Source organism: Neovison vison, chromosome 4 (genome assembly GCF_020171115.1).
Source record: "Neovison vison isolate M4711 chromosome 4, ASM_NN_V1, whole genome shotgun sequence".
Classification (NCBI taxonomy): Eukaryota; Metazoa; Chordata; class Mammalia; order Carnivora; family Mustelidae; genus Neogale; species Neogale vison.
The window spans coordinates 197,883,989-197,956,077 of NC_058094.1; the positions used below are offsets into that span (position 1 = coordinate 197,883,989).

General features: G+C 38.1%; 1 protein-coding gene across 1 annotated transcript; it reads left to right on the forward strand.

The window, feature by feature from the left end:
* The first annotated feature begins 368 nt into the window (after nucleotides 1-368).
* On the forward strand, nucleotides 369-46,545 carry TES (testin LIM domain protein). Its single transcript, XM_044246419.1, has 7 exons — nucleotides 369-561; nucleotides 24,104-24,189; nucleotides 36,080-36,332; nucleotides 37,223-37,558; nucleotides 38,897-39,112; nucleotides 39,531-39,689; nucleotides 45,272-46,545. The coding sequence occupies exons 1-7, from the start codon at nucleotides 535-537 to the stop codon at nucleotides 45,458-45,460; spliced, it is 1,266 nt and encodes a 421-aa protein (XP_044102354.1). The 5' UTR covers nucleotides 369-534; the 3' UTR covers nucleotides 45,461-46,545.
* The last annotated feature ends 25,544 nt before the right edge of the window (nucleotides 46,546-72,089 follow it).

Genomic DNA, 72,089 nt, shown 5'->3' on the forward strand with positions numbered 1-72,089 from the left:
CAAGTCTTTCTCTTTGCTCTGAAAATAAACCAAGAAGCTAAGCAGTGAGATAAGTACTCCCCAGGACACATATCTAAAGTCCCAGGCAAACACAGGTACGAGCTGCCAGAATGGAAAGGGGTCTTCCTCATCTTCAGGTGGAGGCTGGGTGGGCCTCAATTTCTTCCGGAGAGGATCTGCAGACGCTCGGTGCATCGAAAGAGACCAGGTCGGGGCTACCGGAATGCGACTCCGCCCCTCACCTTGCCGGCGACCAGCTCGGGCCGCGAAGGTGCGTGCGGCGCTCGGTGATTGGCGGCTGGTCGGCGCTGCCCCGCTGCCATTGGCTGCCTGGGCCTCTTTGTTCCCGGGTCCCCGCCGCAGGCTGGCTGCGGCGGACTGGGCGGCGGAAGTTTGACGGCGCCGGCTAGTGGCTCCGGCAGCGGCGCTGGAGTCCCCGCAGGTCCTCCCCCCGTACCCGCAGTGAAGCCGGAGGCCAGGCGATCCTGGCCGTGAGATCCTGGACGGGAGGAGGAACTCCTTTGACACGCAAACATGGACCTGGAGGCCAAAGTGAAAAAGGTAGGAGGGAGCGGGCGGCGGGCAGCAGCCGCCTCACCTGCGCGGGACGCCGCCCCCTGGCTGCGGGCGGCGGGTGGGGCGCACGGGGACCGCCGGCGCGAGCCCGCCCCGGGTCTCCGGTACCCCCGGGCCAGGTACCCGCCTCTCCCGGTAGCCGGGATGCCTGGCAGCCCGCCTAACTCCTGAGATCCGGGAGCGACGGAGAGTCGGGCGCGAGAGCGAGAACGGGCGCGGGGCATTTCTCCCCGTCTCCCCGCGTCCAACGGTTGGAGGTGTCTGAAACTTTCCTCAGTGTGTTTCAGCGGCGCCTGTGCCTCCCCAGAAGAAAAGGATGAGGGCAGGGCGAGTTCGGGCGAGATCGTGACACTTCTTCTTCCTGTCTCAGGAAGTTCAACTTTATTAAGCCTTTGTGGTTTAGGAGCACTGCGGTAACTTTGACAGCTCAGACCTCCTCCCCTCCCACCCTGGCTGCTCTGCCTCTCAAAAGTGAGCGCTGATTTAGTGCACTTCCTTCGCATTCGCGGCTGGTGATAACGTGAAAATGATTTTTTTTCTCCCCACCCCACCTTTTTTTTTTTTTTTTTTTTCCCATTCATTATTGACGTCCCACGCACTGTCTCCCTCTTAGTGCTTTATCTCTCAGAGAAAACGTTCTTCCTCTTCGGCAGCTAGCCCCAAAGGGGCAATAGTCACTAGTGGTTTAACGCCAGGAACGTTTCCCTCCTGTCTGTGCCCCTAGCCCCCGTGCTCCCTCTGCCTCCCTTTGGAGCTTCAGGACCCACAGCCCTACCTGAGCTGCTCCCTGACTACGGGAGCCTCAAGTCTCCTGGGAGAAAGGGGTGGGCACCAGACTGTGACTCAGAAGGAATGCTGATGTCACATTCCAGTATAACATTCTTTGTGAAAGGTCTTGTTCCGGGGAATTGCGCCTGTTTACTTTGCGGTAAATTTAAGCTAGCTGTCCCTTATCAAATAGAGAAGGGAGTTTTACAGAGAGAGAGAAAGGAGAAAAAAATAGAACCTAATTTTCTTCTCTTGTCCACTATGGTTGCCAATGTTGCTATTATTTCATCTGCTAAAGGCAGAGTTCTTGACTTGAGCATTAATTCTGTTTCATGCCCACAACTGGATTTTTGAAAATGTAGGCAAATGTAAAATATTAGGTTAGGAAGCTGCTGAAATATAAAAACTTGCAGTAGAAAAGTAGCTTATCACTTATGAGTAGAACTGACATTCAAAAGGGAATCTAAGGACAGGAAAACATATGTAAATTATAAGAGTAATGTATTCTTTTCTATTCCCTTTTGGTTTCTTATTCTTGACCTTTTAAATGACACAACATTTGTTAATCTTGCTTGTCACTAAGAAAGCATTTTGTTTGCTGCCTAGTTATCCTTTTGTTGCTGAAAACTGCTAATTTTTTTCAAGTGGGTAAGAGCCATTTAAGACCTGTCTAAAATTTAGGAGGTCTTGACTGTGCTTATAAATATTGATGCAAAAACTACTTTTTAAGAGTCAGCACCCTTTGGAGGAGGAAAGGATGAATAGGTGAAGCACAGATGATTTTTTAGGGCAGTAAAAATATTCTGTATGCTACCTACAATGGCAGCTACATGTCAGTATATATTTGTAAAAATGCATAGAATGGACAATACCAAGAATGAGCCCTAAAATAAACTCTGGACTTTGGGGGATAATGATGTGTCAGTGTGGTCTCATCAGTTGTAATAAAGGTACCACTTCGATGTGGGATATTGATACTGTGGTAGGATAATGTGGGAGATAGGGGGGCAGGGAGTTATATGGGAACTCCATACCTTGTGCTTAATTTTGCTGTGAACATAAAACTGCTCTGAAAAAGGAAATGCACTTAAGGGCAAGGGGTCAACATTTAAAAGTGATTTTGAAATTATTCGAGACAAAAAAGGTAATTCTGAGGGAGAAAGTCCAAAGTTAAGAATTAATGTCCTTACAAGGGAAAAATTGAGACATTATATATAAACAATTTCTTTAGTTTTAAAATGTGAATTATGATTTTTAAAATGCCCTTGATATATGATATAATTTTTCTCTTTCATCTCCCCTTTAGTTTAAAAGGTTCTCTTTTCATCCAAGATTCTTACCCTTTTCTCTAAACCTCCTTCTGTCCTTCCTCTACCCCAGAGAAAAAGGATTCTATAAATTTAAAGCTCTTACAATCCCATGACAGTAACAAATGCTTGTTTCACTACCTTGTCATCATTGCTGATTCTCAGGGCAGAGTCCTCAACCAATAATTTGGAAACTACTCAAGGACCCCAAGAAAATGTCCAATTTGACTGCTAACCATAACCCTTTCTGTGCCTTTGTAGAATCCTCGACAGGCTTGATGTTCTATGGATTTGACAAAAAGTTTCCCTGTACAAAATGTTTGGAGATTCCAGGAATAGATTTTACAGTTTTAGCCGTGATCTGAAAAAGAAACTTGCATTCCTTTTGGAAAATGTTTTCCAACATATTGGAAGAAGGAAACGTTATAAGATTTTTATCTCTGATCTATTAGCAGAGCCTTCTCACCTTATTTTGGTAGGCTAATTTTCAAGTCTCCCTTCTTTTTGGCTTGGGTATACAAGAAAGTAATAGTTTGAATGTACCTTTAAAAAAGCCAGGTTGGAAGTTGGAACAGAGACACAACCATTTATATAAAACTGTTTTGACGTCAGTTTTAAGATATGTGGCATTTTTTTTCCTTCTAAAACCCTTATACTCTTGATTTCATGATGAATTTTCCCCAGACAAATGAAAAATATTACTTTTTTTCCCATTAATATTTTGTGTAAAAAGAATTAAAGGTTGTCCTTATTCCATAACAACTTAAGCAGATGATACTATTATAGGATTCTTGGTTTATAAAAGGAGAACTTGGGTGTCTACATCATTTGCACAGATTTGGAGTAATTACCAGTTAAAACCCACCATCATAAAAACAAGAGATTTTTATAATTAAATTTTGCTATATTTTGTTTTGTTTGAAGCAAGTGAGCTGTTGCTAGGATGTGAAGCTAGTTTGGTTATACAGAGTTTTTGTTTTAATATTTTAGAGTGGAATATGACTTTTATGTCTGTGCCCTGTCTTCTGAGTTATTTGTCTAGATCTCTTCCTTATGTTTTATGTCTCTTCATTGTAATTGACTTTGTATAATAGAGGCCATGTCTGCTTGGAAAAAACAATGGCCTTTCAGAAGCAGAAACAGAGTCTCATTTTGTGGTGAATGGTAAATCATGGCCCACAGCCAGCTGTTTTCCTCTTTCCTTTCTGTGTTACTCTCCCATGAGAATCACTTTTTTCCCTTTAAAAACATACCAGAGAGAAGGAGAAGTCCCATAATTTCCCTTAGGCTGCCTGGAATTGCTGCAGAGCTTTTAAGTTTACTTCTTATTCATTTCTAGCCTCCTATCTAACCTTTGTCTTTTGATCCTTCCTAACGCCTTACATATTTTTCCCAGGACTCTCTTCTTTGTTTCTTTAATTTTATTTTAAAAAGATGAGATGCACTTCTACAATTACAGGTCACAAAAAATCCCCTTTCTCAGCATCCAAACTTGTTTTAAAAGCTCTGTCATTAGCCAGAGAAACATAGTGAAACCACGTGACTGCAGTTGGCAAGAGTACTGAACCACAAAGATTATTTCCATTAGGAATTAGAACGAGACTTTTCTCTTAGGTGGCCCTTGATTGAAGCAGAAAAGGCAAGTAAATGGTGACCTGGATGTTCAAATCTACAGTTGGATTCTCGGCTTGAAGCCATTCTTGCTGTGAGAATCATTGGCAAAGCTGGGGGTAATGGGAGGGCAAGGTACTGCCAGGTCTCTGCCTTAGAGGCAGTTACTCTGTCTCTCAGAACAAGTACAGAAGAAAGTGAAGTGGTCCTCAGCTGGGCTTTTATCTCTGCTAACCCATGGGGTGATTCATTACATTAATTGGATATGAAAAGTCACTTTCTCTAACTTGCCCTGAATATTGGTTTGAATAGAACTGTAGTAGGTTTTCTATTGATTTTGTTCCTTTATGCTCTCCTATGAAGTAGAATTGGGGTTTTATCTCTCTGCTGGCTATTACCACATACCATCACCTCACTCCTTGACTTCGCTTTCTCATCTACAATACTAAATATTACTCATCCTTCAAGACACTCCCCTCCTCCCCACCATGCCCTGTCCTCCAGGAAATCTTTCTTCTCATTCCTAGCTAGAAGCAATATCTCTTTCTTCTGAATTCGCAAAGTGTGTAATCTGTAACTCTTCGGACATTCATTCCTTTCTCCCTCAGATTATGATTTCTTCTTACCTAGATTTCAAGCTTCTTGAACAGTGAATTCCTTTTCTATTTATACTTGCATAGTTTTGTTTGCTGTCCAAAGCAATCCTATGAAGTAGATCTTAGCCTCATTTTAAGACAAAAGAAGCAGGCTTAGATAGGTTCTGGCAGTTTCAGATTAACCTAACTTGAGCCATAGTCTTCAGAACCATTCTTCTCCATCCTGTCCTCTAGCCCCTGAGTCCTCTTATATCTTTCCCTTGTTTGCTAAATATATGTTAAATGAATTACCCTAATATAAAAAAAGAAATAAGCAAAAGAGCGCATTTCATATTTTTTGTTTTAAGGAATTATTTGGAAGAAGTGGTTTCTATTCCAATAAAATTACCACCCTACTGGTTTTCTGTATTTTATTTATATTTTATCCATGTTGTATATTTACCCTTTAGTGTAAGTTGCCACAGACGTTCTTTGAACAGTCACAAAGTCTAAATAAAATAAACATATTGTGCAAAAGTCCTTCTCAAAGACTTTTACAGGCAAAGAAATTTTATAAGCTCCAATAATATTCTGGACCATAGCCTTCAGGATTCTTCCAACATTCCAGCTTTTGTTGGGAGCAACGGTAATGCTGCCTCCTGGCTACTAAATATGGTCCTTGAACAATAGCGACCCAGCATTTGGCTCTGTGCTTGGGGTTATCAGTGACAACTGGAACTGTATCGAGGCACTTATGGGTTGAGCTGTAGAAGAGTCCATCTACCTGCTGAAGCCGAGCTGATAGAAAGCTTTATCCATACATCGCTTGATAGGCTAAACCTTTCTTTCCCCCAGCAGCAAAGTGCTTAGTGTGCCACTGGACCAGCAGACCAGATACTAAAGAATAGGGGAGTTAAAAAAAAAAAAAAAAATCAGTGCTGGAAGGAGAACTGTTTTATTGTTGTTGTTGTTATCATTATTGTTTTAAATTTCCCATTCTTGATACAAGAACATCTATTAAAAAGCAATGGCAGGGCGCCTGGGTGGCTCAGTGGGTTAAGCCGCTGCCTTCGGCTCAGGTCATGATCTCAGGGTCCTGGGATCGAGTCCCGCATCGGGCTCTCTGCTCAGCAGGGGGCCTGCTTCCCTTCCTCTCTATCTGCCTGCTTCTCTGCCTGCTTGTGATCTCTGTCTGTCAAATAAATAAATAAAACCTTTAAAAAAAAAAAAAAAAGCAATGGCAAACACCAAAATGATCAACTATTTCACGAGGCTCTCCCTGAGCTCTGAAATTATACCAGCATTGTGAACATGGAATTAACCTTAAGGGCCATCAGAGAGCAACAAGGGTTACTCTGAAAGGCCTACTTAGTAGGAAGAAAATGATAAATTGACACAAGAGGACTACTTCCAGTGTTCTTTGTTCTGAGAACTATAAGTAGGAATAGAGTTTGGCCCCACGCTAATTTGAATATAAGGTTTTTTTACAAACCATATTATCACAATGTGCTCCAAAAACAGAAAATGTCAGTATATGTAAAGACCTGTCATGAATGGAGAGATCTGTAGTGTATCAGCTTTCTCACTTCCATTTATCAGTATGATGTCAGTGACATCATTTTGAGGAGTTAGTGGATCCTCGTCTACTCTAGTGTCTGTGATGTTGGCCACTTTGGTTCTCAGTTTCCATATCTATAAAAATCAACAGGGGAATCAAGTGATTTCTAAGATTTCTTCAGACCTGTGACTCTTTTTGACTTTGATAAATTACCAAGTGTAATAAGGTTCCACAGCGCTTAGAAATCACATAAGGCTATGTGTAATTTTAATAAAATAGTATAGTGTATAATGTTATGCAGTTCTGTGAATTTCATGAGGAAACCTATAAATTAAATAATTTTTAATAAATTTTAACTCTTTGCAACTTGTTTTTACTTAACTCACCTTTATAAGATTTGTAAAGTATTTGAAGACATTAAGTTTAATTATTTTATTGTAAATGTGTAGTATGAAGTTTCAAATGCATAATAAACTGCTTCATTAGGTCAGCTAATCCTAGGTGTGATATATCACTTTCCTCGGTATTTAATTACAAGAAAATGAAAAAATAATGGATTTTTTATTGTCTTTAAAAGTTCTTTCCCAAATTAAGATAATTTATTTAAAAATTATGAGTACTTCATGTGCCAAGCACTGTTCTAGACTTTGCAAGTGTAGTATGAGCAGAAAAGGTAAGGTAGCTTGTGTCACAGAATTTACACTCTTGATAGACCAAAAAAGTAAATATCAAAATAAATTATCAAAAGCACAACTGGGATTATACCCATTATATAACATAATATAATATAATATAATGTAATATAATATACTACTTACTGGTCAGCAATACACTAGAATTCTAACACAGAGAAGGGGCATTGTTTGGTAGTAATTCATAGTATTGGTTCCTGGTTTGGAAAACTTTGTAATTATGAATTCTTATTTATCTTATTGGCAAATGTAAAAAGAATGAGAAAGCAGCTTTTAAATTTTAGGATGTGAAAAAGCTCATAAATTGATAAGGCTGTAATTAGTTACATTATACCTGTAAAGTTACACAAACTAAGTCTTCTTCCTAGTTAGAAATGCCCTACAAGAGTCATTACTGGATTGTGGTTCGGGTTTTGTTTTTTGTTTTTTTTTTTTAAGATTTTATTTATTTATTTGTCAGAGAGAGAGAGAGAGAGAGAGAGAGAGCACAAGCAGGGGGAGCAGCAGGCAGAGGGAGAAGCAGGCTCCCAGCTGAGCAAGGAGCCTGATGTGGAACTCCATCCCAGGACTCTGGGATCATGACCTAAACTGAAGGCAGCTGCTTCACCAATTGAGCCAGCCAGGCATCTCTGGATTATGTTTTCTGTTTACAGTCATTACTAGTCTTTGTTTGGTAACTACTGCCATGAAACTATGATTTTTTAAAATCTGCTCATTAGATCATTAATATATAGTACCTACAGGAAATTATTTTGCTCTTTACAAGGTGGTGAGATTCAGGGAACATTATATAAATTATGAATTATGAAATCAACTTTTTCGAGGAGAGGAAAACAGACTAACCAAATTGAAAACAGGTATCAAAACTTCATAGATTTTCAGGATTTTTAAGGAAAAATAACTTGGTAACTGGTAAGTTCACACCTGCTCTTTGGGTAAATGTCCATGTATTAAAATTTGTATGCTTTTCAGTTATCCAGCCCCAGTCTTTGACTTTCCTATAAAAGGGCTCCAGTCATATTTAGAATTGTTTTCCCTGTTTTTTTCCCCCAAGTATCCAATTTACTTAACTCCCTACATAAATAATAAGGAATTAGAGAGATAAGAGTATGCATGACTATAATTTTCTAATGTAAACTCATGCTGTACCCCTAAAATGACTTCTTAATTGCTTCTCTCTTCTTTCCTTCTCAATCAACTACTATAATCACTACCCACTGTCTATGACAAAAATATTAGGAAAGAACAGAAGGTGATAGAAAAAAGAACCACAAGAAATTCACGAGGTATATTTTGAGAACATGCTGTGGAAGTACTTTGTTTCTGCCACACTGAGAAGTACATAGCTATAAAAATTAGTTGATTCCAGGTATTGCTGCTTTTATTTTGGTTATATTCTAAAAAGCAGAATATCATAGTTTAAGATTCCTAGTTTGTCTGGTCCTTGGGTAGTCTACTAAAAATGCAGGGCTTCTTGGGTTTGAGCAAGGCATGAAAGGAAGCTGTATTTGAGAAGCCAGGCACTGAGGACTGCTGACATCTCAGCTGCCACATGACAACACGTTTGCTGCTAACAAATATATCTAATCTCTGAAATGCTGGATCATTCTCAAATCACAAATGATTCAGCCTGTGTTTATTATTTGGACATTCTGACCACTGTACAAAACTGTAAAAGAAGTTTCAGGTGGTCTGTTGGATAGCTTCTTACCTAAGCAGCAAGCCTAGCAAAAAAAGAGGCCGAGAGCCCGCACAAATGCCTTGGTGCTGAGTCCATTAATAAGTCTGCAGCCACAGTGAACTTGCCCTTGCTTTGTTTGAAGATAAAGTAATAGCATGTTTTCATTGAAAAACGATCTTGCATAAGTCAGGTGGATTTTTGTTTCTTTGAGTATAACCTCTGGAAGTCTTCATAGAGCGAGTCACAAAGTAAAGGTAAAGAATATTTCTTCCTTCATGAGGTATAAGCCTACAATAAAAGTAATTGGGGGTTAAACAAAACAAAGTTACCCTCTGTTCTTCATAGAGAATATTAAAGGGCAGTTTAAAATGTAAGATTACAAAAACTCCATTGCTATCAATGTCACTTGTTGAGTGTGTATCCCCAAAATGCCATGATGTCAGCTTTGGTCGGTAAAAGAAGGCAGACAGACAAACTGAACAGATATGTAAGTTAACTGTAGTGCTGGACAGAATGAAGTAAGTGCTGTAACATAGGATTGCTCAAAATAGCTGTGGGGAGGAACCATTTTTTTTTTAAACTTTGAATCTTTCATAGGCTAGTATTTAAAAAAAAAAAAAAACTAAAAATGAATTGCTAAAAGAAAAAAGAAAGATGAGGCCAATTAAAAAATTATTAACTGCATCGTGATAAAATTACTGTCAAATTGCTAATAATCCCTCATAGCTTACTCTCAGTTTCTTTATATGTCTCACCACAGACTAATAACCAGTAGTTCACAGACTGCCGCATTTTTGAGTAGCCCTGCAATCACAGGAATACCGACAACTACTATGAAGTCTCCAAAGCAGCAGTAATTAACTTGGATGGATTTGGAAGTGTTCTATGGAGGAAACAACATTCAAATTAACTCCTATTGGGCACCTGGGTGGCTCAGTGGGTTAAGCCACTGCCTTTGGCTCAGGTCATGATCCTAGAGTCCTGGGATCCAGTCCCACATCTGGCTTCCCTTGCTCTGCAGGGAGCCTGCTTCTCCCCTTCCTCTGCCTCTCCCCCTGCTTGTGCGCCCGCTCGTGCGCTCTCCCCCCCCCCCAGTGTCAAATAAATAAATAAAATCTTAAAAAACAACAACTAACTCCTATTGGGTAAAGAGGGTTTCATTAGGCAAAGAAGGCATTGCAAGAATAAACAGCATGAACCAAGAGAAAAAAAGTCAGTGAAAAGGGAAAAGTCAGTAAACCTTTGTTATTTACTCCATTAACATATTCAGTTTGACTCTTCTAAAATAAAGCAAAGGTAGGTGATCTGCAGTAATTTCTGATTTTCCTCAGTTACAGGCTCAAATTGTGGAAGTGTGTCACTGATCTTGCTGTTAAGGATCTGTTTCTCCATCCTAACCCTGATTCTTATTTATTACACTATATCATCTCTTGAAGGAGAGGTGGAAATTTCACACTGGGGTCTAGTTCGTGTAGGCTGGGTTTGGTTCCAGGTTGTGGGTTGGGACCACTTTGACTCCATATATCTTTCATCCTCTTTAGATCATGGGATCCCTGAAGTAAAGGCTGGAGTGGTAGAGGGCATGCCCAACTGTAGGAACACACTTTAAGCCTCTGCTATTCCCCAATAGCCATGTATCCAAACTCAAGTCAAAGAGAGGAGCAGTCCATTCTAGTGACTATGAGGCTATGGCAAGGGTGTGAATTTTTTTTTATAATTTTTTAAATTAACATATAATGTATTATTAGCCCCAGTGGTACGGGTCTGTGAATCACCAGGTTTACACACTTCATAGCATGTACCTTCCCCAATGTCCATAACCCCACAACCCTCTCTCTACCCCCCTCCCCGCTGGCAACCTTCAGTTTGTTTTGTGAGATTAAGAGTCTTTTATGGTTTGTCTCCCTCCCGATCCCATATTGTTTCATTTATTCTTTTTCTACCCCAAACCCCCCACGTTACCTCTCAACTTCCTCATATCAGGGAGATCAAATGATAATTGTCTTTCTCTGATTGACTTATTTCACTAAGCATAATATGGGGTGTGAATGTTTAATACTGCTACCTGACAATGAAGAATTGGGATCATTACTTCAATCTAGCACACATGCCAGAGTGGGACTGTTGAATTTTGTGGGCTGAAGTATAATTTCCTGAAGATCTCTCATGTATCAGAGTCTATTCTGAGAAGATATTCTACACAATATCACAGACTACTGATATTTCAAAAGCTTTTGAAAAATTATAAAGGAAAATTAACCTTGCAGTATCCCTTGGTTGATTTTTAGAGGAGCCTTTTCTCATTCTAGGCATTCTTCGGTTAGGCTTTAGACTCAGACCTCTTCAAACTCACTCCACCTAAGTCATGTGATCTCTATGTAAATAAATATAGGGCTCATTTTTCTGGGGAATGGCAAGTTGCCAAAGATTTCTAAGAGGAGTTACAAATTCTGTTACTGCAACAAATTGAAAGTAGGTTTCACAAATATTCAAATGTTGCTCTGTGTTAGACTGTGCCATTGGTAGCAGAATAGAAAATTAACCCAAGAGAAATTGGGAGAAATTAAAGGTAAAGTCAGGCAAGACAGATTTTGATGGCTTAATATCCATATTGCTTTTAAGATGTCACAAGTGAAAACAATAGAGATGTTATTTGTTGGTACTTTCTCATGGACCAGATGAAGTCAACCCAGAGGACAGGATCCTCCTGAGGTCCACCATTGCCCACTCTGGTGGAGCACAGTTAGGGACTTTAGAGGCTGCAGAACAGACTTTGATGGCTCCAGACAGAGATTTGAATTCCAGTTTGATACACCCCTAGAAATTTGGACACGTTTCTTAGCTTCATTAGCTTCAGGGAGTTTATCTATAAAACATGGAAAATACTTCCTTATTGGGTAATTTTGTCATTAAACAAAGCAATGCATGTAAACAGCACAGTTAGCAAGTGCTTAATCAGTGTTATTAATGCTGTTAATGTTCCCTGATCAGTTTTGTTTAGGTAACTAGACTTTGACATCAATAAGTAAATGTTTGGAGCAGCTGAATTGCAGCAGTTATCAGCTTTAGAATCCTGGGTTCATTTCTTTGCCCTGACACTTACAAGCTGGGTGAATTTGGCAAAGTTACTTAACACTCTAAACCTTGGGATCTTGATCAGAAAATGGGTTACAATTATTGATCTCTCAGGGGTATAAGGATAACTGAAATGGACATTTTAAAGCACAAAGTATGGTGCTTGCACATAGACAATAAATAGATGAATTGTGATCACTATCAAGAAATTCAGCCCAGAAGGAAGAAAATTCTGCATAGAACTTCAAACAATTTAACAGGCACCTGAATATATCATCAAGAATTTTGTGACAACATGCAGTTTCCAAGACCCCTGTCTGTGCTATTGGACTTTGGTTTTTTGTTTTTGTTTTGTTTTGTTTTTTCTAAATGTCCCTGAATGCCAATTCTGGGCTAAAGTAGAAAATGAGAAGACTGTCTTTTTGTGCTTTTTATCCTCCCCACCCCCCTCTTTTTCTATGCCTTCTCTCCTTTGGACCCTCTTGTTCCCTCAATGACTCAGCCAATGCCTCAAGCCTCTCCCTTCATTCTCTGTTCTGCTCTCTTCCTGTATGTGTTCTGATTAGATAAGCAGTTAAGGGCAATAAGTAAAACAAGTATATAGTTACCTTCCCCACACCCTCATTCATCTGTTATAACAAGTTACTCCTAAAGAAATAATATTATAGCCCTTAGGCCTGGCAAAAATGATGACAACACTCAAGTTTTAGGACATACAGAGTATTAATAAGAGCCTCTGAAGATACAGCCATGTGTGGGATACACTTTTTAGAGTCAGCTGTTGAGATAGTGACACAAGACCAAATTAGGATTGCTTCTTATGATCTAAATTCTTTTAAGGGACTACTACAGATGCCTTTTGGAATCAGGTTTTAAAAATCCCTTTTATAGCTAATAATCGGGAGGTTTTGAGGGCTGTGTATAAAAGCACATGCCACTGCAGTGTCCTTCCATAGAGCCAGAGCTCAGCCGATCCTAACTAAGAAATCATTTCAGTAGCAATCATAACCTGTTATTATGACATTGTTATAGCCTGGATTGTCCTTCTCAAATTAACAGATTGAGGATAATGCCTTCTTTGAATAGAGTCTGCGAGGAGGTATTCTATTGGTGAACATTTCAAGCAACTTCTTTTAAGCAATAGTATAAAAGCATTTTGATAGTAGTCAGTTTGAAAAATGTTTATAAGGAACTAGTATAAACTGAACAAACAATACATTTTTAATCATTTAACTAAAATAAGTGTAGATTTTTCTAACTTATTTTTTCCCTCATGGTACTGTTAGGTTACATTAGACTTTGAATAGATAAGCAGTACAGTTAGGAACTCCTGACTATAACTACTGCCTAACTGGAATCAAGTAATTTGCATTCTGACATCACAAAGAAATGCTATAATTTTTTTTCCTTAATTCTATCATCAAATAAATTTATGTAATAGAATAAAGATTATATAAATCTTTTTTCTATTTTTAATGTACTTATTAAGGAGGACTATGGCATAGTATAAAAATAGTAAAATTTTTCTCTTAAATAGATTTCTGATTATTTCTTGCTATTCAAACTTGACATTTTATATTCCAATTTATGATTGTGTTCTAAAACACAAGCAGTATGTATATGTATATATATACTACCAAAAGTATGTATATGTGCTGAGATCAATGGAAAATAAGACTTAGAGACTAAAAATCATATTCTACCCTATCTTCTGGAAGATTGTTCCCTGCTCCTGACTGAGTAAACAGCTAACAGCTAACAAATCGAGAGGAATAAAAGTATTTATAAGGAAGGGGCAAAGTTCTGTTCACTATGCCCATTTGGGTGAAGAGACACTTAAACATTTGAAATGGAAAAAAAATAAAGATGAGTGGTAGATAAGCACACCCTATATCCCCTCCCTTTGTAATATGTCTGTCTCATCACAAATCACTTGTCTTTGGATTTAAAACCAAAACAGAAAAGAGGTTGTAGAAGACAGCTTTTTATTTTCTTTTTAAGATTTGTTTAGCTGAGAGAGCAGGGGGAGGGACAGAGGAAGCAGGGGGAGGAGGAGAGAGAGAACCTCAAGCAGACTCCACACTGAGCACAGAGCCCATTGTAGGGCTTAATCTCAGGACCCTGAGATCATGACCTGAGCCAAAACCAAGGGTCTGATGCTTAACTGACTCAACTGAGCCATCTAGGTGCCCCAAGGAAGCTTCTAAGATGGCCCCCATTTGATTCACAACCACATGAATTCATACTCTTGTGCGTTTCCCTCCTCTTGAGTGTCAGCTGAACCTGGTCAATTGCTACCAAAAAGTATAACATGGCAGAAATGATTATATGTCCCTTCCAGGATTAAAGGCCACAGCTTCTGTCTTGGGTGTTCTCATTCTTGGGTGCTTGAAAGTGGTCTTGGCCCCATTTGGGCCTTGTGATGTGACTGCATCCCTAACTGACCCCTGATTGCAATGTGGCAAGAGGCCCTGAGCCAGTTCACCTCATTAAGCCACTCCCAGATGGCTTGACCCACAGAAACTGTGAGATCATAATGTTTATTTCAGGCCCTGAGTTTTGTGGGTAATTTGTAACCAGTACAGACATTTAACATTATAAATCTAGAAATTTAGTTATTTGAAAAAAATGAAAAGTATTATTTCAATTTTTACCTCATTATATTACCCTTGGCCACTACATGGTATCTTCTATGTAATGTGTATTTAGGTTATAAATATATATATATATATATATATATATATCTCCTATATAATGTATATATAGATAATATATATATAGGTAATAGATATATAACATAGCAAATAATTTTCAGTATTAATATTAAGTCTACTAGTTTGAATAAACATCTTCCAGCTTTGAAATTTAATTTGTTCATCTGTATTTCATTGTTTTATTTATTTTATTTTTTCCAGGGGATGATATAAATATATTTTGGATTCATTGTTTCTCTTAAAACATTTTTCCTCTTGATATAACATTGGAAGAGACCTATTTTGTGTCCGGACCCTGGAGATTTTCCTTGACTTGCACCCCATTCTTCTGCAGGCCTTCCTGCATGTGTGAATAATCACCTCAGGGCCTTCAGTGTTAGTGCAGCTGGTGTGCAGACATTCAGGTTCCTTATAACCAGTCTCACATTTGTTTAGGAAGGAGGAGCTCCTGGCTAGTGAGGAATAGACAGTTTTTCAGATCAAAACCTAATGTTCTAGAGAAGTTACAGATGAGAAATATTACTTATTTAAATTATTATTTATCTTCAGACTCTCATTTTGGAGAAGAAAAAATGATGGCTTTGGAGTAAAGAGCTCAGGACTTGGAGTTATAATTGCTAAGATTCAAGTCTCAGTTCTACCACTTGCTAGTTGGGCAGTCTTGGACAAATTACTCAATCTGTCCAAATCCTACTTCCCTTCTTTGTGAAATAGAGAAGAAAACACTTTGCCATAGCTTGTCTGGAGAACTGAATGGGATGGTATATGTGCTGTGCCTGGCAGTGCTAACACCTTAACAAATGGTGGTGGAGGTACTTTTAGCTCCACCATCACAATCAGCACTGCTCATGAAGAAAAAGCATAGTTAGAAACGTTTCAAGGTATCCTATCAGAACTAGAAAAAAGTAGCAGGATCTACTTCTGATCTTTGTCAAAAAGTTATCGTATTTATTGAAACTGTATAGATGTCTTAGGAGATCTGCTGTCACCTGATTACATCTCAGACTGAAGCAGAAAAGTTGCCTTGGTGACAGTCCGTATGTCGCTTACCTGATTCTGGTACTGCCTTTAAAAATGTAGGGACAGATTGAGTGGGAGTTATCTACTTAATTTGTTAAAGTTCCAGGAAGAGTGACACCAGAATACCTCCAGAATATAATTTAGTATAAACTAGGTTGAAAGATCACTTGTTTCCTTTTCTTTCCTAACACAATAATCTATGTGATGGTATACTACTGTGTGTGAATAAAAATGTCGGTCCACTTGGCTCACAGTATTTTATGATACAGATTCATGTAGGGCTCTGTCTTTGCACTTATGGCACTGAAAAACTGAAGGAATATGGAAATAAATCCTAGAATCTACAATAAAGAGTTTTATTCCCATTTGCTTCTGTATAAGAAGTATCTTATAACTAAAGACCCTTAATTGATTATTCTATTCTTGAACTATAATCCGTGGTATCAAGTTAAATATTCTATTCTTTCTATTTTTAAAAAGTTAACTTACTGGAGAAAAAAAAAAAGTTAACTTACTAAGTAGTTAAAAAACTAACTTAAGGGCGCCTGGGTGGCTCAGTGGGTTAAGCCACTGCCTTCGGCTCAGGTCATGATCTCAGTGTCCTGGGATCGAGTCCCGCATCGGGCTCTCTGCTCAGCAGGGAGCCTGCTTCCCTCTCTCTCTCTCTGCCTGCCTCTCCATCTACTTGTGATTTCTCTCGTCAAATAAATAAATAAAATCTTTAAAAAAAAAAAAAAACTAACTTAATAAGTAGTACTAAGTTACTAAGTAGTTATCTCCAGGATCTTTCCATGTTCATGACCTACACTTAGGCACTAATGGTTAAGAATAGGCATTCTGCAATACAACTTGAAAATTAAGTTAATTAACCTGGGGCAAATTAAAAATTCTCTGCTTTAGGGTGCCTGGGTGGCTCAGTGGGTTAAGCCGCTGCCTTCGGCTCAGGTCATGATCTCAGGGTCCTGGGATCGAGTCCCGCATCGGGCTCTCTGCTCAGCAGGGAGCCTGCTTCCTCCTCTCTCTCTCTGCCTGCCTCTCTGCCTACTTGTAATCTGTCTCTGTCAAATGAATAAATAAAATCTTTAAAAAAAAAATTCTCTGCTTCGGTTTCTTCATCTGGCTGAAAATGCAGATGATAATTAATAGTATCTCAGAGACTTTCATGGGGTTGTTGCGAGGATAAAATGAATGATCCATCTTAGAACCATGCTGGGCAATAACTAGCCCTACCAGAGCTGCTTTTCTTTTTTTCTCTTTTTTGAACTCCAATGGGATTCCCTGGGGTAAAAGTACTATGTGAACTTGTGAGATAAAAGTACTATGTTAAAGGTCATTAGATAATTAAGGCAAATATTAAATAAAACTTTCTGGCATTTCTGTCAAGTTTGGGCCCTGTGGCAAGCATTAGGATTCAAATATGAACAAGAAACTTGTAATCTAATGGGGTAAACTGAGGTTAAACAGTCATAGCACAGAAAAAAGGACTAAGTAATAGACTGATGGGGATATAGTACTTGGCTGAGAAAAGTCCAAGAAGGGCATCGCATAGTAACTGATGTTTAAATTGGGTATGTACAAAGTAGGATTTTGTCAGAGGGAGGAGAAGGAATGAGATCCAACAAAGGGAAGAAGCTCCTTTGGGAAGCAGAACTTTGTGAGGAAGAGAGTAGAAGGAACAAGAGAGAGGTGTGGATTGAAAACAACCTTCTCTGCCATGTTAAGACTTGTGGAATTCATTGAACTAAGTAAAAGCGTCTGACAAGGGGAATGTTGTGATCATCTTTAGATTTTATTAAAATAATTTTGAGAGTGGCAATAAGACACCATCAAAGGGAGCGATCATTGAGGAGAGTGGTCCCAGGTTGACATGATAGAAGTGTGAAACTGAGCAGTGGAGTGGAGGTGAGGGGAATAAACCATGGAGTCTTTAGAGGAGAGACCAGCAAGACTTGGAGCATAGTAAGCATGGCTTGACAGGGACAAGGAAGACTCTGGGCCCCAGCTTGTACAACCAAGTGAGTGGTGACAACTTTTTCTTCCTTTTTCCTTTTAAGTATGTGGAACTTAAACGAGAGATGGAAAGTTTTTGTTCTTGCAAGCAAAAAAAAAAAAAAAAGATATAGCAATTTTGCTAGAAATGATTAATAGTAGCTCTTAATCATAAATTATTTCTTTGTATTCTCATCTAAGAAATTTACCAAACTATCCAAAAGTTGAAGGATGCCTCTGTTTTTATATTTAAGTCTGGTATTCTGGGGGTTGGGGGTGGGTACTGCAAATCTTGGTAGAGGTTGGGAAACAGCCAATGAACAAAAATTCTAAAACAATTTAAATTTTTGTGTCACCGATGAATCAAATAGATTCAGGTTGGGGGAACTTCCCATATCACACCAAGTTTTTAAAAGAGTCATGTGCTGAGAGAAATTATTTTTTTGGAAATGTTGTTCCTTTTTTCAGAATATTCATTTGTTTGAACGAGATTGAAAATGCTTAAGACTGTAATATGAATATATGTATGTCTGCATATGTGATAAGTAGATAAATAATATGCACATGTACAGAAAGAGAAGATATGCATATTTCCTATAATCTACCTAGGTCTGCTTCATTCCAAAATGATTAAAGAAGTCTTAGTAACACTTGCTTGTTTAGTAACCACATATGATTCTTTGCTCCAGAGGGAAATTTGGTTATGAAAACAGCATGAATCAGATGATCTCACCCTGAATACTGCATAATATCTTCCAGACTGAAATTATCGCCAAATCAATTCAGACCATGTTTGAAATACCAGATGTTCCCTAACCTTCTTTCTTTTTTCTTTAAAGTATCTGACATACAATACTCTTTCCTGGGTCAGCAGGGTCACTTGAAATGTTGCCAACCTATCTGGTTACCTGAAATTATGAATATGGAGAAATTGATTCCATTCCCATTTTTTACCCTAGAATAAGCAGGGGACAAGGGATGTTTTGAGGCATAGATCATGGTAATATAAGTTCAAGATCTGGAACCTTTAGTTAAGGATATTTTAAAAATCTTATTTGTCTAAGACTAGTATTTCAGGGTAAATACTATAGAGTCATTTTTATTTTCTGAAAGAACTTTGATAGGTATTCCCAAAGCCTGACTGTAGTTTTTCCAAATATAGTCAACCCAAAGGATTTGCTCTTTTGGATGCTGAAGAGAAATTAATCTGTTATATCCTTGTATTGATACTGGCCAGAAAGTGTTACTAAAATTATATGAAGTACATAGAGAGCTTTGGGACCTGTGTGCTTATGAAAAACATGTTTTTTTAACGCACCAAGTGTTGACTCTGCAGGGAATACCATATCACATTTGCTGCTAAAATAATTACGTGCAACAGAACTGTGTCTTATACCTCAGAATTTAAACTTTTTTGTTTCCTTTATAAACTACTCTTCCAAACTGAATTCGAAATGATTCTGACCTATAGGAGCCAATAATCTATTAGATTTCTCAAATGACTATTGTCTATTTAGTGTTTAAATGTTGAGCAGAAAACCATGCTGAATAACAAATTCAGATCAGGTTAATCTGAAACCTGATTTGCAGTCATAATTTTAGAATTAAAAGTTTGTTAGAATTGCTCTCAGTTCCTTCATTGTCTACACGAAGAAGCTCAGAGAAGAAAAATGACTTCTGAAATCATTGGCCTTGTCAGGGACTCCCTGGGACCAGATCACGGTTTTCCTGACTCTTTCACGAGCTCTTTTTGCATTTTCAGTTCTCTGGTTAGCCATGTAGATCTTGATCATTTCCTTAATACCTGGCATAGCTAATTCTCACAACATGTTATTACATGTGAGTACACATATCTTGGTGTTTGTATTAGTCCAGGGATCTGGATTTCATTTAGCTTCACTTGCCCTAGCTGAGGAGCCAGTACTTTCTGGGTGCCCCTCCCCTTCACCACTCCCTCTCACATTCCCCTGCACACATCCTGGGTATCATTAAATAACGCCTTCCCTGTCTTACCCCTCCCCAATAATTCTCAAGCCCAGATGCCTGGGCAGAATCTAACCTATATGATCTGGATATCTAAGAGTCGCAGCCAGGGTCCTTGAGGACACAAGGATGCTAACCAGAAGGTGCAGCCTGTGTTGAGGATAAAGGAGATGGAAGAGATAGAGGAAGAAGAATCTGGGATCCTGCGCTTCCAGGAATCCTGAACACAAAAGTGAAGGAGGGAGAGAAACTGGCTGAGGATAATGGAGTTCCAGACCGCTGGACTAAGATTAGGAAGAGTTGGGGGAATCCGGCTCCTATGACCTCCGCCCAAAGAGGTCTGGGAACAGGACCCAAGAAACTGTGCCTGGGGCAGCTCTGGCTCGGAAACTCATTTTGTTATTGAGTAGAATGAGCACACTTTCCTTCATCGGAAATATGTTTGACTTGTGAAGGGAAGGATAGCAGATGCCTAAATGCCAAAGTTGTGGTAGAAACAGAAACAGAAGTTTGCCTCACACCAGTAGAGATATGTCCACTCTGGTGCAGTTTTCTCATATAAATCGGAATTAACAGGATTAGAGAACACATTGCATTCTAGGTGTGGACCTGGGCAAACACTAGGGAAAACACTAGAATAAGAACCATGCATCTTTGTTATTAGTGGCATTGTGCCTCTTTATCCTAACAGGTTGATAGAGTCAGAATATGGAAGAAGGTCTCACCCAAGAAGTGGCATAGCTTAGAGATCTTTATTGCTGGGTTTCAAGGAAGTTAAAGTTTTATAGTTAAATACTTAATAGCTATAAAATAATTTAATGAAATTCCTCTAGGAAAACAGCTTTCCAGTCTGAAACTCTCTCTAATCCCTTTAGCTTTGAACAATGGTTTTGAAAGCTAGGTGTCTCTTTCATTTGTATGTTATTTTTAATTAGAAATTATCATATGTATCATATTGCCATGATCACATTCCAGATTCCACATTCTTTCATTTACTTGTCCCTTCTCTGTGATATTTTCAGATTCGCCTCCCTCCTTGTGTCTGAGCATTTGGGGAAAATGAAACTGTATGTGTTTGGAAAGGTGGGAGGGCCGCTCTCTTCAGGTAGTCATAACCTGTAGTGGACCAAGGAACCTAGATAGAGATTTCATTGGCCTTTCAGGCTCAACCCGGGGTGTAGGGAGGGGGTGGCCTGCGGGACCCTGGAGCAGTGCTTCCTGAGCTCTCTGGGCTAGGCTGCAGAGCCCTCTCCTCAAATGGCTGCTTTGTTCAGAGCCAGGTTCCTGCTCTCCACAGAGGGGGCTCTGTGGCACAGCTAGCCAAGCTTGAGGGGTGCTCTTGCTCCCCTAGTCCCCACCCATCTCCTCCACTGCCTGCATGGCTTTCCTCCAGTGCTTGATCCTTACCAGTCTCATCCTCAGATTATTTCTTCCTTAGGAGAAGGAAAAGAAAAGGAGAAAGAAAAAAAAAAAAAAAAAGCCCACTCCAGCCTGCTGCAAGTCTGATTCGATCACCTTTCGAGTGCCCTGAGGTGTCCCAGCTCTAACAATGCCCTCTTCTGCCACAGACCTTGACATCAGGTGTTCCCTCTGCCCTAAATGTGCTTTTTCCTCTCTCTGCTGAGTCAGGTGCTGCTCATCCTTTCAGCTCAGTTCAAGCATCATTTGTTCCAAAGAGCCTCCCCAGCCTTCCTGACACATTTGTACATTCCCATTCTAAAGCTCTCAGTCATCTGCATTTAGAGGCTTGTAGTCCTTTTCCTTGAAGCAGAAATGGGCCAGGGAATCTTTGGAAAATTGACGGGCTTGCACCCGATGCTCTGCGGAGGTCCATCCGCAGCGCAGTGGAGTACCGGCCTGACCAGAAGTGTTAGGTTAGCAAGCTGCTGACTGGCTGTGCCATCAACTGCCCTCCTCTTGATTTGAGTTTCCTGGCCTCTTACATCAGGGGGATGCCTAGACCTGTCCAGCAATAAGAATTTGTGGGCCACTTTAGAAGATGCATTCATGAAACATCACCAGTTTTAATAATTCTATAGGTAAACCGATCACTATTGTAAAAAGATAAAAAGCAACTAGGAAATAAACAATTTGCCCCTTTCCAATGCTGACTTTCTAAGTTGGCAATTAATAGCACTGGGCCTTAGTGTAAAACCTCTGCTGACTAATTGGGGTTCTAGTTATATTAGCTAAGCTTCCAAGTTCCATTCAGAATTAGAGAATGAGGTGCTATTTTTCGAGTATGCTTGCAGGATTTTATTAAGGCTGGCGTTGCTCAGTCCAGGTGATTCAGATTTGAAAGCAGGTAGGAATTTGTGGACGTTTAATTTAATGTGTGTGTGCATATCTCAGTTATGAGATAAAATGTATTTCTTGGGGCACCTGGGTGGCTCAGTGGGTTAAAGCCTCTGCCTTCGGCTCGGGTCATGATCTCGGGGTCCTGGGATCGAGCCCCACGTTGGGCTCTCTGCTCAGCAGGGAGCCTGCTTCCTCCTCTCTCTCTGCCTGCCTCTCTGCCTACTTGTGATCTCTGTCAAATAAATAAATAAAAATCTAAAAAAAAATGTATTTCTTACTGTGATTTATATACAGGAGAGTTTAGAAGCAGCTGATTTAAGCTAAACTATGTGATTAAGCCTTAATAATGTCATCTTAATTTTTATTTGGGATCAGAGTTTGGTAGGAATACATGAAACACCTTATGAAGGAAATCCATACACCTGGTGAATTCAGGATTGTTAACTTTCCTGTAATGGAAAATTAGAAAGAGTTTAAAAAAGAGTACCCTTTTTTCGATTTGCCATTCATTTTAGTCTGGATATCATAATGGAGAAAATTCTTTAATCACATTCCTTACAAAGACCAGAAAACTCAGGGGTACCTGGGTGGCTCAGTCAGTTAAGTGTCTGCCTTCAGCTCGGGCCATGATGCCCAGGTGTGGGGATCGAGTTCGGCATCTGGCTACCACCACCTTCATGTTCTCTCAAATAAATAAATAGAATCTTAAAAAAGAAAATTCAAATAATGGGTTTCTCTCTCTATTGCTTAAACCACTTTATTTCTACACTGTGAGCTGTGATCATCAGTGACAAGGAAATAATTTGATTCCCTAAGAAAAGGCAAGAAAACAAGCGAGCAAGCAAGAGAAAGTGTTACCTAGTATTAAAGCATACAACTTCAAAATCTTTTTAGATTTTGGTAATGGGGACATGGCAAAAGTGATGAAGTTTAGTTAGTACTGGACAGAGCTGTATCACCTTTAGAGAGTATGCTTGAGACGACCTGGCTTAAAAGTTAATGTTGTTTCCCTGAGCAGCTGGGTTGACCTTAGTTATGGTAAGAGGATGTGGTCATTTTCTTCAGAAAAAAAGGAAGGGCTTCATCTAAACTTGAGGGCATGGTGAGACTGATCTTTCAAGGAACAAGTAACAGTGTGGTTTGGATTGCATAGCAAAGACACAACTTGAACTCTTACTCCAGGCACTAGGTGGTAATGAATCTGTCAGCAGTCACTGATGTGATATTTAAAATACAGAGTGACCTGGTCACTGCTGATTTGCCAATGTGCTGATGTAAAGTGGGCTGGTCTTTTTTACTCTAATATCAATAGTTGGGTAAAAGAGCTTTCATGACCTTCTTGTGTCCTTCCCTCATCTGCACCTTCTTCTTTTCTGTTTATTAAGTCATGTCTCAGCAAGTTCCCAAGAATTATTGTTTAATATGATTAAAAAAATAGTTTGCCCTATAAAAAAATATATTGCCCTATAATAAGGGCAATAGTACATCCCTTCTATTTCCACCCTAGGCGTAAAAACACAGGCTTCAGAGTCAGAAAGACATGGACCCAGATCACTTCTCTACCATTTATTTACACTTTGAGCTTAAACAAGTTCTGTAGCCTCTCTGAATTTCAGTTGTCATCTCTAAAATAGAGAATAATATTGCCTACTTTGTAAGTGTCTTATGAGATTTTTTAAGATTTAGGTAAGTGCTTACTTCTATTTCTGGCATTCAATATATGCTTGTTGCTATTATTATTATACTTATAATAAATAATATTTTGAATATAATAAATGTGATATAAATAAAAATGATCATATATTAATAAATTAATAGTAAATAATAAAATGAAATAATGTTATTTTAATCATAACTCCTAAAATCTTTTTCATATTCCTTGTTTGCTGCAAAATATGTTAATTGGGGGCAGACTTGCTTTCCGAGCTCTGGCTCTTTGCTCCCTGTTCCTATTGTATACAGGGCATGTAGTAGCCAAAGAGATAAATTTATGACTTTTTGCAACTTGCAGTATTTATAGTTTTCTACACAGTTGTATTCTGGTGCTTTTCATGAAAAAGCCAATAAGAATTAAAGGTATGTTGTGTAGGTATTTCTAATCCCCATATCCATATCTAGGTGTCATCATTAACCGAATAATGTGATACTCATAAAAGATTTGTTTGAAATTATAGCTATAGGAGTGGTAAGTGGAATTTATTGAATTCATAAGATTTTTAAAAACTATTATAATACACATTGTTTTCTCCTTAACAGATGGGCTTAGGTCATGAGCAAGGATTTGGAGCCCCCTGTTTAAAATGCAAAGAAAAATGTGAAGGATTCGAACTACACTTCTGGAGGTAATGTTCTAAAAACTGTAAGCACATGAATAATTTCTGCTCTTTGACACTGCTTCCTCAGGCAGTGGAGATCTCTTGCAAATTCTCTAGCATGGCTGCTGAGAGGTAGATCTGTCATAGTCTTTTCTAAGAAATAAACAAATAAATCTATTTTGTCTTCCTATCATTAAGTGTGAGTGGGCTAATTAGATCATAGTAACTATATTTGGAATTGTTTATTTGCTGTCCTTCAGATTTCCTATGAGTTTAGATTACTGAATATGTCTCTTTTCTGAGTGGCAAATAAGTTTATGGTAATCTGTCACTGTTTATTTTAATTCTTTTCTTAAAAACTGATAACTTTGCACATCTTATCTGTATATTTGCAATAAACAATAAATATGGTTAATTAAGCATTCATGTGTTAGTTGCCAGGATGTAGACTTGAACCTAAGGGCTCTTCGAAATTTCCGGCTATAAATTTACTACTGAGAAACTTTGAAACACTTAAATTAAAAAAATAATTCATTTCCATGGTCTTGGCTTGAATCAAGTGCACATACATGGCAGACAAATGTTAGTGGATCAAAAATGTGGATTTTTGGAAACAAAAATGTGAATTTTGTGTAGACCTTATTTACATATTTTAAAGTGATAGTAGGTCATATAAATCTAAAAATTACTATTTTAAACCTGTTCTTATAAAGAATATAAGTGTTGTTCATCAGTGGCTGTCAATGACTGTAATAGTAGTTTATAAATCTAGTTAGAATCAGCATGTTATTGTTAGAAGAAAAAAGTCATCAACTATACATCATTAGGACAAGGATAAAAAGTTAGTCATCAGCTATACATTATTAGGATGGCAGATGCCTTATTAGAATAAATATCACTTGAGAACCACTTCTGTACTGCATTTCCATAGAAAACTCTAGAATAAATTTAATCTGCTATGGACTGTATACAATGTAAAAAAAAAGGAGAATGTAAACAAAATTTGAGATATTAGTCTCTTTTTAAAGTTAGTTCATTTAGCAAGTTTTAGGAAACAAAGACAGTTTTAAGTAGCAAAGGCAGGGATGCCTGGGTGGCTCAGTAGGTTAAAGCCTCTGCCTTCGGCTCAGGTCATGATCCCAGAGTTCTGGAATCAAGCCCCTCCTTGGGCTCTCTGCTCAGCGGGGAGCCTGTCCCTCCCTCCCTCTCTCTCTCCCTCCCTCTCTCTGCCTACTGTGATCTCTGTCTGTCAAATAAATAAATAAATAAATAAATAAATAAATAGGTAAATAGTGAAGGCAACAGAAACCTCAGCTTGCCGAGAATTGATGGTATAGGTCTTTATTTGTAGGGAGCTAAAATTTTCCAGGGAGGTTTTTAATTACAAAGTTTTTAACTACAAGACTTTCATGGCTCTTCCCTGTGCCCCCTTCTCAAGGGACATAGCTGTTAGGCAGCATGTCTGTTATGGTTTTGAAAGGTAAAGTCACTAGACACAAAATAGATTGCTTGGATTAGAATACTTTAGCTCATAAGGTACACACCATTTACTTGTGGGCTGTGTAGAGAGTCGCACTGCCCTCTGCTGGGCATGATTCTTACGGTACAATCAAAATAATCTTTTTAGACTACAGTTGCCAAAAACTGCTAATGACATTTTTAAAGCTCATTCCCAAGTGGTAGCATTCCTAAGTGATAGCATCATTTCTCTAAAGCAGAAGGTTAGTTTAGAGTAATTCTTGTTTGTGCTATATGATTTTTCTATTGCAGACTGTATTCTCTTCTCTTCTCTTCTAGTCTATCCAGACTATAATCTGAGACTTTCAGATAAAAATGTCAGAGAAGAGCTGACTTCTATAGCATGAAAATCACTTTTTAATTTTAATTTTTGCATTTACTTACCTTGGTATACTCTGAGAATCTGTTAGGAGCCCTAATAGACTAAGGTTCTGCCACAGTCTCCAACTTCACTTGAGTTTTATACGGTTTGTCCAGAAGATATTACTTAGCAGTTCTGTCTTATTCCTGGCATGAATCCAGACACATTTCTCTTTCAAAATTCTTTATAATTCCCTGACTTTTTCTCCATAACTGGAAGGCTAGAGGGCAGGTGCCTTTGACCTCCAGATGAGCCATTTTTAGTACAGTCATTGAAGTAAAATATGCTAGGCCAGCTGTCCTCAGTGTAATGAACATTCCAGGTCTGGTCCAGGACCATAGAACTTCTGTGATTACAGTGGACATAGAGCCCTAGGATCCTGTCCACTGAGCTTCCTCTTCCATCTTCATAGTAACTGTTGACTTCTAGGACCCTTAGGTCTTCATGGGGCACACTATAAAAATCAGAGCTAAATTATTCCGCACTTTTTAGCAATCTGACTTCCACGCAGCCACAGAATGATCTTGAAAACAGATACAACTGTGTACTTCCCAATAGCTTAAGAACCTTCATTGCTTTCCCACTGGGCTTGATCCTTTAGGCAAAATCTTTGACCTCAAAGCTCAACTCCTGCTTGCTTGTGTATTCTCTCCCACTTCCCTTCTAAGCACTCTCTGCATCAGCTGCTGAGCTACATGCTGTTCCCTGAAATTCTCAAAGGTTTTGTGTGTGTGTGTGTGTGTGTGTGTGTGTATGTTTCTTTTAGCTGGAAAGACCCTACATCTTACCATCATGAAACAAAAAGTCCTTCCTATTCTTCAAGTCTCAGTTCAAGCATTACCTCTGAGAACTCTTCCTTACTCCCTGTCTAGGTCAGCTCAGTCTCCCATAGCAAAATCCCATAGACTGGGTGGGTGCCTGAAACAACAGAGACATAGTGTCCTAGTTCTGGAGGCTAGAAGTGCAAGAAGTTCAGTATCAGAGCATGGCTGGGTTCTGTGAGAAACCTTTTCTTGCTGCAGATAGCCACCTTCTCTCTGTGTCCTCCCGTGTCTTTGTGCATGTACATGGAGAGATTTCTCTCCTCATCTTCTTACAAGGCCACCAATCCTATCAGATTAGGGCCCTACTCTTATGACCTCATCTAAAAAAAAATTTTTTTTTAATTTATCTAACAGACAGAGACCACAAGCAGGCAGAGAGGCAGGCAGAGAGAGAGAGGGGGAAGCAGGCTCCCCGCTCAGCAGAAAGCCCAACGTGGGGCTCAATCCCAGGACCCCGGGACCATGACCTGAGCCGAAGGCAGAGGCTCAACCCACTGAGCCACCCAGGCGCCCCTATGATCTCATTTAAATTTACCTCCCAAAAGCTGTATCTACAAATACATCACACTAGGGATAAGGTCCTCAATATACAAATCAGGGGATTAGGGTGGCACATTTCAGTTTGGCACCTTCTTCCCTGCTTCTACATATCCCCAAGTAAATTAAGGGGTCATTTTTGGCCTGAGCACCTTGTACACGTGTAGGAAGCCAGGAAATAAATCCTTAGACCTTACTGTTCTTCATCACTCAGATTTCCTGCTGGTATCTTCCAATGCTAGCCTCCTAGAGCATGGCTCAGGGTACTGTGCAGAAGGGTGCAGAATGGATCTGGAGAGTGAAAGGAAGAGAACCAGCAGGCATGATTGCCTGTTCAAGGTGTGTTGCAACAGTTGTGGAAAATGAATTAATGAGAATTCATCTAAAAATGAATTCTTAGACTTATGGAAGTTTAGAGTGGGAACTTGGAACTTAGCTAGTCAGACCTTATTTTTTTAGATCAAAGACCTAAAACCCAAGGAAATTAAAATGACTTGTCTGAGCCTATTAGATATTAATAAGAAATGTAGTTTATGAAATTTCCTATGTGTCACACACTAATAAGCACTTGTAATGATTTTCTACTGCTGCATAACAAAATTAATACAAATTTAGCAGGTTAAAACAACAGTTATTAATGGATTCCATTTATGCTTTAGGCAAGAAATCAAGGCAGTTGTAGCTGGATTCTCTGCTTAGGATTTCAAAAGGTTGAAAGCAGGTTTTGGCCAAGTTGGGCTCTAATCTGGAAAGTGGGGTTAGAATTTGCTTCTAAACTCATTTGTGATGTTGGTAGAATTCATTTGCTTCATTTCCTGTGGTTGTAGGTTATCCCTGTTTCTTTGCTGGCTGCCAGTCAGAGGTTGTTCCCAGCTTCTAGGAGCGACCCACATTCCTTGGCACAAGGCCACCTCTGTCTTCAAAGTCACTAACACCGCTTAGAATCCTTTCTGTGCCTTAAATCTCTCGAGCTTCCTTTTCTGTGCCCAGCCAGAGAAAATTTATGTTTTCATAGGGCTCATGTGATTAGATTTGGTACACCTGGGTAATCTCCCTTTGTCATACATAGTAACATAATCATGGGGGTAACACCAGAGGGTACAGGTCAGAGGGGCCATCTTAGAACTCTGCTTACTTCAGCATCTTATGTCCCTGATTGTAACTAATCTTCATAATATCCTTTGAGGTAAGTGATAGTATTCCATTTTATATGAGAAATCAAAGATTTAGGGAGATTAAATGACTTACCAGAGCCATGGCTAATAGACAGCAGAGCTGGAATTTGGACCCAAATTTTTTGCCAAAACCTTCCTCATCACACCACCTTCTACAAGGCAGAACACAAGCTAAAACCCATGTTCCTATGTTCGTGATCAGTGACCTTTAGGGGCTGCATCAGGCTGTCTTCTCTACAGTGTGGTGCTTTTGTGACATATACATCTTTGTGGACAATGATGCTTTAACTGTGAGCTCTTTCTTCACTGCATCAGTAATGACAAGACTAGAGAAAAATAAAAGGTTGAGGATGCCTGATATTTACTCAATAAGAACTGCTGTCTTCTGGACACACTTCCAAATAATATCTAGAGCTAAAAATATTTATGAGATGTTAGGACACAAACCCAAGATTTTGAATTTATAATCATTCGTTTCATTTAAGTATAGTAATATCATTAGAATAATAGTTATTCATCATGTAAGTAATAGAATGAGTCTTTTATCTTCGATAAATCCTTCTATTGAGATAGTAGCATTTGGTAAGAAAAGTGTTACTTGAATATAGCACACATCTGTCCAGAGGATTTGATTGGTTTAGGGCTGGCTGAAAACTAAAAATTTCCCACCATAAATGGATTAATCCTTGTGTGGAATCCTGTAACAGAGGCCCATGCTTAAGTCCATATAAGTATATCCTTGTTATAAAACAGCAGCTTCCAACCCTTTTAAAATATGGTTTGTAGCTGTGCCGTGACCATACCTTTAAATCTCTGTGAATGCTGGCAGCATGTCAAAGCACTCCAGTTGTTGCTACTGGCCGTAAAAATAATATTTTTTACAAAGAGTGATATAAAAATAATTTCTCCTTGGGGGGGGTGGGGGATGAAAAATAGTATCTTGCCTGCTTTCAGCTTGAAACTGTAAATCTCTGTATTTTTCTGAGACAATACTTTTGCTAAATTTTGGTATAACTCTCCTGGATTTAACTCAAGAAATCCAAAGTTGAAATATAAAAATGTGAGTATACAGTTCCAATTTGTCATGCATATTAACCTTTACATGTGTATGTGTTAACACCCTAAACTTTTTGTACAAAGAACTTTTTAGTACAAATAACCCTACTCCCCCATACCTTAGAGCTTCCTGGCCTATCAGATTACATTTGCAACTTTTTTTAAAAGGTTATTAAAAAGACTCTTTTAAATAAACTTAATTCTGAATTCACTTCCCTTCTTTCTTCCCCAATCTAACTTTTATTAACATCCTATGGAGAATTTGAGTAGTGCTCTATAGGAAGGATAGGTTAGAAGATTTAGAGATTTGGCAACTGTGCTAAGTGTGGTAACTGACTTATAACTCCTTCAAAAATTGTTATCAAATTGGTATAGCTCATATAAATGTAGTAAACAAACTATTTGTCCGCATAAATCATCAGAAGTTACTGGTGAAGCATCTGAGGAAAGATACTAAACAAACCTTACAAACATTGCCCCAGCATGTGGGTACTACTGTGCTCACCCATGGCATTTTTGTTTTGTTTTAGGTTGGTATAAAATCAATTTTTTTTTAAATTCTTCATTTTCTTACGAAGAGTAAGATCTGGGTGATTTTAGGCTGAAGTTAATTCTGTAATAAATGTCCTACTCAGTCTCATACCTTTTCTTGGGTACCAAGATAATGATATCCTTTTCTCCCCTGATTTCTCAGCAAAATTTTTGTTTAGATAAACTTACTGGATATCTTCCTAATGACTTTAAAAGTTCTTAAAAGAGGGTGCTTGGGTGGCTCAGTCGGTTAAGTGTCAGACTCTTGATTTTGGCTCAGGTCATGATGTTGGGGTTGTGAGATCAAGCCCCACACTGGGCTCCACGCTCGGCGCAGTGTGCTGGAGATTCTCTCCCTCTGTCCCTCCCCTGCTGATGTGTGTTCTCTCTCTCAAATGAATAAATACATTAGAAACAAAACCAAAAAAATAAATAAAAGTTCTTAAGAGAGATTTGTAGAAATAAAAGTCTCTAATTTAAATAGTTGATTCAAATGTAAAACACTGTAGCCTGACCCCCCCCCATATTACTTAAAATAATTTTTTGAACTAGTAAATAGCATAGATTTCTATAATGGATAGCTCTTGGCACCTGGCCCAGATTTTATAGGTCTCTTTCTTGAACTGTGGTTTGTAGCTATCCCCTTGTATTTTAGAAATGGAGCTCTAGAGTAAGGGGTCCCAAAGGAATGTGGTCACTCCAGCTGCTTAGTGATGACAACTCAAACTGAAAGAACCATTCCACCCCTCAGTCCTGTTCCTGCCAAGTGCTTTATTACTGCAGACACCGTGCTGCCACGAGGATGCAGATGAGGTTTATAATGTGTGTGTGACTTTGAAAGCTATCATGAATCAATCATGGGTTTTCCCCACTGAGAAAACTGAAAACCTCTTTTTCCCCTCATCACTGCTGCTATTGGTATATTGTTTTAACCTGATTTTACCTACTTAATAAGGATATGTGGATGGGTGAAGGGATGGATGGGGAAGATAGATATTCTCAGAACGTAAACCTTCCAAGAATAGCCAGAACAAGTAATAAGAAAAAGTATAGAGATGGCTCTTATATCACCTTTTTATATATAATGTTTCATAGTAAATAGAACTTATTTATTCTATAGCTCATTGTAGTTCATGCTTTAGAAACCACCAGACTTTATTTCACATTTTTTTTGTCTTTCAAATTCTAAAATCTAACTCCCCTTATTTTAGGGTGCACATGTTGTTCTGGAGTAGAACTTGATAATAAACATTTCCAGAGGAAGTCCATATCCTTCATCACATATCCTTGTGACTTTATTACTCCCTTCTTTAGTCAATCACTTTGCTAATTATTAGGATGCATGCCATAGTTCACAGCCATATAAGGATCTATTTATCTATATTAAGGACTAAATCCCCACCCCTAAAGAACTAAAGACTTCTCAGGAAGGTATGATTTTAAACTTGGACCAAAAACAATGTGATAGTTTTATGGATGATTATATTGTTTTTGTTAACTAAAGAACAAGAATAAAGAACATACTGTAGTAGAATAAGATGCTCCTTTCCACTGGGTGGGAGTATGAGATAACCAGATTTAAGAGTCTTTTATAGCTGAACTAGAATACGCAAACTCTTCAGCACATTCTTACCAAATAAAGATTTCTAACCAATGTGTGCACAAGGAAGTTAGTTTGCCTCCCCACCCCCTATATCTCTGACGCTCTCTCTCTCTCTCTCTCTATGGACTGCACAAGTCAAATCTAATATTTTTAGTTTGATGCCTCACCTTAAGAAAACAAAACACAAAAATGTATAATCATTTAATAATTTGTTATTTGGCAAAGAGATTCATTTAAGAATTTTTAGTTGTTTTTTCCTAACTTAAGTAGTATAGAGAAATCCAATTTTATTTTAAATCCAGAAAACTTATTAAACTCTTACTGAAGTTAATGCATTTCTGTATGATCAGTCATAGTGTCTGTGATTAATAGCGGTTTAGTTTCCTCCCTTCTGATGAATCCTTATAACTTCACTTTCTTTGATTTTTCTTACTGCTCTGATTAGTAACCACAGGACTGTATGAGTGAAGTGATGGCAAGGTTGCTTTCTTGATGAAAAAAATGCACTAAATATGATGTATGTTTAGTGTGGGCTTTTCCCCAGAAACCCTTCCTAAAATTCTGTCTGTTTTTCTTCTGGAGCTAAAACTACTAAGCAAAATGTAGTCAGAAGAGATGTTAAAATGTATGGAATGCTTTTCTTTTTTTCCCCCTGTATCTTATAAGAAGCAAGTACTTGTTTTATTAGTTTCTGCTATTTTTATTACCTTCCATGTTCTTTAGACTTATTCTTTGTTTTTCCTAACTTCTTGAGTTAAACTTACTAATTTTATTCTTTTGTTCTTCCAGCTTGAGCATGTTAGCTATGCCTTTTCTCCTAAGCACCCCCTCAGCTGTGTTCTGCATTTCAAGAAGTAATAGTTTTGTTTTCTTTTTTCCTAAAAATGTTAGTTTTAATTCCTATTGTGATTGTTTCAATATTGAATTTTTTAGGAGTCTTTCAAAAGTACTTTCTAGTTACTTTTCTTTCAAATTATGTTCAGTTAGCCAACTTATGGCACATCATTGGTTTTTAATGTAGTAATCAGTGATTCATTAGTTGCATATAACACCCCATGCTCATCATGTACCCTCCTTAATACCATCACCCGGCTACCCCATCCCCCCACCCTCCTCCCTTCTGAAACCCCCAGTTTGTTTCCTGGAGTCCAGAGTCTCTCGTGGTTTGTCTCCCTCTCTGATTTCTTTTTTTTGCTGTTGATTTCTAACATACTTATATTCTGATCAGATAATGTGGTTGATGGTGATTTCTTGGGCATTTCTTGAGACTTGGTCTATCAGTATGTGTTCAGTTTCCCGAAGTGTATCAACTGTTCACAAAAGAGGTGCTCTTCAGTCACTGGATAGGATATTTTTTATGCATCTGCTTGATCAGGATTATTGCGTTATTCAAATCTTTATTTCTAATTTTTAGTGTTATTATAATGAGTTTATTTCTTAAAGTTCTGTTATTTTTGCTTATATATTTTGAATAGGTTATTAAACTATATTAATTTTATACTTGTTACATCCTAGAGGTGATTTTAAATTTCCGTCACTATGTAGTGATTCTCTTTAATACTCATTAAAGAGCATTAAAGTCTAAAGTGTGTGATATTAATATAAATATCTAATTTACTTTTTGTTGGAATTTGCCTGATGTATCTCTTTGCATCTTTATGTTTTCATCCTTTCTTTGTCCTTAAATTTTAAGTGTCTCTTCCAAGTAGCATAGAGTCTGATTTTGTTGTATTACTCAGTCTGAAATCCTTTGTCTTTTAACTGGAGCATTGAGTCCATTTACTGTGACTATTGGTATATTTGGATTATGTTAACCATCTTAATTTGTGCTTTCTACATGTCCTAATCTTCTAAGTTTCTTTTTTCTCCTCTTACTGCCTCCTGTTTAATTATTTGCATTTTATATCACCCTTCCATTTTCTAAGTTGAGAAATTATATGTAATATGTCCTTTTTTAGTTATCTAGTTAACTTACTATGCATGCTTAACAACATCAAATGTTAATCTGTATCTTCGAGATCTTCCTGAACAATGTAAGGATATTAAAATTTTTTTTTAAATTTTCAGACTCCTCCCTCTGATTTATATACTACCATTGCCCTATATTTACTTCCAGCTTATATTTTTAACACCACAAAGTCTCTCAACTTCTCTGTTTTCCTCAGTCACCTTTTCCAGCTTTTGCTTCTCTGCCAGGCTCCTTCCTGAGTCCCCACCTTTTCCCTGTACTCTTGCCCAGGAAGTGAAAGTGATCTGTTTACTTTATATGCAAATGTGTCACTCCCTGACTCCCAAATTTATATTTTCTAACAGGCTACAGTTTTTAACACCAGATCTACATATCCTACAGTCTACTTGATATCTTTACCTTGTTTTGTAGACATTTCGAACTTTTCAGTAGTTGAATTTTGGAGAGCTTTGATCAGCCTCCCCCCTCCCAACTATCTTAGATCTGTTCTTTCATAGTTATATTCCTTCTACCAGCTTACTCATCCTGGAAACCTGGGTTCATTTTCTGACAGATTGGGCCTTCCCTTTAGCATCACTACGTCCAAATCAACCGCAAAGTTTAATTAGTTTTACCTTTGAGGAGATCTGTTCTTTTTTTTTTCCCTACCTCCACTGTTAAATACTATAGTCTAAGCTATAATACATTGTACCTAGACCACAACAATAACCATCCAAAATATAAATTCCACTTGTAAAGCAGTAGTAGCATGCAAACTGGATGCACTATTGACATAGTAATTGAACTGCTCTCACTCCTTCCAATTATGTCTACCCCTAATCCATTCTCATATAATAGGTGGTAGAGTTTTTGAGAATGATAGATCTAATCATGTTAGTCCATTACCTAAAAGCCTTCAGTGCCTCCTGCTTATTCTTACAGTAAAAGCCAAATCTTTAATGTGTCCTACAAGTCCCTACATGATCCGCCTGCCTACCTCTCCAACCTTATCACTCCCCATTTACTTACCTCACTGCAGCCATGCCAGCCTTCTCGGATTATGGGACCTAAGGGCACAAACTCCTAATTCAGGACCATCACAAATACACTTTCTACTCAATGTTTGGAGGCTTTTTTTCTCTTTTCTTTATCCCATCTCAAGTAAACACACACACACACACACACACACACACACACACACCATACTTATTTCATTATCCTTCAGATTCTCAACCTAAATGTTAGTTTCTTATGGAGTAATATTTCTATGGAGCCCTTTTCTCACCAGTTCTAAGTAAAAATTAGACCTCTCAAAATATCCTTACTTATCTATCACAAATGCAGTTATAGGGTGTATCAATCTAAGTTCATTGCTATAAGCTTAGCTAAGTGCTATATATAAGCTAAGCACACGGATGTTCATATAAGTTGCATGAAAGAATGATTACCTGCTAGACCAGATTGGAGAAAGAGAGCAGTAGCTTTCATCTAGTGGTATCTTTCATTTCATTTCTCTGAAAACTCCAGAGACTTTCATCTATCTGGTTTTTTATACATATGAGAGCACATAGTAAGTGGTCAGTGAATGTTTGAAGGAATAAAGGGAAAGGAAAGAAAGAGAAAGAAAACAGGACATGGGAAAGGAAGGGAATTTAGCAAGGGGACAGGAAAGGAGATGAGGAAAGCTAATGCTGCATATAGCTTTATAGTCCTTGATCAGAAAAGTTATATCAGCCTCCCTCTCACTTAGAAAAAAATCCCAAAACATAAAACTTAGGTAATGGCTATGAAATTTTACCATGCAATAAAATATGAAACTTGCTGTAATAGTGTTTTGGTGATTCTATTTACTTATTGATTTAAGAAAATGAGGAATACCAGATGAGGCTTTGGTCAGATATGCCCCCTTGAGTGTACACTTTTTAATTAAAAACTAACTTTTTGGGCACCTGGGTAGTTCAGTGGGTTAAGCTTCTGCCTTCGGCTCAGGTCATGACCCCAAGGTCCTGGGATCGAGATCCACATCAGGCTCTCTGCTCAGTGGGGAGCCTGCCTCCCCCTCTCTCTCTGCCTGCCTCTCTGCCTACTTGTGATCTCTCTCTCTCTCTGTCAAATAAATAAACAAAATCTTAAAAAAGAAAAAACAACTAACTTTTTAAAGTCTTATAATGTGAAGGTACATTTTTATGTTTCCTTGGTTAAATTTATGGATAGCTTCTTGGAACCCCCCTGCCCAATAGCTTGCCTTTCCATACCATTATGTGGAACATGTATAGAAGTATTTTATAAACTATAAATGTATGAGTATGCTTACTTATTTACTACATATAATTAGTTATTGCCAACTTATTTCCAAAATTATAGAAAAATATGTCGTAACTGCAAGTGTGGCCAAGAAGAGCATGATGTCCTCTTGAGCAATGAAGAGGATCGAAAAGTGGGAAAACTTTTTGAAGACACCAAATATACCACCCTGATTGCAAAGCTAAAATCAGATGGAATTCCCATGTATAAACGTAATGTTATGATACTGACCAATCCAGTTGCTGCCAAGAAGAATGTCTCCATCAATACAGTTACCTATGAATGGGCTCCTCCTGTCCAGAATCAGGCATTGGTAAATAATTAGGGGAAGGGCAGTCTGTTTGTTAAATTTCAGGGGCTACTTTTTTAGGGCAGTCCCTTTGGTGACCTAAACAACCTCAAGTCTGTTATTTTTCTGGGGTTCCCATTACTTTGACTTCCAACTCTTATTGGTTTTTGAAGAAAACCAATAGAATAGAAGAAAACCATAGAATTTTCCTGACTACTCAGGTATGTTAACCTTTTTGAGGAAATGGTCTGACATTTTTTAATAATTAGATGAAAAACATATTTTGTATATATCTAGTAACTTCTAGCTTATACTTGAGAGGTATCTCTTAAGATAGCAAGGACTATCTGAAAGAATAGAATTTGCCTTTTTTTTTTTAAACTCAAAAAGTGTTTAACAATATATTTTACTATATAAAGAAAAAAAAGGTAATTTTGTGTCAAATTCCTTTTACTGTTATAACAACCAAATACAACATTTGGAAGTCTTTTAAGAAGACTAGTTAAATTATTCAAGTGAATCTTATGATATCTTTTTTTATATATAATGATAAAATGTTCTTGATCCATAGGCAATTCTAAACGTTTAACCATGCCTGCTAAAAATTTGTGTTCTCTTGCAATTATACATTTGTATATATAGCACAAGTAAACATTAATAACCAAAATCTTCTTATACACTGACAACAAAGGTTTAATTTCATGGAGAAAAATGTATTTATTTTTACTGAACTTAATCTATTTACAATACCTTTTTTGATTATGTTAATATCTTAAGATATTTATATTATAAAGACTGTTATGAATGGATAAAACCCCCTTCTTTCTTAATTTGCTTCTGGTGTGTGTTATAAAATATTGCTTGTCTGATGACCAAGGGATCTCTTAGTTAACACTGGTCTCCTTGTGGTTCAGGCCAGGCAGTACATGCAGATGCTGCCCAAGGAGAAGCAGCCAGTGGCAGGCTCAGAGGGGGCACAGTACCGAAAGAAACAGCTGGCAAAGCAGCTCCCTGCACATGACCAGGACCCTTCAAAATGTCATGAGTTGTCTCCCAAAGAGGTAAAGGAGATGGAACAGTTTGTGAAGAAATACAAGAGCGAAGCTCTGGGAGTAGGAGATGTCAAACTTCCCCGTGAGATGGATGCTCAAGGCCCCAACAGAATGTACATCCCTAGCGGGGATAGAAGCACCCCAGCAGCTGTGGGGGCCATGGAAGACAAATCAGCCGAACACAGAAAAACTCAGTATGTAAGTACAGAGCTCCTGGTGTTGGCCCAACTGGTCTGTTTCTACAGGTTCTTTCCCATTCTTTGAATATTTTTTACGGGGGGGTGGGGGGGGCGGGCGGGGTGGCATTCCTGTTTCCAAAAGGAGTAAGTGAAGGAAATAAATTAAAATTCATTTTAGGTTTATTTTAGCAAATCATCACATTTGAAACCTCTATCTAACTCCAATTTTCTGATTCTCTGTTGCCAAGGGTAATTGTGAGTTTTATGTATACATAGTAGTTAGCATTGGTGTCACGCTGGAAGACAACATGCTCCTCTAGAATCTGTTTCCAAACATAATTTTGGTGTTAATTGTTTATCTCTTCCCATAAACAAGAATAATGTATGATTAGGTTAATTCAGTTTTGCTTGTGAGAACATGCCTAAAATTCATAATTCAAATTTATATGGATATACAGTTGACCCTGAAAAACACAGGTTTGAACTGTATAGATCCACTTAAACACAGATTTTTTTTTATCGATACAGTATAGTCCTATAAATGTATTTTCTCTTCCATTTTATTTTCTTAATAATAATTTCTTTTTTCTAGCTTACTCTTTTGTAAGAATTCAGTATATAATACATAAAACATACAAAATATGTGTTAATCAACTATGTTATTGGTAAGGCTTCAAATCAGTAGTAGACTATTAGACTATTAATTAGTAGACTATTACTATAAGTAGTTGAGTTTTGAGGAAGTCAAATTTATACGTAGCTTTCTGATTACGTGTGGGGTCAGCACCCCTAGCCCCTGTGTTGTTCAAGGGTCAACTATATAACCAATATTACTTTTTAAAAATCTCTCATAGGAGGGAAATTGAAGTCTTTTTCTTATGCCTTGAAATTAAAAGAGAATTGTGATACACATGAACAAAATATAAGAGCTAAATTTAGTGTAATATATTTCTCATAGATACAAATAACGCATTAACCAATAAGGCTTAGTCCTGTTTAAAAAGAGAGAGAGAGAGAGAGAGAAAGATACCAATACCAATAAGCTCTATGTTAATGATTTGGGGAGAACCACTTAAAAGTTAGGGTGGAAATTACTGTTGCCCTTTTTCTGTAAGTGATAATTCAGGAAACAGTGATCCTTTACAGCAGGGCACAAGAATTAGGTTTGAAGAGCCTGGAGAAAGCCAAGAAATTCCATTTCCCGGAAATGCTGACATCTTACTGTCTCTGTGGACAAATTACTAATTTTAGTAGGAATTCTTTCTCTTGGAAGTTGTTTCTCTGAATTCCTGTGACACTGATGATGAGAAATGCCAGTCTTACAATGACATATTGTTTTGGACGGGTTTCCTTTCAGTCCTGCTACCGCTGCAAACAGAGTATGAAAGAGGGTGACCCAGCCATCTACGCTGAAAGGGCCGGCTATGATAAACTGTGGCACCCGGCTTGTTTCGTCTGCAGTACCTGCCATGAGCTCCTGGTCGACATGATTTATTTCTGGAAGAATGGGAAGCTGTACTGTGGCAGACATTACTGTGACAGTGAGAAACCACGGTGTGCTGGCTGCGATGAGGTGTGTTCCCTGCAGCTCCTATAGATGGGCTCCCTCTGGTGCCCCCATAGAGTCCCCTAACCATCTGCACCAGGCCATCCTTGGCAGAAAGTCCACATGAATTAGCCAATCATCAGTCTCTTTATTTACACGCAGAGGAGTTGAGTGGGAAAACAACTTTTAACTCAGTCATTCGGGGTGTCTATGTTAACTGTGTTGACTAATGAAAGACTGTCCAGGAACATAGAAGACTGATTTGGACTGAAGGAAATAATAACCTGAGTTTAAGGATTAAGTTATTTTCATACTTTGAGATCAGGAAAGTGGGTTGATTTTTTACTTGTGGATCTAAATCCCTTACTGGTCTACGGAACCTAGCTTTGTCATTTGTAGCAAAAAGGAAAATACGTGATTCCTCTTATTTTTGCCCTCTTTCCAGTTGATATTCAGCAATGAGTACACCCAAGCAGAAAACCAAAATTGGCATTTGAAACATTTCTGCTGCTTTGACTGTGACAACATCCTAGCTGGGGAAATATATGTGATGGTCAATGACAAGCCCGTGTGCAAGCCCTGCTATGTGAAGAATCATGCTGTGGTAAGAAGCGTTCTGGGGTATGGGTGCTTTGACCTGCTTGAGGACTTAACACTATGCCTTTATTTAAGCCAATGAGAAACAGAAAGGATTGCGGTTAAGTAAGAAACCTGTGATTCCTGCTATAGGGTCTTAAAATCCAGGTAATTCAAAAACAATAACATGCATTGACTGTGAGCCACCTCAAGATTTCTATCTGTACAGTTTACACTATAGATTATAAGTGCTACTTAGTTATCAAATCCCCACTAAAAAAAGTTATTTAATGGAAATGAGACTGATTGGTTCTCATCATACAGATCAGAGTCCATTTACATTAAGATTTTAGGAGCTGTTTGTGTTCTTTAGCTGTGTTTGAGTGTTTTTGCTTTCTGTTCCATGTTCCTAGGGCTCCCAACTGTGGCTTCATTTTCTCTTTTTAACCTGGACGTTGTACAATGCCTGTTTCTTAAACCCTCATTGAATTGATTGACTATAACGAAATTTGACCTACATATTTAGATTTATTTGTATCAGCCAAACATTCAAATAGTTAATGTGAGAGTATATTTTTTTCTTGGCTCTACCCTGCTTACACAGAGCTGCTGTTGCACGAAGGCCAAGAGATAAGCAATTTAGATAAAGGATAGATAAAGAAAGTTGACCATATATAGTAAACCTCTTAATCCAAGGGATATTAAAATGATAGACATCTACTTCTTTATAAGCAGGAAAATATGTACTAAAGTTCCTCAGAGCTATCATGTAAAGCAGGCTTCTGGCTAAGGAATACAGTGTTGTGTTTATATCATTCTAGGAGTGTGGTACTGTGGGAATAACGTAATAAGTTCTGATGCCAGTGCCAGTTTTCAACCTTTAATCTACTCTCTGAGTATAATTCGTCATTTTCTATCAATTCTGCCTCGTCCATAAATCTCAGATCCTCACAGTTACAGCTATACTCTATTTCAGACCTTTTATTTTTTGTCATTTGGATTATTATAGTGACCTCAAGTTTGGTCTCCCCACGTCCATTCTTCATCTTGTCCAAAATCACCTTCCATAATGGTGGAAGGTAATCTTTCTGAAACGCAAACCTAATCATTAAGCCTTTGCTTACCAGATCCAGCCCCTCCTTGCCTGTTCAGCCTCTTCTACTAGTTACCCAATCCAAATCATATTCACCAAGTTACGCGTTTTCTAGCTTTTGGACCATTCTGGATCTTCTACTCACCTTAACTCCTCCATCTGTTGCACTCTCCCCATTCCCCGTGTCACCTGCTCAGACTCAGTGGAGGCTTTTTTTAGAATACCTTTCTTAATTTTTTTGGTCCTAAGCTCCAGCCATTTTTCTCTGGGTAAGAAGCCTCTCTGTGCTCCAGCAGAGCACATCTGTGTGTAATTAATACCACCCTTCTGTCTCCTCCCCTAGACTATAAGCAGCTGGTGGACAGAGCTTGCCTTTTTATTTCCATGCCCTCAATGTCTGCCCTTAGGAAATGTTCAAGTGACTTCTTTGTCCTCTAATATTTCTCATTTGCTTTGGATCAACATGGGCCTCCTTATACCTGGGGAAAGAATTATGAATCACCATGTGACCTGGTACATAATTTAGCTAAAAACTGCTTCCCTGAATATTATTGCTACAGTTTCTTTGAAGGTAAATTGTTATCATAATGTATATTTTACTATAGGGCTGTGTGACCTCAGTCTCAAGGACTAGGATGCAAATTCCATGTAGGCAGGGAACTTTGTCTGTGGTGTTTTCTAATTCCAATGTGGTGTTTTCTAATTCCAACACAAGAACAGCACAGTAGATACTCAGTAAATACTGAATAAAGCTTTAAACAGATGAAGCTGCTTTATGTAACTGTTACAAGCTTCTCTTTCTTAGGTTGTAACTAACCAACACAGAGGAATAACTAGAGATATTATGAAAACACAGAGAGAAAATTTATAAATCATTTAGCTTTATAATGTGGTACGATTTCTTTTAGAAAGTTTACTTTCTCAGTAAGATGTACTATTGCCCTTTGCCTAAAATTAAAATGAACAGCTCTTTCCATTGCCTGCACAAACCAGCTAATGATAAAACAAGCTATCCCTTCCACATACTAAATGATGTAAAATTTTGAAGATTGTCTGGTTCAGGGCATCAGTCTACTTAGATCATTTGATCTTCAAACAAACAAATTATCTGTGGACCTGAAGGCAAGAACTCAATTTAAAACAGGATATTTCTGTGGGAAAAAAATTAACTTAGAAAGAGGATAGTGGGAAATACACTTAGTTTGTCTCTGAATGGTCTCTGGAATTCTGGTCTCAAATGGCCATTTCCTGAATTCACATCTCTGAGACTTCACAGGAAGCTCTTGCCAGAGAGGTCATTACAATAAGTGTTGTTAGTGTTTTGTTTTGTTTTGTTTTGTTTCACATTGTGTATACAAATAAACTAAAAGAAGTAGGAGAAATTGAAGGAAATCAGAACAAATTGAAATACTTTAAGTTTAAGAACCCCAAAAAATCAAATGCCAGGCAGAAAGTGGTAAAGCACATCATCTCCCAGACACTCAGTGAGGCCTAGGCAACTTTCAGATTTATAAAGAATTAGGGGCAGTAGGTTTTAGCTGGGACTCTATGTCAGAATTTGGGATGAATGACAAATTATTAGAAAAACTAAATTATATGAAACCACAAAGCCTAAATTCCTAGACCATTCAGTGTGTTCATTAGTTTTTTTTTTTTAGCCTAAGCAATTTCCTTAATTTTATATATAATTGAATAGTAGTGATCTCTTTTTTATTTTTTTTTTAAGATTTTATTTATTTATTTGATAGAGAGTGAGAGAGAGAGAATGACAGGAGAGAAGGTCAGAGGGAGAAGTAGTCTCCTCATGGAGCTGGGAGCCAGATGCAGGACCCGATCCCGGGATTCCCGGGATCATGACCTGAGCCGAAGGCAGTCGCTTAACCAACTGAGCCCCCCAGGCACCCCAGTTATATCTTTTTTAAAATCACAAATAAAAATATGAATTTCAAAAGATATGAAAAGATCCACAAGTATTGTTAGAGGGTTGAGATAAAGAAGATAAGTCATGGTCTAAAAGCATGTTCTAAAGACAATTTTTTCTAAAAAAAATTGTGAGATGCTTCTATATTACACAAACAAGTTTAAAATATTGAAAAATTAATATGAAAGATAGAAAACTGCAAAGGGCAATGTTCTAAATATAAATCTACAAAATATGAATATATGCAAAAGCAATTGCTTGCATGATACAGCTACAAATTAAGAGCTCACTTGTAATTAAAACACCCATTTTTGTCGTATTCAGGAATAGCCACATATTGATCATGGAAAGAGAATATCTCTCTTGCTTCTCAGGAAACACTAGGTTGAAATAACATGGGAATTAAATAGCTATAATCTCTGTAATTAGAAGTCATGTAGCACTAAAAAGAATGGAAAGTCAGGGCGCCTGGGTAACTTAGTCGGTTGAGTGTCCAACTCTTGATTTCTGCTCAGGTCATGATCTCAGGTTGTGGGATCAAGCCCATGTCAGCCTCCATGCAAAGCTCAAAATCTCTACCCCCATCTCTTTCTGCCTCTCTCTTTCTCTCAAAATAAACAAAACCTTAAAAAAAAAAAAGCATAGAAAGTATATTGCACATTTGAAGTGGGTATTTGTAATAAGGCCTCACTTCACAACCTAGACCAGTTTTCCCCACTGAATAGCAGCCATGTTTTAAGGTCTTTTCAAGTAAGGAGGCTCAGGCTGAATGACATGCCCTCTTCTCTGAAGGATTCACATTAAGAAACCAAAGGTGTTGAAGATTAGACACTTCTATGTAATGCAGGACAGTCTGTCGCTTTCTTTACTTGTTATAAAATACTTAAAAACTTTAGATAGTCCCATTCATTCAGAATATGCACAAACAAGAAAGCCTATGAACTATCTAGTGTTTTGGAAGTCTCAATAGGGTAGTTTTGTCTTCTCTTAAAATATTGAGGGTTATTCATTTATTTTCTTCATATGGATGTTCAGCTAAAGAAGAAAATTATGTGTGTTGTGGATGTGGATATATGTGCATGCCATGTATTTATTTGTACGTAACATACACTGAATTCCACAAAGAATATAAGTATTAATATTTTACAATATTTGATTATACATAAATTATGACTTAGAACAGAAGCCAATTAACTACAATTTTTAGTGCAAACTAATTATTCTCAAACACTGGCAATATTTTAAGTTGCGTCCTTAATTATTTTGAACATGATTTTCATTTCATACTCTCTAGAAACCAGTGATGTTAATAATCTCATGTGTCAGAGGTAAGACTAGTAAAATTATGCTTCAAAGCTTTAATGACTGAGGAAAATCTTTTTTCTTAAAGACTATTTTTTAAGAGCAGTGTTAGGTTTACAACAAAAGAGGAAGACACAGCAATTTCCCACATAGCCCCTACACTTATGCATATATTATCTCACTCACTGTAACATCACTCACCTGAATGCTACATTTTTTACCAAGGATTAATCTATATTCACATTTCATAATCACCCAGAGTCCATAGTTCACCTCAAGGTTCATCCTCAGTGTTTCACATTCTGTGGGTTTGGACAAAAGTATAGCCTGGGCAAATGACATATACCCATCATAATAAAATTGTAGAGAATATTTTCACTGCCCTAAATGTTCTCTGTGCTCTCTACCTTGTCTTCTCTCCAATCCCCCTATCCCACCCCTGACAACCACTAATCTTTTTATTTTCTCCATAGTTTTGCCTTTGCCAGAATGTGATATGGTTGGAATCATACAGTATGTTGCTTTTTTAAAAGATTGGCTTCTTTCTCTTAGCAATGTGCATTTAAAATTCCTCCATGTCTTTTCATGGTTTGATAGCTCTATCTTTTTTAGCACTGGTTAATATCCCATTGTCTCGATTACCACAGTGTATTTATCTCTTTACTTACTGAAGGACATCTTAGTTGCTTCCAGATTTTGGCAATTATAAATAAAGATTCTATAAATATCAATGTGCAAGTTTTTGTGGGCATAAGTTTTCAGCTCCTTTAAGTAAATGCCAAGGAGCATCATTTTGGACTGTATGATGAAAGTATGTTCAGTTTTCTAAGAAACTGCTAAACTGTCTCCCAAAGTGGCTGTACATTTTGCATTCCCACTGATAATGAATGAGAGTTCCTGTTGTTCCACATCTTCACCAGAATTTGGATTTATAGAGAAAATCATAAAACTTTTCTATAATTAGTAAAGTAGAATACGCTAGAATGAAACTTCTCTGAAACTCACCATTAAGACTTTCTGCCTCAAACACCACGGGGATATCTTACAAGCACCAAATCATCTGTTTGGTCTTTACCTGTTATTTCTCAGAGACACCCATTCTCTATAGACATCCATTAACAGTGGTTGGCTAAAAAGTTAACTAGAAGGTCAATCTTAGTTATATATTTTTGAGGTGGTCATTCTCAGTTTAATTTACCATCTGAAAGAAAGACATTGTTTGTTCTAACATGAAAATGTTACTATCAGTTTGATCTCTCATCCTCTTCTGTTATCTATGTAATCAACTTAACAGGTATGTCAAGGGTGCCACAATGCCATCGACCCTGAAGTGCAGCGGGTGACCTATAACAATTTCAGCTGGCATGCGTCCACAGAGTGCTTTTTGTGTTCCTGCTGCAGCAAGTGTCTCATTGGGCAGAAGTTCATGCCAGTAGAAGGGATGGTTTTCTGTTCAGTGGAGTGTAAGAAGATGATGTCTTAAGAGGACAGGACCAAGCAGTATTGAGCCATAGCTATGCTAAATGGTCTGCATTTCTACTGTAAAATGCAATTTGGAAAAATAAATGGAAAAAAAGAAACTGTAAAGGAAACCAGAAGATTCTGTTCAATACCTTTCTTTGCTGTTTTTCCTTATCAATTTTTTTTTCATCTCAATTTTTAAAACCTGACTTTTAAACACTTGATTTTTAAAACAGTAAGGAATTTTTATCTTTCCTTAGCTTTCCTCATGTAAAATCTTGGAGGTGGAAGCCTGGGTTTAATTAATCTTCATACACCTATCCCCCTGTGCCAAACAAACTATTTATGAACACTTAAAAATTAGTGTGCTCGATGGAAAGATGCACATTACTAGTTCTATATTCTTTTCCCCCTCTCATGTAAAATGAAAGGAAATTAAACTTGCCCTAATGCCAAGGCTCTGCGTTTATTGCCTTATCTTATTCACTGAACTTTGTAGTGATACTCAGTGAATTCTTTTGACAAAGAAAAGAGAAACGCAGCAGAGTACAGAGGGCTATTATCATTCTAATGCTTTTGCATTTGCTCTTTTCTCATTTAGGCAGAGGTGGCTTTATTGCATTTCTCTACTTTTTTTTTTTTTTAACTTGCCCTACCTCGCAGTATTCTCTTTGTAAGCTCATGACCTCCATCTGTGGCCTTAAATACTTTATTGTCACACGTGGCATCCACTTTTTCCTTCTATAGGAGATTTCTGGCTTGGACATAAAAGCCAAGCCATTCACTTACGTTTCCAATCCAAAGAACATTTATACCTTTTGTACCCAAGAAACTATAACTTGTACTGATTGCACTTGCCTACCATGGTTTGGATAGATTTTTTTTTTTTTTTTTGCATGAATTTACTCTTTTCTAATGGATACTGTTGTATGGTGCTTCTAAACCTGTTCAAGGGTATATATCGAATGTCTTCTTTGCCTGTATACTTCCATCTTTAGATATTTCTAAGTTTATTTTTCCATATATACTTCCATATATACTATGCACTATAAAGATGAAACTGAATGAATGATATGTATATTCAAAATAAAGTCTCTTTCACCTCAACAATTGTACCTTTATTCTTCATATCCTTTCCCTTAAAGGAAAAAAAAAATCAGTCTGCAGTTTAGCTTTGTCACAGCAGGGGGCGTCATCTCCACAGATAAAGCCTCAAACAAAAATAAAGGCTGTTTCTCACAAGACAGGAAATTAAGCTTTTCTTTATGATGAAGGGATACATTTTATGAAAAAAAATTTTTTTGAGAGAGAGAGAGCATATGATCAGGAAAGGGCAGAAGAAGAATATCAAGAAGGTTCCACACTCAATGCAGAGCCTCCCACACAGCTAGATCTTAAGACCCCAAGATCATGATCTGGGTTGAAATCAAGAGTCAGAAGTTTAACCAACTGAGCCATCCAGGTGCCCCTTTTATGACACTTAAATAAATCAAGCAAACAACAAATTTAAGTTTTCAATTCGTGCACAAGTTTCATCTTTCAGAAAAGAAATGTGTTGTTTTTTTTTTAAGATTTTATTTATTTATTTGACAGAGAGAGATCACAAGTAGGCAGAGAGGCAGGCGGCGGGACAGGGTGGGGGGGTGAGCAGGATCCCCACCGAGCAGAGAGCCCAATGCAGGACTCCATCCCAGGACCCTGAGGTCATGACCTGAGTTGAAGGTAGAGGCTTAACCCACTAAGGCACCTAGGCACCCAGAAATGTGTCATTTTATTTTTTTTTTAAAGATTTTATTTATTTATTTGACAGAGATCACAAGCAGGCAGAGAGGCAGGCAGAGAGAGAGGGGGAAGCAGGCTCCCTGCTGAGCAGAGAGCCTGATGCGGGGCTCGATCCCAGGACCCTGAGATCATGACCTGAGCCGAAGGCAGCGGCTTAACCACTGAGCCACCCAGGTGCCCCGAAATGTGTCATTTTAATTGAAGTTTGGGTAAGCTCTATCCTTTTGAGGTGAATCTAACAATTATTACTCTTACACTTGAATTGTTTTTTGGTTTTCTAACAATTTTTTCTGGCTACTTAGTGTGAAAAAGATGTGGTATAGTAGTAGATTAATTCTTCCTAGTTTAGCAGATCAAGAGATCTTTCTTTCTTTCTTTTTCTTTTTTTCAGTCTGAAGTATTTCTGTCATAGTGGGAGTAGTGGTTTTCTATGACACATACTCAGCATAATTTGCTTTGGATTTTTTTTCCCCCAGTTCATGATTATTTGGCTGATAGTGCTTTTCCTAAATTCCATATCCCATCTCACCACTCACATCCTATCACTAACATAAAGGTAGACACATTTATTCCTTCTGCATTATGCTTTCCTCAGCCATGAAAAAGTATCTTGAACACATGTCACTTTATCTGAAGAAGTAATCTAATGCTTCATAGAGTATTAAATGCTTATATCACAAGTATCCATCGTTATCTATAAATATCACTTTATGCTTGCTCTATTTCAGATGGCAACAAATATACTTTCTGTAGCATTTTTTCCACAAAGTTGAACAAGTTAACTTTCCCAGGCATGGCTATGTGTGGATAAACTGAAACAATTCCCCTACATCTGAACATGGCCACTCTCTACATGTCTGCCTGCACAACCTACATTCCCGGGGCTGAGGTAGAATCAAGCTGTCTGGGGATTGTTAGAGACCCAAGAAAATTGACCAAATCCATCATTCACTACCCAACTGCATGTATGTTAGGCATTTCCTAAAAGAATAAAGAACTTTGGCCTGGGAAATACAGAGCCACTAGGTTCAACTCTTTACCGTGACTTCTTATTAAGTGAACTGTAATGAAATTTATGTAATGCAAGAGAATGAGTGCTATTTTTTAATTTGTCTTAATATTTTAATTAGGTTATTTTTTAAACAAAAAGTCTTTTAAATACTTTGTCCTATAACAAGAGAATAAGATGGTTACTAGATTCTCTATGATTTATTTTCCCTCTAGCATTTGGATATGCTCACCTCTCACTCTCCACTATCATTTTATATTCTGCATTGTCGTCAATTCTAAATAATGGTTTACTTGGTACAGGGACCAAAGTTAAATCCTCTCCATGCTATAAGAAAAGATAGGGAAGTAATAAATGTTTTTATCTGAATTCATGCATTCTTTTTCTTTAAAAGTAGATAATGAAGAATAGGTCTTTGTTTCCTAACTTCTCAAGGGTAAATGGAAATCTCTATCACCCAAATTCCATTTCAGTTCTTATTTTCAGAGATACAGCTTATTCTTTCTGTAGTCCATATAGAAGGCATTAACAACCATGTCTATGCAGTTAGCAGTAGAGATACTCTGGAAACTAGAATGGGAGGAAGAGAATACCAGAATATGAACCATGATAAAGGACCACAGAGAATAAGAGATGTCTTTTTCCCTTCGGCAGAAGCCACCATTTTGGATATTAAAAGGTGCTGTGGGGACTTCTGATTCTCTTATTCCCTACTCTGCTGTAGGTTCTTGAGAATAGAGAGGTTTCTTTCCTGACCCAGGAAGTTCAAAAGATTTTGACACATCAGTTGTTGAAGAATACTGAGGTGAGGTAATACATTTATCATCCTTATTGGAAGAATCTGACATGTTAGAATGATTAATCATGAACTCATTCACAGAAACTGGACACATCCTGTTCATCTCTAAGTAGAATTTTGCTTGTAACCCTTGGATACAGTAATAATTTTGAGAAATCAATGGATTTCAGTTATTTGATTCCATTAAGAAATGTGAGTTGCTTAAGAGACACACCAGCATTTCTATTTGTTGTAAAATATCTTTTTTTTCCTCAAATGAAGGCCTTTGAGGGGTTTTCTTCTTTAATCAACCCAAGCTGAGACTTCTTAACTCTGAAATCTTCAAGCATAGATTTCCAAATCTGACTTTGAAGTATTTCAGACCGATTTTACCGGCAAGAGATTCATTATTGACTCATTCGTAAGGAATTTCCAACATGCAGTGTTTAAGCTCATCCAGCTTCACCATGGTTACCAAAGAGACACCATAACCCAAGATCAGTATTAAGTCTTTGTCTCAGGATACCCTGGCATATCTGAACTTGTCTTCTGGGCATTCACTTAATTCCTCAGAAAACTTATGACTCCATCAAAGTCTTCATAAAATAGCATTTTACCACAGAGTCTTACTAGATATTCTCTGTCCCTACCTGACCTCGCCTGATTTAAATGCTCAATGACAACTTTGATGATTGCACTGAATACTCACAAATATGAAAAGGACCCACTGTGCTGGGGTATACAGGTGTGTTTTGAGCACATAATCTGATACACATGCTTGCTTAATTGAATTTTTTTTCATATAGTTAACAGATATTTAAATAGCTTTAGCTAATTATTTTACCTCTTCATGGGGAACAACATGTCATTGTAACTTCTATTTAATCTGATAATATATTTTGAAACACTCAAAACAAGGTATCATGAGGCTTTTATACTTGTTTTGAACAGCATGTTATGCTGACATTTATGAAGGCTACTATTGATTTTTCCTCAATGATACTTCACCCCAGAATATCTTGACCTTCAGACAATAACAAAACAACTTCCACCCAGTTACCTTTACTAGAATCTGCTGTTATCGAATAGCAGAGACATTAGAGTTGATGCTCTCATAAATACTGACTGTGAAGGCATCATGGTGTAGATTAAAGGAGGGCTGGGTTTAGGAGTCTAGAGACCTTCTGGCCAACCCCATTGATTGTTTCTCTTCTCCTCATAGTTATAGCTGAGCAGGATGGAGGAAAAGATCATTGGAGGTGAGGAGTCTAGGAAATAATGGGCCCAAGGGTAGGATAGACATCTATAAATATATTGAAGTCACCAAGAATAACAATAGGGAAAATGGTTGAGAGAAGAATGAGCCAGAGGCCAAAAGTCATCAAAAAATGAAATGAGGTATCCTGGAATTAGACTCAAGATGACAACTAAAGGTAGAAATAGGTGGTAAAGTCTGAGGCCATCTACTATACACATTTCAAAGAGCTGTGATTTTGTTAGGGGAAAAAAAAAAGAATTAATGAAAATGCCAACAGAGAACAAGGAAGACACTGACACCACAGGAACTCTGGAATGCCTATACGAGAGCAAAAATTACTGGTCTCTACTGGAGAATACTACAGAGGAAATAGAGAACTTGAGGGATAACTGGTTCTCAGTTGGAACAAGGAGATGCAGCAGCTGAGAGTACAGGGAGTTTGCAGTTCACAGAAGTTGGAATTCATAGGACATAGACGTCAAGTAGGAAGTGTGGGAAGGGATAGGGCCAGATTAAGGGATTTACAAAGCAGAATGATATCAGATTTCCAAATGAGGCCAAAAAATCTAGATGCCTGGAGTAAACAGAGCTGAGAAACATACCAAGGTTAGTTCTGGTAGTTTGCTAGAGAAGAATGAGTAATCAATTAGGAATGTTTTTGGCTGTAAGTACTTAAAGACAAGACATAGGCTAGTCCAAATGGGGCTCAGAACAAGCTCTTTCTAATCTCTCTATTCTGCCATCCCATATGCATTGCCTTTCGTTCTCAAAAGCCAGTGCTTCACATAACAGCACCCAAAGTGTAAAGCAGAGGTGGGACAAAAGGGTATTTTACTCCCTCAAGGAGAAACGTCTTTCCCAGGAACCCCCAACAGATGTTCCTACCCTTCCGTTTCTTAGCTAGAACTTGGTCACCTGCTCAGAGAAAATGGGAAGCTATAGGTATGGTTGACTTATCCATCATAATTCATACGCTGAGGGTTGGGCACATGGTCACTCAGAACAAAGTTGATGATATAGGAAGAGGGGTAATGACTGTTGAATTGGCAAACAACTCAATACTATGGTGAATAATTATTTGAAGTTCAGAATCTATGGACCACTATGATGAATGATTATTTAGAGTTCAGATTCTTTAGCTGTAGGGTATAGGCTTGCTGGACACCTATCTAGTTCTGAAGCTTGGGGTTTGTGTTGGCTTTGTTAGATGAGACAGGGGCATCATTTGGGGTGTGTTTCTTGGGCAGAATGCCAGAGAATGGCCAGAGATGATGTGAAGTCACAGCAAGAGATACTAATGAAGTTCTTGCAATGACTGGTTACTAGATTTTTGCTTGGCTTGTCCCCCCTCCATCTCATTCTATCTGATCCATTTCAAGTCACAGGTCATTGTTACTTCCTCTATCAAAGTTTCTCTCTCTCTCTCTCTCTCTCTCTCTCCCTCCTTATATCTTATTCCTTGGTTCCCCTACCATGCTGACTTATCTTACCATCTGAAACATTTATTTACATCTATCTGTGCCTGCCTCTCTAATACCATAACCAACACTGTAGTTGATGCCCTCACTGTTTCTCACCAGGGATATTTTAAGTTCCTATCAAGTCTTCCTGCTATAGTCTTACCCTCTCACACTCATGCTCACTCAGTCGTTCTCAAACTTTAGTATGCAGCAAAATCACCAGGAGGGCTTGTTCAATACAAATTACTGGACCCCACTCCCCAGAGTTTCTGAATCAATAGGTCTTGGGTGGGGCCTGATTATCTGCATTCCTAAAAAGTTCCCAAGTGATGCTGATGCTAATACCTGGGTCCACACTTTGAGAAACACTATTGTGATTCCTTCTCTATTTTTCCTCCCAGAGTATAAAACAAAGACAGAATTTCTCTTCTCCTACTTAAAAATCCAACAGTGATCCAGACTCTTTTTCTAACTGTCCATACATATACATTGTTATCTAGCCATAGCCAAATGCTTAGTTTGTTGAAGCCTGCAACGTCTTTCATCCATGACTACAAAGGTAGCTACCGCTAAGAGGCTGATCCATGACATACTCATACCCTACTAAGTTTGTGACCCATCTTCTGTGCTCCCCCAAAGGTTTCGATCTATAGTACTAGCATACCTACATCATTGCCCTAATCGAGTGCAGGAATATAATACTATTTATATATTTTTTTCTGGAACCCAATATAGCACTTAACACATGATATATGCCTTCAAAATAGTGAATAACAAAAGGAATTGACATGTGAATCGGTCACGAAAACCAGGTAAGAATTTTACTAGTTGATATGGAACTCATTTGGTCAATTTTTTAAAAAATGGATCAATAGAAGAAATACAGCTCAGAAAGTTAAAAAAATTTTACTTGAATATTTATTTTTTAATTTAGAATGAAGAAAAATTTTTATTTTTTTCAACATATGAGATGGCATTTTTTATTCAGTACATGCTTTTTTAAAAAAAAAGGTTTTTTTTAAGATTTTATTTATTTATTTGACAGACAGAGATGACAAGTAGGCAGAGAGGCAGGCGGGGGGTAGGGGGAGGCAGGCTCCCTGCTGAGCAGAGAGCCTGATGCGGGGCTCAATCCCAGAATCCCAGGATCGTGACCTGAGACAAAGGCAGAGGCTTTAACCCACTGAGCCACCCAGGCACCCCCAAAATTTTTTATTAACATATATTATTTGTTTCAGGGGTACAGATCTGTGATTCATCAGTCTTACACAATTCACAGCACTCACCACAGTACTGAATTTTTATTTTATTTTATTTTATTTTAAAGACTTTATTTATTGGGGCACCTGGGTGGCTCAGTGGGTTAAGCCTCTGCCTTTGGCTCAGGTCATGATCTCAGGGTCCTGGGATTGAGCCCCGCATCGGGATCCCTGCTCAGCTGGGAGCCTGCTTCCCCTCTCTCTCTGCCTGCCTCTCTGCCTACTTGTGATCTCTGTCTGTCGAATAAATAAATTTTAAAAATCTTAAAAAAAAAAAAGATTTTATTTATTTATTTGACAGAGAGAGAGATCACAAGCAGGCAGAGAGGCAGGCAGAGAGAGAGGGAGAACCAGGCTCCCCGCTGAGCAGACAGCCCGATGCGGGGCTCAATCCCAGGACCCTGAGATCATGGCCTGAGCCGAAGGCAGAGGCTTAACCCACTGAGCCACTCAGGCGCCCCAGCACTGAACTTTTAAAAAAAATGTTCGTAGTACACTGCCCTCAGCAATACTTATAAAATTGCTCTTCTCTCCTGCCTGCTTGCTTTACACCTCTAGCTGTCCTCTCTCGCACAAGTCCCCTAAGCCTCAATCTTACCCGGTTTCTCTTCTCTTGCACTCTGCCATGTCCACTTCTTTCCGTTGCTTCATTCATGCATTTAGGCACTCACACATTCACTCACAGTCAGTCAGTATTTATTGAACATCTACTATATGCCTGGAAAGGCTGCACGCACTGGCAACAAAGTAGTGAATGAGACAAAATTCTTGTTCTCATGATGCTTTATGTTCTAGAGAGAATGGAAGAGTTCCAACACATAAAATTAAATGTGGCCAACTGAAGAAAATAAGATTCAAGAGCAGAGAATATATAAAAAGTAAGAGGAGGTCAAAGCCATTAAAAATATTAGATAATAAGGGACTACATAATAGCTATAATGAGGTTCTAATTACTCTAAGATTCTAAGCATTGACTTTACCACGACATGTGAGAACTGAGACCTCTTCAATAGTCTGAGTGGATTGAGGGAAGGCTGTGAACTCTCCCAAATGAATCATTTAATACCCCACTACCTAAGAAATTACTATTAGAGTTTAGTGCTGAAGGGATTCAGAATGAGCCTCTCCTTAAATGCCACTTTGGCATGTGGATTACTTTGAGCTGAAGTTAATCAAGACCCAAAGACTTGGGGGAAAAACTTTACCTTCCCCTGACCTGCCTAAAAGAATTTAGAACACCGACCAGGTGTGGTAAACGGGGGGTAAACTCAGCATAATCTGGAAAGCAAATTCCTTGGGGTGTCCCACTGTCTATGAATGGTATGGCAAACATTTATTTACCAAAATATTTGTTCTTCCCATCTTCTTATAATTTGTCTTCCTCCTCTTTGAAGTCTCAGACTCCCTACTCCCTTCTTAGTTCCGGATGGCTAGCTTCTTCAACTGCCCAGCTTCCCGTGCGGTCTCATGATCTCATGGGGTTCCTGCACATCTGTAATTAAGTTTGTTTTTCCCCTATTAATCTGTCTTATATCAATTTGTCAGCCAAATAACACAGAAAGGTAAAGTAAAATCTTTTCCTCCCTAATAGTGCTACCAGGTTCTGATTCCAAATTCCCCCAAAGAAGGTCTGACCTCAATTGTTTCTCCCTGGGCAAACCAGTTTTATGCCCAGAGGCCAGAGTTATGCAATGTACACAAAAAAAAGTTAAAAATGTCCCCAAATGAGATTTGGCGGAGGAAGGAGGCAGAGAACAGAATGGAAATAAGGAGGTGTAGGACCAGCAGATCTACAAGATGACTATTATAAATAAAAATATAGTTGAAAGAATAGTGATAGATGATAGATAGACAGATGATAACCAAACTTATCTCCAGTGGGACTGTATTTCCCAGCAAGAGCCCTCTAGATTTGGCCATTAAAACTCAAGATTCCTTAGAAGATGGTGGAGCCAAGAGATCAAGGAGATAAAGGAGACCCTCTTTTCCACACTATTGTGCATTGGAACATGATGTGAGCAAGAAGTAAGCATTTACTGTTTTAAACCACTGAAATTAGTGTTGTTTTTCATGGGAGTTTGCCTTTCCTAAATAATATAGATAAATAAAGCAGATTATTTGCTAATTCTACAAACATACCTTGACTAGGTCAAGTGTTATATTGGGGATACTGGGAAACAGGAGGTGAATAAGATTAGACTTCTCTCAATTCTTCATAGTCTCATGGAGGAGACAAACAGCTAAACAGAAAATTAAGGAGACAACAGAAATGATCCTAAAGTGACTGAGATATTGGAATGTCTTCTCTAATAACAGAGGTTATTTTCATTATTTACCTAGAGTAGTGGATAGATAAATAGAAGCATTGCAAAACAAAGTCTAAAATACCTGGTCACAGTGGGATTGAAGGACAGGAGGAATCAAGACAACCCCAAAACCCCATTCCTTCCAGTTGGAAGAATGGCAGTGACAGAAATGGAAAAGTGTCCTTGTGGAGGAGACAGGTTGACAGAAAAATAAATTTGCTTTGGAAAACACTGAGTTTGAGACAGTTATAGGGGTATAGTTTGGAAACTGAAATCTAAACCTCAGGAAACACTGGCTAGAAAGGTAGATAAAGAAGTCAGTAAATAAAAGTTATGTTGGCATCTCATATTAACTTACAAAAAAAGGTCCTAGTCTCCTTATGAAACATGACTATATGCCAATGATACTTTGAAATGAATTTCATGTTACTATTTTTCCAGGGTAAAATTAAGACAAGCTAAGTATATTTTCTCCTTACTGAAGAATTAAAAAATATACTAGTAGTTTTGGTACCCCTGTTTGGTACAGTAGATATTGAAAGTTCTGAACAACTACTTAACCTGTTTCTGTCTCAATTTCTCATCTATAAAATGGGACTATCAATCCCTATGTGGCAGATTGCATTTTCAAAAATGGCCCTAGTAATATCTGTGGTCTCACATGTTCTCCCAGGACCTTGCCACTTACCATCCGGAATCTATCTCCCCTCCCTTTGTGCCTGAGGAGGACTTTGTGACTACTCGGATGAACAGAATGTGGCAAGCATACCTTCCTAGGCTAGCTCACAAATATGACCTCTCTAGCCTATCTCAAGGAATGGGGCCCAGTTATTATACTGTGAGGAGGCCCAAAGTAGCCCACTTGGAGATTCCATGTGGGGAAGTCCATATGGAGAAGAACTGAGGCTCCCTGCCCAATGCCAGCATCAACTTCCAGACATAAGTGAATGAGTCTTCTAATGATTCCATTCCCCAGCCTCAAGTCATCCAGCGAAAGCCCCCAATGTCAGCAGAGGCAGGCTAAACCTACTGTGTCCTGTTCACATTCCCAACCATAGGTGCCATGAGTATAATAAATGGATGCTTTATGTCACAAAATTTAAGGGTAATTCATTACTCGGCCCTAGTATCTGTAAGTCATGTTGAACAGAATTAGTTGATCCATAAAAGAGAAATCCTGCAAAGCCTGTAAATTTCCTCCATATACTATAAAATAATATTTATACAAAACCCTACTGAAGATATTAACTCATCTTTTTATCTGCCTTTCCTCTCCCTGGCTCAAAGATTTATACAAATGTGCAGACTTAATAAACATAAGTCTATAAACTCTACCTGTAGAGTTTATAAACATAAGGAACATTCATAATAATTCTGACTCAGAAAACCTGGCGAGCACTGTTTTCAAGACAGAACATTCTGGAGGTTGGTATAACGGTCCTGGAGAAAATGGAAGGCCTATATTCCTATTGATAGACTTTAGTTCTTGAATTCCTGTGCTAGACAAACGGAATCCTCAGCATTCCAGTTGCCAAAATGAGAAACACCTTTAGTGCTGCTAAGAATTCAGTGGGAAAGAATTTAGAACACAAGGTCTTGTTCATTTTCCAAGTTTTATGAAATAAGCATCATTTATTTAAGGAGGATTGAAAGGGGATTTGATTATCATCCATAAGCTCCCAAGTACTATGGGTATAAAACCATGTACAACATAGGCCTTGCCCTCAAGAAGTTCATAATCTTATATCTTATAAAGGAGATAGGCGTTTAACCCATTATGATAAATGTAGAGATAAAATCTGGAGATCAACCTGGAAGTTTGTCAATTCTTATAGTTTATCAGAGAACAGTGGTATGTGATACTATTCATCATCATTTATTCACCCAATTTCTTACAGTTCTTTTTTCTCACATTTAAAAATGAGTTACTTCTTTTGAATCGCAATTTATACAATTTAGGGATCATAACTTCAATGTATTTAACCTTATATAAGAGTGAATTGTGGCGTGCCTGGGCAACTCAGTTGGTTAGGAGTCTGCCTTTGTCTCAGGTCATGACCCAGCCCTGGTGTCTGGCTCCTTGCTCAGTGAGATGTCTGCTTCTCACTCTACCTCTGTCCCTCCCCACCTAGCCCACTTGTGATTTTTCTCTGTCAAATAAATAAAATCATAAAAAGAAAAAAAAAAAGAATCGTAAGGGTACAAGTGAAAGTTTTGGCAGTCCTGCTTAACAAAGGTACATAGGGCCTGGGAAGAGAAGCTGAGGACGGTATAGGACCACAGTGTCTTAAAGTATTTTTCATTCAGAATTGATTTTCCATACCCCACCGCATTTTCTCCCAAATGGCACTATACCCCTTATTTTCCAATATCAGGAAATTCCCTGTGCTGTTTTGCAAAATCTATAAGGTAACTGTAAGGCACTATTGTGAAATCATCGTCACCATTTAATATTTATTAAAGAGTCCCCTCTGCCCTATGGTGGCACAAGACAGGGTAAGCACATCAGGCTAACCCCCGGGGAGGGTTCAGTATCCTTACTGAAGGCTGAAGACAATTCTTGCTGCTGCTTCTGCTACTGCTTCTGCTTCTGCTTCTTCTTCTTCCTCTCCTAGTGTCTAGCTATGATCAACATTTATTTGTTTTTATTAACATATAATGTATTATTTGCCCCAGGGGTACAGGTCTCAATTCTTGTTTCTTATAGAATAAACACAGGAATTTTTATTACTTATTTCTAGCCAAAAGGTCTTTGGGAAAATAATCATAGAGCCTTTTTCAGAGTACTTAATCTGCATTTTACCAAGGGAAGAGTTAATAGCTTTAGAAGGACCTTTCCTAAGTGTGGGTGTTGGGGTAAGCGGGAGAGCAAATTTTAGCCAACACATTGTTTTACAAAGTTCATTCTTAATCACTCTCTTTTTAAAGTTGCCTTACTATTCTTTTGAACATCAGAGCTAGTCATTGTTCTAAATGCTTTATACATATGTACTCACTCCCTTGGAGGTAGGTTTTAGCATATCATTTTACAGATAGGGAAACTGGAAGACAGCGAGATTGTGTGATTTGACCAGGGCCACAAAACTAGGAAGCGGAAGAACTAGCGTTTGAACTTTGTCCATCCAGCCTCCCCATATTGCCATACTGACTCCATGTCTTTCCTCTTCCATATAAACTATACCAGGACCACATAAAAAGTTTTCTCTTGCTTGTTTGCCCTTCCGCAGAGGTTTCTTCCATGCACATTTGCTTTAGCACCTCTTGTAAAGAAAGTTCTCTCATGAACAGAGTTGCTCCACACTGCATTGACTCTGGGTCACACAACCAGCAGCAGCCCCATGTCAGCCCGTTAAAGACAAAACCCTTTCTGTTTCTGAACCAAATCCCTCATATTTTGAGCCGAAAACAAGAACTGCCCTGCTGAGGTGCCAAGGGAAACATACTTATATTATGAAGTTTTCTAACAAATGTTTTGGAGATTTTAAAGGGGCAGCTTTCTAAATATCTGAGGCATGTACAAACAATCCAGACACCCAGGCTAGTTTTGCAGCCCAGTCTTTGTTTCTGGGTTGTATATCTTCCTGAAAACCAGCACAGCTGTTGCAAGGCCCATTTATCAATTGTCCAATGATACCAATAAATGTTTTCTAGGCTTGAAGTAATCAAAATAGTGTTCTAGGTCTTTGGTTTTGAAATGTGCATTGTGAATATAATTTCAGCATTCTTTTACAGATTTCAAAGTGGAATCAGAGGTTTATGTTTATAAAGTTTATAATCATTCCACAAAGTTCAAGACGTTTGGCAGTGCTTGGGAAAAGTTAAAAAGAGTAATAAAAGGTTACCATGTGGAATTCAAAGCTGCCTTGTATGGCAATGCCGATTCAAACCAGGACACACTGCAGCATTATGAGTTTAAGGGCGGATCAGTATGTATCTGCAGACACAGCTAAGGATAACACAGCAGCTTGCCTGTAACACAATGAATAGGGGACTTTGGAAATTTTACAGTTAACATCGCAACTTTGAAAACATATTAGGGAAATAAGAGAGAGAAAAAAGCAGGGAAGGAAAGTGGAGAGACAGAGAGAAAGAGAGAGCGATTGTGTGCTTTTGGGGCCTCATTTACCGAGTATTTATTAGCCTTCTGGACTGTTTTTCAGCATCAGCACTCTGCCTTCCCTTGCAATTGTAAACTGTGCTCGTCTGCCAACCTGGAATGCACACTGTGTTCCTGCCCAGCCCCGGCTCACGCTGAATCCGTGCCCTCTTAAACCCTGTTAGCCCAAGCTCTTGATTTGTTGGCAGCCAGTAAAAGGGGTTTCCGTATGAATCATCGTGTGTGGGAGGCTGAGTAGTATACCCTACACTGTGCCATAATCTGCATGGAATGTATCTGAAATAGAAGACAGAAATCTAGAGTTTAGTTCAACATCCTTCTTCAAGCACATTCTCAAGAAATTGGAGTGCAATACGGAAAAGTCATGATGTCTTTCTGCTATGGAAAAGTTTATTCCCATAAGTTTGTCTCCAAAGGGACAGGACCCAAGTTGCACACATTCAGGCTCTGAGGTCTCTGATTAGGAAAGAATCTGGTTTTTGACCCTTTTAGATGACTCAGTTTTCCTGTTCAGGTAATAAAAGTAGTCCATCATTTGGTGAGCTGAAGTGGAAAGATGCATGATTGAGACACACAGTTGTTGCAAAGACTTGCATCAATTCTGTTGAACAAATGTAAAGTCTGAAAGGTCATATCCTTAAAGCCAAGAAGAAAGCTAAAGAATGTTACAAGACAAATGTGTTTTGAAAGTCAGAATAGACATAAGAACACTATTTCCCACCATATTTCTTTACTTGTTTACACTCAGTTGAAGAAAATAGGCTTACTTTTCAGCAACATACACTTAATTACAAAATTAGTTAAGACCAGCTATCAAATTCTTTCATTTCATTTCAAAGAAAATAGATAATGGTAACCAAATCTTTTTTCTGCTTAATCTCATAAAATGCCCAAACAGCTTAAACGAAAAAAAGACTGGTGAATTCAAAATTTATCCATTTTGAATGACTAGAAAACCTGGAAAATTTGTGGCGATAAGCTTAGAATTTGCTCTAAAAGCTAAATGTGTGAAATTCACAAACTACAGAGAATAAATAATGTTTCAGAAATGTAGAATGTACATGTGACCCAAAGTTTTCTCTGGTTACAAGGCAATAAAATGATTATACCTTCTTACTTTATAAATTTTATAAATGGAAATAAGTCTGATACTTGGTGATTCCAGTTAATATTAAAAGAAATGGCTCAGCTATTTCCTCATATACCTTATAATATGTATTTCCAAATATACGTGAATGATGTGAGAAAATGAAAATTAATAATAAAATATCCTTTTTTTTTAAAAAGGTTTTATTTATTTATTTGACAGACAGAGAACACAAGTAGGCAGAGAGAGAGGAGGAAGCAGGCTCCCTGCTGAGCAGAGAGCCCGATGCGGGGCTCGATCCCAGGACCCTGGGATCACGACCTGAGCCGAAGGCAGAGGCTTAACCCACTGAGCCACCCAGGCGCCCTGAAAATTAATAATAAATAAACTATGTTAGATACTTACAGTTGTGGCTTGATAAAAAAGTCCTCTCACTGTCAATAGTCTGTTATGGTCAACAAGTAGAGCTGATGTCAGCAAATTCACCAGATAATTGTCTCATGAATATTAGAATACATCAACTTGTGTTCATTCATTTATTCAACAACCAATCGCTCAGAGTTTACAAAAAGACTCTGATGTTTTCCAAGGTGTACAAGGAGTCAATGAGCTCAAGAAGCTCACCAGATGGTGCTGGAGAGAGGCAGACATGCAAACAGGTCATTATCATGTAATGTGTTAAGCCCTCAATAGAGGGGATGCATGAAGGGAGTTGAGATGAGAGCAGAACAGATTTCAGAGGGAAAGGCAACACTGTAACTGGGTCATTAACAGGAATATAAGTGGCCAGGAGAAAAAGAGGTTGGAGGTTGTCATATTGTGATTTATATTAAGAAATACATATTTGGTCTTCATCCAGTTCATGGATCCTAAAACCCTTCAGATTTCCTAAGTGATGAAAGAGATAAAGGTGTCTTCAGTTATTCATATGAAACCCCTTTCAGTCACACCTGAGTTTGCCAGAGGAACCAATCAGAGGATTAGAAGGCTGGATCTTTCAGCCCTCTAGAAGGGGAGAGGGGCTAGAAATTGAGGTCATTCATGAATGGCCTAATGATTTAGTCAGTAATACCTAGGTGGTGAGGCCTCCATAAAAATCCAAAATGACAGAGTTTGGGGAGTTTCCAGGTTGACAAATATGGTGTTTTGTTTGGGGTAGGTTTCTTTAAAATGCCAATATCATAGCCAGGTGGTGTGCCTGGCAAAAGATGTGCCTGAATTTCTGAAAAGAGGGGACACTGGAGTCTGAGATTTTGAAAACATCTTTACACAAGACTGTCTCCACCTGCTGTTGCTTTTAATTAAATGGCAGCTTCTCTCTTCAAACAACTTTTGCTAACCCAGAGCAAACTCAATTTTAGCCTGGACTTAATCTTTAATCTCTAAATAAAATGTATGAAAATTTACCACCTTTTTGATGAGCTAGCCTCTCCCCCAAAAGGATATGGACATAAATCACTTACTTACAATTAAGTTTTGAAGAAAAATCCAGGTATATTAAATAATTGATTCTGAGAGTGTCTGCATGGCTCAGTAGGTTAAGCATCTGATAGTTGATTTCAGCTCAGGTCATGATCTCAGGGTTCTGGGATCAAGCCCTGCTTCAGGCTCCATGCTCAGTGGGGAGTCTGCTTGAGGATTATCTCTCTCCCTCTCCTCATGCATGTGCATGCACATGCTTTCTATGCCCCCCAACACTCAAATAAATAAATAGTTAAATAACTGATTCTCAATTTTATATTAGGGATCAAAATCCACAACCTGGCTTCCTAGACATTAATGGCAATGAAGAGCATTTTGCATATGTTCTCAAAAATTGATTAAAAATTTAACATATGAGCTGAGATTTAAGATTCCTCAAGAATACCCATCAGCTATATGTTTTATCCTTCTGAATCTTCACAATCTACAGAGCTTATGTTCCAGGGACAACTTGGATACCAGTCTGATAAAATTAAACAACATTACAGTAAAAACAACATTTGCTTTAATAAATCCTGCTCTTTAACCAAAAACTCTAATTGTATTAGAAAATGGGGAACACTGATGCTAAAGTAGATTAGAAGAGCTAGGCAAGAGAATGCCAGGTTTTCCAGACCTCAGGGTACAAAAACGAACAGGCTTAAAATATTTTGCTGAAATAAAAATTACCTCAATCTGGTGTACATAAGGCAGTTTCAATTTTTCCAATACTGAATGCAAGATATTCTTGCATGACTTTTGCCTGTTGTGAGACAGCAGAGATACTGTCCCATCATACTGTGACACCAACTTACACTAACAAGTAAATACCTTATGCACAATGTCTTTCCATTTCTTGGAGCAATTATTTGAATAACAGTAGAGCAATCCTTCCACGCTCTTTCCTGGACTTAAATGCTAATCAAATCTTATCAAACAGACTGTCTAGCCAGACTGCCTGTGTTTGATTCCTACTGTGACTGATTAACTGTGATGTTGGACAAGTTGTTAAATATCTTTGTGCCCTGTTTTTCTATCTGTAAAATGGAACGCTGTACTTAGAGCTGTGGTCACACTCTGTGTCTTATCAGTTGGCCAAAGTAAAATGAATCACGAATGAATATTTTCCAGGGAGACTAGAGGTGCCAGCTTCCTCCAGGGGCTTATCCTTCATATTATCAAGAAGCTACAAAAATGATTACTTATGTCCAAAAGGTCAGTCCTAGTACTTCGCAACTACAATTCAGACAGTATTCCTTGGGATGAGAGGACTCCACCAGCAGTGTTCACACAATGGTAATTTTAGAAATGAAAGTCCTCTGCACCACTGTTGTGACTGCTGTCATTTCTCTCACCCCATGAAGCCCCTCTTAGCCACTCCTCATGTTCTGCTTGTGTTTGTTTAACATTCCCCTGTTCTGGCCTTGAAGAAGGGAATCTACTTTCCTCTCTACCACTCTGCCCCAAGATCTGTGGAATCTATAAGATGATCACTGCAGTGCAGGAACCCCAAAAGCTAACCAATCACTAATTTTAAATTACCAAATGGTCTATTTTGGCGTTTTCTTTATAAAAGTCTTCAATAAGCTGGAACAATTGGCCACTGTGTGAAAATACCCTCCTCCTAGTACGAAGTTCAGAAAAGTTGGCAAAAGGGCTATTAGGAGAGGCAGGAGGGGTGTTACCTGAGGAGAAGCACATAGTGGGGGCCAGGGGAGGCAGAGACAGAGGGTTGGTGCAAAGGAACTGCAAAGACCAAACTGTGATGTGAAAAGATCTGAGGAAAATTTCTCAAAACTTTTGTTATATCTCAACAAGTAATGTGTCAGAGAGCTAATAAAGATGAGGTTCAAATACACTAACACACGAATTTAGGAAAATTCTAAACCCAAATATAGAAGGGTTTCCACCACCATCTACCACCTCTTCAGGGTCTTTGTGCTCAAAGAATGCTTTAATAAAATTTAAAATAAAAGTCAGGGGTATTTTTTGCTGGGTGATTTTCCTGGTACTGATCCACCATAAACCTATATTTTTTCCTACCAAAACTATGGCTATTTTCTAGAAAACAGTTGTTCTTTCCAATACAGATTGTCAATAATCCTAGTGAGAAGAAACTGCATCACTACTGGGGGGTGAGTTGAATGCTAGTAGCCTTATTTGGCCATCCCAAAGACAGTGTGTCAAGAGGGCTCAATGGCCATGCTACACTATCCTGTCTGTCTCAGCCCTTGGGCAGCTTGCAAGGCCAGGGGTGGCTGGCATTCTTTGATGGTGGCCTTGTGGCTGCATCACTGCAATTTGTGCCTCCATGGTCCCATTACTTCCTCATCATGTCAAATCTCTCCTGTGTGCTTCTTATAAAGGCATTTGTCATTGGTTTTAGTGACCATCCAAACAATCCAGAATGATTACTTCATCTCAAGACCCTTAATTTAATCATGTACGCAAAGACTCTTTCTCCAAATAAGGTAACATCTACCTAGGAATTAAGGCATGGACATATCTGCTGGGGAGCCACAAATCAACCCATTTATGAGGCCAAGAGGCCTCTGGAGGAGTTGGGGTCAGAGAGGCCAAATAGCTTAAGGTGAACCTGGTAGAGGGGTTAGGAGAGAGGAGGAAGGGGGCCAGGTGGGATATTAGGAAGAAGATAGATCTGGACAGTGACCCCACATTTATAGCTTCCCATATATTGGATGTTTCTTTCTGTTTTCAGTTGATGTGCTGGCTGTATGATTTCTCCTCTGATGTGTAGGTAGGCGTGTCCTAAAATAGAGCTTTGTCATTATCTCAAATACTTGATATTTTAAAAATTCTATTGGATTAAAAATCTAGACTCATTAGCAAAGGAAATTTCAATGTTACAGTTGTCAGTGAGAAATAAAGAGATCGCTAATTTTTCAAATATAATTTAAACTGTTACAATATTTTAATGGTTTTAATACTTTAACACTTGCACCAAAAAAGTGTCTCATTGATGGTAATTATCAAGACTTTGCATCATTAATAAGACTTGAATAGGAAATTTATAGACACTTGAGTTATAAAATGTGACACAAAAATACCAGATTCTTTCACCAAAGCAAACTTCTTAAGTTTCTCATTTAAAAAACTATAAATATTTGTCATCTTTATATAGACAATATTTAATTTCTTCATTAACATGTTGTATTTTATTGTAATTAAATTAAAAAATATACATAATTTTTTCAACAAGTTCCATATAAATGTCTCCAAATTACCTCCCATTTTTCCCAATATAAAAAAAATTGGGAATAACTGGCATATGAGATAAGCATGAAAAAAGTGTGTGTGGGTTACATAAAACATTAGATAGATAGATAGATCATATATATATATATATATATATATGCATGCAGTAGCAGAAGAATTCAGGAAAGAATGAGCAAGGAAAACAAGAAGAGAACTATGACTGGATTTGCCTCAGAGCCAGCAGTGCCCTCGTGGAAATACAATGACTGTCAGCCTCAAAAGGAGAGTAGTCATAAGTGATCAGAAGACACCAGGAAACTGATCAAGAGAAGCAGGATATCAATTACATACGAAAATTCTTTCCAGTTCTCTAGCCAACAGAGATTGGTGGTCAAAAGAGAAATGGAAATCTAATAGTATGGCTATATTCACACAGTGGAATACATTAGCAGTGAGAGTTACAACCTAACAGCATAACATAATAATGTACATTCAGTATAATGCTGAGTGGAAGAAGCATAATGTCCTGAGCACGCTACGAAGGTACACACACAAGTTGTGTCTTTCCACAATGTCAGCTTCAAAGGGGCACCTGCACCCAAATGTTTGTTTTTTTTTTTAATGTTCCCAAATAATATTCATCTGAAATGTCTCTGCCTCTTTTTGTCTTTGTTTCTGTACCTGTCACTGTCACACATACACAAACACACATACCAACATACTCGTCGCTTTTCTACATCCATGTTGATACTACAAATATATATATATATATATACCATGGGGAAATTTGACCAAAACGTCAAAATTTACATCTAAGTATTATTTATGATAGTTAACTGATAGCAACCCAGCATTAGATAACAATCCAGCATCAGTACATTTCAATTTTTTTTTTTTTTGAGGACTTAGGAAATGTGGCAGTGGGAGGGAAGAAGGAAAGGGGACGAGTAGAGGAAAGAAAGGAAGGTTTAAGGGAAGGCTAGAGTGTTAGAAATGAGAAGTGGTTAGAAGAAAAAGGATATTTTTGATGGAAGTCATGCAACAGAAAGTCTGTTATGGAAGCATTGGGTTCACAATTTAGTGCTTATTTTTCAGTGTACTTTTTGTTCATTTATTCAGTTTATTTAGCTAGCTCACAAAATTTCGCCATTCTTTTCAGGCTGTTGGATAAAGAACAGGCAGAAAGATAACCAGGAAACAGTCCAAGAGTTTATATTGTTGGTTACAGCAGTACCCCTGTAACAATTTTTTAAAGAACTAGAAGTATGTAGGCCAGTGGTTTCTTCAAAAGAAAGCAGTCTTCACATTCCAGAAACTCACAGGGAGGTCACTGAAAAGAACAAGCCGTGCACACAGAAACATGCCCCAGAGAATCAGTCATTCTCTGAGATCCCCTACATTCTGGAATTATTAGATTTGCTTAAGAATAGCTGAGGTGATAGTGATGTCCCTGGTAAAGAGTGAGAGTAAAACCTGACAAGGTCATTCACCTTAGGGGCTGGACTAAGAGTATGCCTAGCCAATTGGTTCATGGCCATATTTTTATTTAATGTAGCTGGCTCCTCAGTGGATGAGATTGAGGACCCCACAGCTAAAGAATCAGCAGATGGAGAAACCATGTTAAGAAAGAAAACAACAGGAACAATAACCTTGAATACCAGGGGCTAATATAGGATTTGGCTGTGCTCCAACAGGATGCCAAAGAGTTGGCATGGCACTTGGTGGTGAAGTTGACTGGACCTGGAAACCACAGTCCTGGACTCCAGTTTGCACCCAGTGTAAGACACTTTTATAAAGCCTATCCTAACTTTTCTTATCTGTAAAATGAGCAAATTTTTATGCAATGGGTTATAAGACTTCCTCTCACCTAGTACTCTATTATATCACAGCACAAAGCTGTGCTCCGAGGTATGGCTCAAGGAGACAGCCTTGAAGTCAAGCAGAGGAGCAGAATGGATTCCTTGGCCTCTTAAGCCTCCTATCTCAGTCTCTGTTGATATATGTACATATATAATATATATATATATATTTTTTTAATTTTATTTATTTTGTAAGACTTTATTTATTTCTTTCTCAGAGACAGAGAGTAGGGAGCAGTGATAGGCAGAGAGTGAAGCAGGCTCTCTGCTAACCAAGGAGCCTGATGCAGGACTCGATCCCAGGACCCTGAGATCATGACCTGAGCCAAAGGCATCCCTGTTGAGAACTATGAAATCAAGAATCTGTAGTAATGGAGGAATAAACTGGAAGCATTCTTTCTTTATAAAAGAGTGGTCCAGGCTATGATATTTGAGGGAGGTGAATAAAAAGGAAAACAAAAATGTAGGGAAAAGAGGAATGATAACACAAATACAGTACTTAAGAAATGTTGCAGATAAAATTGCCCGAGAACCATTGTTCCAATGACTGTGTTGTATTCTCCAGATTGTTGTTAGTTTAGCTTGTTTTGTTTTTTGTTTCCTTAGAATCTGTGTGTTTTAGAAATTAGAAGGTAATGGCTGTCCAAATGAAAATTGAGAGTAAGTACTTCCGTTCTTATTAGTGAACCTCCTTCCCCTCCTTTAAATCTCAGTAGTTTTTCAAAACTTAGTTTCACAAAACCATTCAAGGGGCTCCTGGGTGGCTCAGTCAGTTAAGTGTCTGCCTTCAGCTAAGAATCCCAAGGTCTTGGAATCAAGCTCCACATCCAGCTCCCTGCTCAGGAGGGAGTCTGCTTCTCCCTCCCTCTGCTCCTCCTCTCACGAATGATATCTCTGTTTCTCTCTCTCTCAAATAAGTAAAATCTTTAAAAAAAAAAAAAAAGGTGCTATCAATAAATAAGATCTGATGATCTAATGTGTAACATAATTACTACAGTTGATAACAATGTATTGTGTAATTGAAATATGCTACAACAGAACTTAAATGGTCTCACCACTTAAAGAAATAGATACGTGAGGTGATAGATACATTAATTAGCTAGGTTAGAGGAATTCTTTCACAATGCATATGTTTATCAAATCACCACGATGTACACTAAATGTTTTATGATTTTATTTATATCTCAGTAAAAGTGGAAAAAAATTTGAGCTCAAATAGGCTTTTCCAGAACTCATGGACTCTATATTCCCTGCATTCTCCTATACTGGAAAATTTGCCAGTGACTTTTATAAACGAATGATGTTTTGGCAAATTATAATATTTCTGGTTAAAATCTCTAATATCATAACTCTGCAGTCATTATTCCTGTTTTCTGGCATCGGACGCTACTGCAGAGGACAAAAGCTATTTCAATCCCAGCTCTTATTGACTTCTTTTGCTTTCTAGGTATCCAAAGAATTATTTTCTTTTTCCTCAAACTTTAATTATTTCAATTATATATACCTATGTTGCTATGTATTGATTTTTTTTAATGATCTAAATTCTTTATTCTTCCTTCATTTCAGAGGAAATTTCCCCTACATTTTTATATAAAATTCTATTCCTTTTGTTGGCATTTCTACTTTAGGGACCTCTAGAATCCTCATAGTGAATTTTATTTGTTCACTTTATCATCATTTCTATGACTTTTAAATCCCTATGGGCATTGAGGTTATCTAAATTTTTCCTATGTACAAGAATTTATATTTCCAGCCATATGTATTTTGTATTTTGTTATTTCCACTTTATTAAACAGTAGTGTTGGTATTAACATTTTGCTTACTTAGTAACCACCCTCTTGATATCATCCTATTGTTATATTTCACATTTATTTTCAAATTCACAATTTTACGAGTTTTTTGTTTTGGGTTTTTTTTTTTTAAGATTTATTTATTTATTTATTTGAGAGAGAGAGAGAGAGAGAGAGAGCAGTGGGTAGGGGCAGAGGGAGAGAGAAAATCCCAGGCGGACTTCCCGCTGAGCACAGAGCCTTATGCAAGGCTTGATCTCACATCCTGAGGTTCGATCCCATGACCCATGAATGAGATCATGACCAGAGCCAAAATCATGAGTCAGATGCTTAACCGACTGACCTACCTAGGCACCTCTTTTTTTGTTGTTTTTAATAAACTCAGAGCACTCACATTAGGTTGTCTTCTATTCTCTGGCATTTTCCTCCAGATGTAGTTCATCATTTTGTCTCTTCTAGGCCATGTCCACATTTACACATAACTCTATCTAGCTACTGATTGATGGATCATATTTCTACATCTTGTTCTTTCTTTTTTTTTTTTTTAAAGATTTTATTTATTTATTTGACAGACAGAGATCACAAGCAGGCAGAGAGGCAGGCTCCCTGTTGGGCAAAGAGCCTGATGAGGGGCTTGATCCCAGGACCCTGGGATCATGACCTGAGCTGAAAGCAGAGGCTTTAATCCCCTGAGCCACCCAGTTGCCCCCATCTTATTCCTTCTTAACATGACAATAGATATTGTGTGGTAAATCTACTTGAAAGCCACCCTCCCCATCTCTTGATATGACTTTAAGTCTAATTCTGAGATGTGAAATTCTCTATTTTCTGTATTTTGAGGCTATAGAGGTGGGGAAAGACAGTGTTCAAAGACACATATTTTATTTCCTTCTGAAATACTTTTAAAGAAACTGTAAGAAAGTTCACTTCACTCAGCCAGGGATCCATTCACTTCTTTAAACTTCCCCTTCTCTATCCATCTCAGCATCAATCCCTACAAACCAGCAGGTTCGTGGGACCCTTTTTGCCTTTGCTGAGATCATACAATGAGAGTTTATATACTCAAAACTATTTCCTATTATTTTTCTCTTGGCCTTCCAACAATGCCTGGTCAGGCCATTTCTCTTCCTGTGGAAGAAGTTGGTGAGAATGTCATTACATTGTGGATTCACACTATTAACAGAGGATTGCTTCTGCAGAACAGAAGTATGGCTAGAACTCTGTTCCACACCAGAATTCACTCATTCAACATATTTTTTTGAGTCAACTCTTTGCCAAATCCATTTTTTGGTTTATAGCTGTGAGCAAAATAGACCAAGTACCTATCCCATAAAGATTACCTTCTAGTGGGAATGAGACAACAATGAATAAATAACAAAACATACATAAGCCAGGTGATATAAGTATGATGAAGAAAAATGAAGCAAGCATAATAGAAAGTGACAGGGCTTAGTATTTTGGATAGGGTGGTCTGAAAGGACCTCTGGTAAGGTGACATATGACCTACAGACTTGAAAAAAGTAGAGAAATGAGCCATGCTATCCAAGGGAAGAGCTCTCCAGGCCAAGGAACTATAAATGCAAAGGCCCAGCACTAGGAAAAGTGATCGGCATGTTTGAAGAAGAATGAGGAGGCCATCAAGACTCGTAGGCAATGAGGTCAGAAAGATAGTGGAAGCCAGGATCTAGAGAAACCAGGAAAACATTTTAAGGACTTGGGCTTTTACACTGAAGAAGATGGAAAGCCACTGAAGGGTTTTGCATGGAGGATTGACATGATGTTTTGAAAGAAGCTTTCTGTCTCTCCCTAGCTTCCTCTAAGGTAACTACTTTTCAAATTTATGGAGAGAAGGAGTAGAAATTTTCTTGTGAAGCTGCTGCTGAATTTTAACTTTCTTTTTTTTTTTTTCTTGGTTACATGTTGGGAGGAGAGGCTGTGAACCCACTTCATTCTACCTCTGCAGTCCAGATCAAAGTTTGTTCCCACTGTGCTCTGGTGGTTTGGAGGAAGGGTCTCATTCACACTCACTTGCCACAACACACAGGAAACTGTACCCTGAGGCAATCTGGGAACAGCACAGTGAGCCCATTTGCCTGCTCTAGCCTCAAATGAACCTCCTGTGTAATTAGGCAGCATGTGCCTGTGCACTAGTACTTTATAGTTCTTTTTTATAAATACATGACTCATAACAGTATTGTTCTTTGTTTAGCCTTCATCTTTGTCAGAGTTTGAAGTGTTTGTAAAAAAAAAAAAAAGTTGTAGCTTTATTTTTCCAGATTGCCATCTTTTTTTTTTTTTTAAGATTTTATTTATTTATTTGACAGGCAGAGATCACAAGTAGGCAGAGAGGCAGGCAGAGAGAGAGGAAGAAACAGGCTCCCTGCTGAGCAGAGAGCCCGATGTGGGGCTCGATCCCAGGATCCTGGGATCATGACCTGAGCCAAAGGCAGCGGCTTTAACCCACTGAGCCACCCAGGCGCCCCCAGATTGCCATCTTAAATCAAGAATTTTCAAAAACATAACAATGGGGTGTGCCTGGGGGCTCAGTTGGTTAAGCATCTGCTTTTGGCCCAGGTCATGATCTGAGGATGGAGCCCGTGATGGAGCCCGGTACAGGGCTCCTCACTTAGCAGGGAATCTGCTTGTCCTTCTGCCACTCCCCCTGCTCATGTGCTCACTCATGTTCTCTCTCTCTCTCTCCTTCAAATAAGTAAGTAAAATCTTTTAGAAAATGAAAACATAAAGCCATAATTATGACCCCAAATTTCTTAGGAAAAAGGTTGCTAACTTATAAGAATAATGTTACATTTGCATGAAGGAAATGTTATTAACCCACTAAGATAATATATCATCTCTGATACCAAAGGTAAAACAAGACTTCTTGAATATCTGAAGGAGAGGATTTCTGATAAAGAATTCACCATATCTTGTTTTTTTTTTAACTGGAATATCTCAAATTTAGTTGTTGTGTTTAAAGGAGCACCAAATTCTCTTCATGCAAAAGTCTAGGTCTTGGGCCTGAAGTTTACTGTCTTTGAGTAAATGGAAATAACTGTCTGGGCACAGTAGAAACAATAGCACTAGATTTATTAAACTTTTGTTCAAGATGTAAATTATGCAAAGTTTTATGGGTTATCTATAGAGTAGTGAGCAAAACCAGTTAAGTGTTAAGGGAGTAAGAAGTTAACTTTGAATCTACACGTATTTTAAATAAAACTTTTTTAGCTATGGTAAGGACAACTTGAATTTTTAAAGGACAGACATTGGAA

What these genes read in the sequence shown, in the direction of transcription:
- TES (XM_044246419.1), top strand. Translation starts at nt 535, where the DNA reads ATGGACCTGGAGGCCAAAGTGAAAAAG. An exon ending in TGGAGGCCAAAGTGAAAAAG is followed by an intron (nt 562 to 24,103) that starts GTAGGAGGGAGC and finishes TCTCCTTAACAG; the next exon opens with ATGGGCTTAGGTCATGAGCA. An exon ending in GGTGTGCTGGCTGCGATGAG is followed by an intron (nt 39,113 to 39,530) that starts GTGTGTTCCCTG and finishes CCCTCTTTCCAG; the next exon opens with TTGATATTCAGCAATGAGTA.